At 34.9% G+C, this 72,089-nt stretch overlaps 1 protein-coding gene across 1 annotated transcript; it reads left to right on the top strand.

Annotated features, from left to right (window-relative positions):
* The first annotated feature begins 34,948 nt into the window (after window positions 1-34,948).
* LOC125682774 (protein FAM133-like) lies at window positions 34,949-61,816 on the top strand. Its single transcript, XM_056147786.1, has 4 exons — window positions 34,949-35,044; window positions 36,953-37,084; window positions 37,191-37,400; window positions 61,652-61,816. The coding sequence occupies exons 1-4, from the start codon at window positions 34,949-34,951 to the stop codon at window positions 61,814-61,816; spliced, it is 603 nt and encodes a 200-aa protein (XP_056003761.1).
* Window positions 61,817-72,089: the final 10,273 nt, after the last annotated feature.

Genomic DNA, 72,089 nt, shown 5'->3' with positions numbered 1-72,089 from the left:
AATATTCACAATCCACAAAGGACAACACATCTCAATATTCACATAGTACAACATAACTCAATAATCACAATCCACAAATTACAGCACAACTCAATATTCACAATCCACAAAGGACAACACATCTCAATATTCACAATCCACAAAGGACAACACATCTCAATATTCACAATCCACAAAGGACAACACATCTCAATATTCACATAGTACAACACAACTCAATATTCACAATCCACAAATTACAGCACAACTCAATATTCACATAGTACAACACATTTCAATATTCACAATCCACAAAGGACAGCACATCTCAATATTCACATAGTACAACATAACTCAATAATCACAATCCACAAATTACAGCACAACTCAATATTCACAATCCACAAAGGACAACACATCTCAATATTCACAATCCACAAAGGACAACACATATCAATATTCACAATCCACAAAGGACAACACAACACAATATTCACATAGTACAACACAACTCAATATTCACAATCCACAAAAGACAACACATCTCAATATTCACAAACAGACGACAGTGCATCTCAATATTCACAATTCACAAAGGACAACACATCTCATTATTCAATTAGTACAACACAACTCAATAATCACAATACACAAATTACAGCACAACTAAATATTCACAATCAACAAAGGACAACACATATCAATATTCACAATCCAAAAAGGACAACCCATCTCAATATTCACAATCCACAAAGGACAACACATTTCAATATTCACAATCCACAAAGTACAACACATTTCAATATTCACAATCCACAAAGAACAACACATCTCAATATTCACAATCCAAAAAGGACAACACATCTCAATATTCACAAACAGAGGACATCACAACTCAATAATCACAACCAACAATTGCAACACATCCCAATATTCACAAAGTACAACACAACTCAATAATCACAATCCACAAATTACAGCACAACTCAATATTCACAATCCACAAAGTACAACACATCTCATTATTCACAATCCACAAAGGACAACACATCTCAATATTCACATAGTACAACATAACTCAATAATCACAATCCACAAGTTACAGCAAAACTCAATATTCACAATCCACAAAGGACAACACATATCAATATTCACAAACAGAGGACAGCACAACTCAATATTGAGAACCAACAATTCCAACACATCCCAATATTCACAAAGTACAACACAACTCAAAATTCACAATTCATTAAGGACAACACAACTCAATATTCACAATCCACAAAGGACAACACATCTCAATATTCACAATCCACAAAGGACAACACATCACACTATTCACAATTCAAAAAGGACAACACAACACAATATTCACATAGTACAACACAACTCAATAATCACAATCCACAAATTACAGCACAACTCAATATTCACAATCCACAATGGACAACACATCTCAATATTCACAATTCACAAAGGACAACACATTTCAATATTCACAATCCACAAAGGACAACACATCTCAATATTCACATAGTACAACATGACTCAATAATCACAATCCACAAATTACAGCACAACTCAATATTCACAATCCACAAAGGACAACACATCTCAATATTCACAATCCACAAAGGACAACACATCTCAATATTCACAATCCACAAAGGACAACACATCTCAATATTCACATAGTACAACACAACTCAATATTCACAATCCACAAATTACAGCACAACTCAATATTCACATAGTACAACACATTTCAATATTCACAATCCACAAAGGACAACACATCTCAATATTCACATAGTACAACATAACTCAATAATCACAATCCACAAATTACAGCACAACTCAATATTCACAATCCACAAAGGACAACACATCTCAATATTCACAATCCACAAAGGACAACACATATCAATATTCACAATCCACAAAGGACAACACAACACAATATTCACATAGTACAACACAACTCAATATTCACAATCCACAAAGGACAACACATCTCAATATTCACAAACAGACGACAGTGCATCTCAATATTCACAATTCACAAAGGACAACACATCTCATTATTCAATTAGTACAACACAACTCAATAATCACAATACACAAATTACAGCACAACTAAATATTCACAATCAACAAAGGAAAACACATATCAATATTCACAATCCAAAAAGGACAACCCATCTCAATATTCACAATCCACAAAGGACAACACATTTCAATATTCACAATCCACAAAGTACAACACATTTCAATATTCACAATCCACAAAGGACAACACATCTCAATATTCACATAGTACAACATAACTCAATAATCACAATCCACAAATTACAGCACAACTCAATATTCACAATCCACAAAGGACAACACATCTCAATATTCACAATCCACAAAGGACAACACATCTCAATATTCACAATCCACAAAGGACAACACATCTCAATATTCACATAGTACAACACAACTCAATATTCACAATCCACAAATTACAGCACAACTCAATATTCACATAGTACAACACATTTCAATATTCACAATCCACAAAGGACAACACATCTCAATATTCACATAGTACAACATAACTCAATAATCACAATCCACAAATTACAGCACAACTCAATATTCACAATCCACAAAGGACAACACATCTCAATATTCACAATCCACAAAGGACAACACATATCAATATTCACAATCCACAAAGGACAACACAACACAATATTCACATAGTACAACACAACTCAATATTCACAATCCACAAAGGACAACACATCTCAATATTCACAAACAGACGACAGTGCATCTCAATATTCACAATTCACAAAGGACAACACATCTCATTATTCAATTAGTACAACACAACTCAATAATCACAATACACAAATTACAGCACAACTAAATATTCACAATCAACAAAGGAAAACACATATCAATATTCACAATCCAAAAAGGACAACCCATCTCAATATTCACAATCCACAAAGGACAACACATTTCAATATTCACAATCCACAAAGTACAACACATTTCAATATTCACAATCCACAAAGGACAACACATCTCAATATTCACATAGTACAACATAACTCAATAATCACAATCCACAAATTACAGCACAACTCAATATTCACAATCCACAAAGGACAACACATCTCAATATTCACAATCCACAAAGGACAACACATCTCAATATTCACAATCCACAAAGGACAACCCATCTCAATATTCACAATCCACAAAGGACAACACATTTCAATATTCACAATCCACAAAGTACAACACATTTCAATATTCACAATCCACAAAGGACAACACATCTCAATATTCACATAGTACAACATAACTCAATAATCACAATCCACAAATTACAGCACAACTCAATATTCACAATCCACAAAGGACAACACATCTCAATATTCACAATCCACAAAGGACAACACATATCAATATTCACAATCCACAAAGGACAACACAACACAATATTCACATAGTACAACACAACTCAATATTCACAATCCACAAAGGACAACACATCTCAATATTCACAAACAGACGACAGTGCATCTCAATATTCACAATTCACAAAGGACAACACATCTCATTATTCAATTAGTACAACACAACTCAATAATCACAATACACAAATTACAGCACAACTAAATATTCACAATCAACAAAGGACAACACATATCAATATTCACAATCCAAAAAGGACAACCCATCTCAATATTCACAATCCACAAAGGACAACACATTTCAATATTCACAATCCACAAAGTACAACACATTTCAATATTCACAATCGACAAAGGACAACACATCTCAATATTCACATAGTACAACATAACTCAATAATCACAATCCACAAATTACAGCACAACTCAATATTCACAATCCACAAAGGACAACACATATCAATATTCACAAACAGAGGACAGCACAACTCAATATTCAGAACCAACAATTCCAACACATCCCAATATTCACAAAGTACAACACAACTCAAAATTCACAATTCATTAAGGACAACACATCTTAATATCCGCAATCCACAAGGACAACATATCTCAATATTCACAATAAGTACAGGACAACACTTCTCGATATTCACAACCAACAAAGGAAAACACATCACAATATTCACAATTCACAAAGGACAACACATCTCAATATTCACAAACAGAGGACAGCACAACTCAATATTCACAATCCACAAAGGACAACACAACACACTATTCACATAGTACAGCACAACTCAATATTTACAATCCACAAAGGACAATATATCTCAATATTCACAAACAGAGGACAGCACAACTCAATATTCACAGCCAACAATTGCAAGACATCTCAATATTCACAAAGTCCAACACAACTCAATATTCATAAAGGACAACACAACACAATATTCACAATCCACAAAGAACATCACATCTCAATATTCACAATCCACAAAGGACAACACATCACAATATTCACAATCCACAAAGGACAACACATTACACTATACACAATTCACAAAGGACAACACATCACAATATTCACAATCCACAAAGGACAACACATCACAATATTCACAATCCACAAAGGACAACACATCACAATATTCACAATCCACAAAGGACAACACATCACAATATTCACAATTCACAAAGGAAAACACATCTCAATATTCACAAACAGACGACAGTACATCTCAATATTCACAATTCACAAAGGACAACACATCTCATTATTCAATTAGTACAACACAACTCATTAATCACAATCCACAAATTACAGCACAACTAAATATTCACAATCCACAAATGACAACACATATCAATATTCACAAACAAAGAACAACACATTTCAATATTCACAATTCACAAAGGACAACACAACACAATATTCACAATTCACAAAGGACAACACATCTCAATATTCACAAACAGAGGACAGCACATCTCAATATTCACAAACAGAGGACAACACATCTCAATATTCACAAACAGAGGACAGCACATTTCAATATTCACAATCCACAAAGGACAACACATCTCAATATTCACAATCCACAAAGGACAACACATCTCAATATTCACAATCCACAAAGGACAACACATCTCAATATTTACAATCCACAAAGGACAACACATCTCAATATCCGCAATCCACAAGGACAACACATCTCAATATTCACAATCCATAAGGGACAACACATCTCAATATTCACAAACAAAGGAAAACACATCTCAATATTCACAATCCACAAAGGACAATACATCTTAATATTCACAATCCACAAAGTACAACACAACTCAATATTCTTCAACAGAGGACAAAACATCCCAATATGCACAATATATTTGAATGTATATGTTTGCATTTATAGATATATGTGTATGTTGGTGACAGGTGAGATGCAGGTTATGTTTATATATAGATATGAATATATATTTGTATTTATAGATATATATGTATCTTGCTGACAGGTGATATCCAGGTTATGCTGGACAGGACGCTGAATCATGACGACATGAGAGTTCTAGGTCAGGGTGTCCGAGACAACACGCTGACCCCAAACATATTCAAGCTTATGTTTGAGTCCCGAAGTGCTCCCCCCGTAAGTGATCAAATTTTGACAAAGCATTTTTTCGTTCTATTACAAAACAACTTTTACCAATCACTATTTCTGTGTATTATGTGTGAAGCTAATGTGAAGTTTATACAGGCAGACTGTAAAGTTAGAATGTAGTTAATGCATAGTTAGTGTATAGTTAGTGTAAAGTTAGTATATATTAAGTACATAGTTAGTGTAAAATTAGTGTATAATTAGTGTTAAGTTAGTATATATTGAATGCATGGTTAGTGTAAATTAGTATATTATATTAAATGCATAGTTAATGTAAAGTTATTGTACTGCTAGTATAAAGCTAATATATAGTTAGTATAAATTTAATGTATGATTAATGCAAAGTTAGTTAGAAGTCAGTGCAAAGTTAATGCATAGTTGTTGTAGACTTGAGTATAGTTAGTTTGAAGTTAATTCATATTCAGAATATAGCTAATGACAAGTTTTTGTATCCTTTGTGTAAAGTCAATGAGTGATGCACATACGAATTAGAATGTTCCCTTAGCATCATAAGGCACGTAAACGGTGTGACCCATCTGCTAATTTTCTTTTATAGATCAAGGACAAAACAAGTGGTTTTCTTTCACTCCAAGCTCACTGCACCTAGTCGATAACATTGAGATTCTACCCTAGAAAAGCTCAGTCAGTGTGCCGCCATTGATTTCCCAGCATTCCTTCCTGTCGGGATCTTTACCGTGTGATGTGCACTTACTCAATCTTCGGTCCTTACAGCAGAGTTATGATGGACCAATCACACAGAGCGATGACTCAGCACTTCTATTACACATACTAGGACTGGATTGTGGGATTTCAAGACATGGATTACCTTGTACTGAGACACAGGGGAAGGTAAGTGATTGTGGGATATGTAGTAGACAACAGACAGGCGGAATACCGAAACTAGGGTTAGATATAGGGGATTGTGGGATATCTAACTTAGGGAGGAACACCAATGATTGTGGGATATCTAACTTAGGGATGGCTACCAAGGATTGTGGGATATCTAACTTAGGGAGGGACACCAAGGATTGTGGGATATCTAACTTAGGGATGGACACCAAGGATTGTGGGATATCTAACTTAGGGAGGGACACCAAGGATTGTGGGATATCTAACTTAGGGAGGGACACCAAGGATTGTGGGATATCTAACTTAGGGAGGGACACCAAGGATTGTGGGATATCTAACTTAGGGAGGGACACCAAGGATTGTGGGGGATGTAGCACTGAGTTCTAGGTTAGGTATGTAAAATTGCGGAATGCGTAGCTTTGAGTTATATACAAGGGGATTGTGGGATATCTAACTAGTGACTGAACATCAAGAATTGTGGGATATTTAGCAATGGGCTCTAGGTTAGATAAAGGGTTGTATCGGATGCTTAGTTTTGAGTTAGATATAGGGTATTATGGGGTACTTAGTTTTGAGTTAGATAAAGGGTATTATGGGATGCTTAGTTTTGAGTTAGATATAGGGTATTATGGGATGCTTAGTTTTGAGTTAGATATAGGGTGTCATGGGATGCTTAGTTTTGAGTTAGATATAGGGTATTATGGGATGCTTAGTTTTGAGTTAGATATAGGGTATTATGGGATGCTTAGTTTTGAGTTAGATATAGAGTATTATGGGATGCTTAGTTTTGAGTTAGATATAGGGTATTATGGGATGCTTAGTTTTGATTTAGATATAGAGTATTATGGGATGCTTATTTTTGAGTTAGATATATTGGGTATTATGGGATGCTTAGTTTTGGGCTATACTTACAATGTAGGATATTGTTGGACACATATTGTTGTTTACTGGATCAGGATTCAAAAATTTAGGTTGAGCATCACTGAAGAGGCATTCATCGAAATGCCCATCTGGTGCATCTAAATTGGTACCGTATAAGTTTTACATATAGGGCTCACGGCGGGTGTGACGGGTCGACAGGGAATGCTTACTCCTCCCAAGCACCGGATCCCACCTCTGGTGTGTCCAGGGGTCCGTTTTTGCCCAACCATCTATTTTGCATTGCTTATAGGAGTTATGAGATAGTACAATGTTCATTATCTTCACCTTTAGATACAGAGAATTATGGGATACCTAGTTTAGGGCTGGGGCAATCTCTACCCAAAGTTGTCGTTCTTTGCTCTCGCATACACCTCTGTCAACGTATCAAAGGTTTTACATTATTCCCGTAAAATGGCATATATGCTCAAATAAAGTATGGTTTCGCTTCAGTTACAAAAATATACGTAAATAGATGAATACTGAGCAGATGTCAAGTCTTTTTGTGACACAAGAAACATTGATTTGGGTCGAAACGCGGATATGGGGTTGTTCTATTCCACCAAGGCTATACATAGGTACATGGAGAATGCATAGTAATGGGGAAAAACTACAAATAATTGCTTGTCCTACATTTTCCTGATATTTTATAAAGTAGTTCTTAGTTTTATTAGCCGTAAAAAGGTGTATTTACATGTGGAATAACATTGCTTATTTTGAGACGTTGACAGTGGTATATATGAGTATAACGATACAGAATTATGGGATACCTAGTTTAGGACAGGAGAGGATTGTGGGATAGCAGGCTCTAAACCTGTGATATACATTTGTTCACTGGTCCTCTATTAAACGTTTTCTATTAGTTTACATTCATAGAACAGTAAGAGAGAGTTGCGTCATTAGTGTGGTTCCTGTGATGTAAACATTCCAGTACATGCAATAGGAGTTATCTACCATACCTTACACTACTGCCCAGGTACATGCTCTCTCAAACACTTTATCTAGGTCAGATTACGGGATCTGTTCAGTGACACGCTAGGGGTGAAGGAGATGCGGCGGACGTCCTTGACATTACTACACGACAAAGGCCCCACATCGCTAGATAGTGACCTTACCTTGAATCCCATGGAAATATACAGTGTCAAGGTCAAATGGTGAATGTTTATAATGGGAGTGATTTTGTAATTGTTTTATGTGATAAACGGCCATGTAAACTGAATATACTGTGAAACTGGGTGTGATAAAAGGCTGTATAGACATAATATCCTGTGAAATGCATTGTGTTAAGACTGTAGAGATTTCAAATGCTGTGAAATTGAGTATGCTAGTGAGATTTATAGACTTGAGATCATTTGATATTTAGTGTGACAAAAGCTGTACAACCATGATATCCCGTGAAATTGAGTGTGATAAAAATTGTATAGACTTGTGATCCTGTGAAATTGAGTGTGATAAGAGTTGTGCAAATTTGTTTTCCAGTGAAATTGAGTGTGAAGTAAACTGTACACATGTACATACTTTTTATGCTGTGAAATTGAGTATGATAAAAGATGTATATTCTTGGGATCTTGTGAAAGTGAGTTTCAACTTTTTATTGGACAGAAAGCTGCGCTATCTGAGTAGGACTGTGTCAGAGAGTGTTTAGATGTGATCTTCATTATCCGACTATGTCATGTAAATGAGCTTACATCAGGCCAGGATTTCTCGAAAAGAACTGAAGTCGAAACTTGGACTAAAGTCTGAGAGTTTACTCAAATATTGACTGCTTAAATAAAAGAAAACTGAAACTTAAGTTTGAGATTTTTTTATGAAATCCAAGCCAGATTTTGGACTCAATTTAACGCGGGAAACAAATAGTGTAAGAATGAGAACGAGATAGAAAGTAGGCTCATTCAATATTTTATATTTGCTGAAACCAAGTCTTTAGGTATGTTTTCAACACCACATTTGGATATATGTAGTTTTCATATGTAAATATGGTGCACATGTATCTGTTTGATTTTTTTTTTAGGTTTTCGTGAGTTTTGTAGTACATTGCAAAATTCTAAGTTGAAGTTATTTCAGAGACAGTCTCAACAAATGACCAAAAAACTAAAGGAAATATTTACTCTTGAAAGGTTTTAATTTGTGAATGGGATTTCATGTGAAGTCTGTGTTGATGATTGAAATGGACTCTGGTGTGTCCAGGGGTCCGTGTTTGCCCAACTATCTATTTTGTATTGCTTGTAGGAGTTTTGAGATTGATCACTGTTCGTTATCTTCACCTTGCATTAAGATTCCTCGATGAAGGAGATATGTTTTAAATATTGTCAACCTTTCTATCCCCGGTGACAAGAGACGGAGTTTCAATGACAAGTGGTATTGAGATCCCGCTAACTAAAACACTATTTCATTTTTGTTCATCTCAAATTTAAGAAATAGTTGCTACTGACTTATTTCCTCGTAAAATAGGAAATGTGCTTAGATTTGGTGCCTAGAGGTTAAGGTTAAACATTGATGTTTATCATAATAACCCGTCTATTATGAGAAAGTAATCTGTGTAATAACTGGCTCCACACTTACTATCTTTAATCGCAAGTTAATGAAATTACTGCATTTGACCTGCCTCCGTGTGGAGTAGAAAGAGTGTTTAGATGATGTTGCCTCAAGTTTTAGTACAAGAGTTTACAGAGAAACAGATTGTTTTACTGATGTTTTATTGATAATTCGCTTACTATAATATACTACATACTGCAATTTAACAATTAACACAATACAATGATATAATTCTACTACACTGGAGGTTGATGAGAAACACGTTGTTTTTTGTGCAACACAAATATATATATTATGATTGCCAACTTATCAAGAGAATGATTTCAGAAACATTTTATAAATACTCTACATATCAGTAACTTGGTGTCTTATAAACCAGAATGGTGCAATCATCTAGTGGTCAGATAATGTTAGTTTTCTCTCAAACCTACCAAAGGCATCAGGGCAGTGTGACTGATATTGCCAGGTGATCTATATTTTATGATGATGTTTTGCTGACCCTAATGTTGTTTTTATGGAATTATATTAATTCAATTCAGGATTGGTATTTCAATTCTGTGATTTTTTTAAATAGACAGGTGCGTGTTTCATGGATTGTCTGTTTCCCTATTCACCCTTCAGTTTTTGAAACCCCGACCTCCTGCGCTGTTCCCTGCGAGAAGCGTGTCTATGCATACAAAATTGTAATAGTATCATTAGCGGATGTGGAAATATCTTGTATGTCACAAACATGTTACCACACCCATCAAGTATTTGTGTATTGTATGGATGCATGGATGTTGACTTATAAACAACTCAGGAATTATATTCAAATCCCTGCAGAATATCGGATGTGAAAGAATACTGTCGTTGTGTATGTGTTGTTTTTTGTATTTAAATGACATGTATTATTTTATTTTATTGGTGATATGAATGTGGATCAGTGATGTATAATGCTATATATATTGTGATACACGTAAAAGAATGGCCCATTATGTCTGAAGTATGAAAATTGATTCATTACATATCATGTATGGATGGCCATAATGCGTGAAACATGTATGTGTATAGCTTTTATTGGATACATGTACGAATGTATGATAATTTATGACTGTCCGATTATCTTGGATACTTAACTTCATTAGTATATGACGTTTAGATGTTATCTTGATGTCATGTTCATATGACCTTTCGTGGTTATTGTGACGACATACGTGATGCTTAGAGGTTATTATAAAGACGTCCATGTGATGTTTAACGGTTATTGTGACGTCGTATTCACGTGATAAACGTTGTGTAGGATCGTCCTATTTAACATCTGCTGATAACAGTCGTCCTTGTTTTATGTCGGGTGTAACCAGTGATAACATAACAAATACATTCCATACTCTCATCGCTGTTTGCTAATAAATCTTCTATCATGTTACTGTGTATTGTGTATTGATTTCCTGATGAAAACCGTGATACTTATTCCGTTTGGAGAAAGTGGAATTTCGGGTCAAGATCCAGTAATAGACGATGTTGCTTTCCGGAGATTTCATCTACGCCACCGAAAATTTGGACCAACTGTTTCAATCGTTAGAATTGATATACACCGTAGTTAAGAATCAGGTGACATAGGATCGAGATAGCTAGATCGAAACTTTGATTATGATAGAGCTGATCCAGAGGTTCGATGAAGGATAACCATAGACAAAGACGTTGCTTTGACATATCTGGTAACAAGTGAACTTACACTGACTTATTCTTGTGTTATTTCTGTATTTTATTTACTACATCAGATATAAATTATGGTAACATCTGTATATCCACTCCCTTATGTATCGTTGATACCCCCTACGTCTGTTTCAGCAGTGTTTATCTTGCAAAAAAATGTCTGCAGTTGTACAAACTTCATTGCTGTCACTGATGAAATGGAATGAACGTTACATTTTACTGTAACATTTCCTTTAGTGAATCAAGCCGATTAATGAGGACGTCTGTAAACTAGTAGTGTGGTCAATTGTAGATAGTGTAAAGTTCACATGTTTATAAGCAACGCTTTATAACACACATCACGCATATCAAGTACTGTATGCAAGGGAAAGTAACATTGCAATTTTCCAACCCTCACAAAAAGTCATTGCCACCATGACTTCCCCCAAGTCAGATATGATTTTCGCGGGTTTACAAATGAGAATCATCTCGCGTTTGCACTTTGTCCAAAACATCAGGTTGTTTTTTCGTGTACCCTTCATAATCAACTTCCTTTAGAATGCCAATTTCTCATCATGATCAATGTTTAGCTAACGAATTCAATTCCTAGCTGAGAGATAATTACAACTGATCTTTGACATTAACAAACCAATTAAGACCCAGGTTTTGACATTTTCAGGGAGTAACCAGGTGGTGGGAATCGTGTTTTCTTTCTTTGAAAATGTGGCTTTAAAATAATACAATGATTCAGTCGTTGACAAGCCTTTATTAAATATACCATGCTAAATATTTGACATTTTTTTGAATTAGATTTTGATTGAATATAATGAGTATAAAAACAAAATGATATTAAATACAATAAAAATAAGTAAACATGAGCTAATTATAAAACCAATACTATAATATAAAAATCAATAAGGATAGTGATTATAACTACAATAGGAAATATTAAAACATGCAACAATCATAATAGAAACAATATAATAGTAAAAATCAATAATAATCATAATAATACGAATACTAAATGGAAAATAAAAATGCAACAATATTAATAATAGCGGATATATTAATAGCAATAATAATAATAATAAATGCAATAAAAATACTCAAACATGCAATAATCTTAATAGAAACAACATAGTATAACAATCAATGATAATAATGATTATAATAAAAATAACAGCAATGGGAAAAAACAACATGCAATGATGATAATAATAACCTTGGTAATAAGGGTAGTGATAATATTAGTAATGATAAAGATAGCAGTGATAATACTACATCCATATAACAACAATGATAATAGAAGTACAATGTAGTAGAAGTAGTTGTAAAAGTAGTAATAATAATAAAACTAGTAGTAGTAGTAGAAGTAGTTGTAATAGTAGTAATACTAATAGTAGTAGTAGTAATATTGATAGTAGTAGTAGTTGTAACTGTAGTAGTAGTAGTAGTAGTAGTAATAATAATAATAGTAGTCGTACTTGCAGTAGTAGTAGTAGTAATCATGATACTTTCAAGAAGAAAAGTGAAATATCATCTGTGATCCATATTGCTCAACTGAACTATTTTTATGTGAAACATTAATTCTCGATATTGATCTAAGTCATGTAACCCCCACTATAATCCCAGTTGAAATGATTAGGGTGCTATTGAATTTGCCGTGCAATAGGATGTTTGCATATTTATTTATTTATTTTGGAAAAGTAGCCTTCTGGTTATTAAAAATACATGTTTTAGCGAACTTTCCTATAAACTTACATTTAAAACTTCAAACCATTCTTTTGAATACAGAAACCTGGGGATAAAAAACTTTGAATCTACATACTACATGGTTATATATCTAATCAGAAACTTGTGTATTAAATATCATTTCTTTAACGAGGAGTAATACATCTTCACACTGGCTGACATCCTTTTTAAACATGAATATGAAACTATATATATCCGAAGCACATACATAAATGTACATACAGCAGAAAAAACACAAAGTTGCATAGATTATTACATGTAAATAATAAAAACAAGGGAGGACAACAAACAGTGAGTATACAGACAGGTCTTTTTTAAACAAACTACATGTAAAATGTATTGTTAGATCAATGGGAGATATTTGCTTAGGTTGTCATCTTAAGAATTCCAACACAAAAACCCAAAGCCAAACGTTCACAAAAGCAATAGCTTTGTTAGTATATTGAGCATATTTCTTTTACAGAATGATAGTATAATAACAAAGTCATCTCCCATCTTCAATGAATGTGTCCTTTCTTCTTTTTTTTTTTTTTTTGTTTTTTGCTAGTTATGGAGACAATACGATGTTCATCCATACCAACGACAGAAGTCTGCATAAATACATATAGCTCAACACAAATACGCATAAAATGAAATCAATATACCCAGTGAAAAATATGTGCAAATTGTATAACAGCATAAACATATGTCGACAGATTGTACAATCATGTCTTAATACAAGTATTTACAGTAAACAAATCAAACGTTTATATCGTGTCAGAAAAGGTACATCAATGAATTGTAAAAATCAAATGCATTTTTTTTTTCAACGAAAACTTCTGGTTTTCAATAAATTTCCAAAACAAAACCCTACATTCGGTGTGTGAATAAGTACGTTTTTCTAATTAGAAAAATACCCACACATAAAAGTGTGCTGTTGACTACCCAAGACACAAGAAGTACAAAATAAAACAAACATGTGATAATGATATAGAATTTCCATAAAGCATACTGAATTGTTCAATATATGTCTGTCATTTATGTAGCCTTTACAAAACACTGATTTTCATTTTTGTATACCAAGACTTAGCTGGTTCTTTCTACACTACGTCTTGGCTGGTTCTCTGTATACAAAGTCTAAGCTGGTTCTCTGCATACCATGTCTTTTGATGGATATCTTCATAAAATTCGCTAGATGGTTCTCTTTATACCCGGCCATTAGGATGTCATCTCTAAAATGAATCATTAGTAGATATCTAAGTTTCAAGTTTTGTGTGGTTTTCTATATGCCGAATAACTCGGTAAATAGTCAAGAAATCATATTTTAAATCTTACACATAGAACTCAATGCAGAGAGGAAGAATAAACTCTTTATCACAAGTCAAAAGCGAATGGCATTTACCTGTGATCACTCAGAAATGGTGTCAGAATCATCGCTATGGTTGACGTCGACGTCGATCTTAATTGTGTCATAATGACTTTCATGTGATTTGTCCGATGCTGTCTCTTCCACTGTCTCAGATTCTAAGAGCAGTTGTTCAAAATTTTGCAGTTCTGCAAAACAAACATTGAGTCCTGTATCAGCAGAGATGACTGTTGTTTCTTCCCTGTGCTTTTCCTCCGGTGCATTCATGACGATCTCTGTAGACGTCCTCAATCGTTCGTATTCTTTGCTTGAGGAATACCCGATGTCTAATATAGATTCTTCCATATATTCAACTTCTGACAAAATATCTTGGAAGTTGTTCAGATCTGCCAAACAAATATTGAAACCAGCATCTTCACCTTGAATGGAATATTCATTGGCGGTCTCAATGTTGGGAATGTTAACCATGGTGTCGGTGACATTTTGCAATGTTTCGTATGTTTCAATGTCGGTTTTCTCGTCTTGCAGTGTGTGTGTTCCAGAATCTAATTCAATTGGCTCTAGGTAGTCTGATGAATCAGATACCTTTTCTGTGTTTTCAATGTCAAAATTTATCTCTGCAATGCATAGTCCGGTAGAGAACGCGATTGACATGTTATCTTCCTTGTTGTCTCTGTCCGCCATTGGCTGTGTATTGTTTGGTGATACATTGAGTGCTTCGATGTTTTGAACATCAAAGTTCACCTCAGCAATACAAAATCCAGCGATGTCAATGATTTGTTTTTCGTTTGAACCGTTTTCTTTGCCATATTGCTCTGATTCTGAGTCTCCCTCGTTATCTTCAACATCAAAATTTACTTCTGCAAGGCAAAACTCAGTTGTTAAACTGGTTTGCTTTTCGCTTGAATTATCTCCCATGTTTTTGTGTGGCATTGGTTTTAAGTAGTCTGATGAATTCGACTCGCCGCCGCTGTTTCCTACATCAAAATTCACCTCTGCAATGCAAACTCCTTTTGTAGGTGCCACATTGTTTTCTTCTGCTTTGCTTTTTATATTCGAACTAGAAAACAACTCGTTAGGTACATCGTTGGTGGTTTTAGTTGTTCCGGCATCCGATAATGTTTCATTCTTGAAACTGGGTTTCTCTTTCTCAGTATAGTTGGCATTGATGGCATCATCTACTTCTTGTATTTCTAATTCTAAAAAGCTAAATTCCGAAAGGGCGATGGATTCTTTTGCCTCTTCTCGTTTATAATTTGGCAATGTTTTTGGTATTTTGAATGGGCTGATACCGGGTAAAACATCAGTGATAGGTTCTCTCTTCACATCGGATAGCAATTGCGATATGAACTCCGCATCTTCGGCTTCTTCTTGTCTTTGCTTAATCCGCTCCAGTTCTATCCAATTACCATTAATGCCGTCATCATCATAATCGTTAAGTCCGGATTTTCTTCCACGGCGCATTCTTCTTCGGGATAGACGCCGTTCTGTGGATTGGGAGTGATCATTATGGATCAGTGCTCTTGTTTTGCCGCTTAGCGAGTAAACATCAGGCGGGTTATTGAGAAGAGAATACTGCGAATGTTTCTCTGAAGTAGTTCTGTCAAGGAAGGGTTTCTCTGCGAAAATTCCTTGCAGACTGTCATATGCTCTTGCTGTACCATGCGCTCCATCTACTTCTGGTAAGCTGTTTGGGGGATGATTGGCAGCTTGGTCCAAGCAATATCTACAAAAACAGCCTTCTTTGGGAGTTTCGTATGGAGCAACATATTGGTATTCTGTTTCTGCTAATGTTGCATATCTTCGAAGAGGAGGTTCATATGGATCGTTCACAATCGGGGTCAATTCATAGTGATCCTCTGCAATAGATTGGTATCTGGTTGACCTTTGTCGAAGCCTTCGTCGAACCATACGCTGTAACTCTCGATGCAACAACATGCAAGTTATATTTAACAGTTCACGCTGGATCCGTGCTTCTATCTGTTTGATCTCGACATCTAGCCTTTTCGTCATCCTGCGTTAAACAATGCTGTCATTCATTCATTACTATTTTGTATTTACTATTTTATTAAATACAATATTCATTTAATCATCAGATGAAATAATCTTACCGGTTTATTCTGACGGCGATAGCGATGACAATTACCAACATAAGATATATTCCAACCACAACTGAAAAATAGATATACCGTTACATGTGCATCCTTATCTGACTAATGAAAAGGTGAAGATAATAAACAGTGATGAATCCCGTAACTCTCAAAAGGAATACAAAGTTGTGTAAACACGAATCCCTGAACACAAAAGCGGTGAATGCATGTGGCTGGGAGGAACATGCATCCCCTGTTGACCACCTAAACGCGTCATGAGCCATATATGCAAGGTGAAGATAATGAACAGTGATCAATCTCATAACTCCTATAAGCCTTAATTTTGAAATTAATTTCTAAATCTTATCCTAGGAATTAAATATACATCCGTATTTTCAAGTTATTAACTAAGTATTTAGCTGCAGGGCTGTAGATACCCTTTAGGACCAACAGTTCACAATTTTTATTAAATATAATATCCATTTAATCATCAGATGAAATAAACCCTTGGGGATCAACAGTCCACCAGCAGAGGCCTCGACCTAGGGGTCGTAATGTAAAACATACAATATTTGGAATAGAGGTATGGATGTAAATGGACATATCAATAGCTAAAACTTCGCCCCTATATCTATTTTGAGATTTTGATCAAGGGGTCATAATGTAAAACATACGGTACCGATGTTGATTCACCAGATGTGCATTTCGACAAATGATGTTTCTTCAGTGATGCTCAAGCCAACCTTTTTGGAAATTCGAAGTAACAAGCTAAAAGGAAAACTAGAGTGCCGAAACCTGGAGCCAAACTCGTCCAAAGATAAAGCTATGTATAAGCGAGATAATCCTTAAATTAGAAATTAATTTTTAATTTTTAACCCAGTAATTAAATATGCATCCGTATTTCCAAGCTAGTAGCGAAGTACTTAGCTACTGCGCTGTAGAGACCCTTGGGGATCAACAGTCCACCAGCAGAGGCCTCGACCCAGGGGTCGTAATGTAAAACATACAATACTTCGAATAGAGGTATGGATGGAAATTGACATATTGATAGCTAAAACTTCGCCCCTATATCTAACTTTTAAATTGAAGGCCACAAGAATAGCCTTATCCTGCTCTTAGAGAAACTGTTGAATAATTTCTTTCTTGTGATAATTCGAAGATATTTCAGGTAACAAAGAGCCCTCATTAAATAACCAAAGAGTATGTATACATTGTAATTGGGGAAACTTAAACATATGTTCAATATATGTGTTCAATATTGAATTCAATGTACCTCTGAGTAGAACGAAAGCTGGGTTTAGCAAAGCAATGTTGACAAGATCTACATATTTTTTGTTCTATTTTCATTGCAAATACAGCTGTTATTGATGTCAAAAATTTAACCTTATCGTGAACAGTGATAATGTGAAATATTGAATAGTCATACATTTTGTTACTGTGAACGATGAAGATAGCCAACAGTGATCAATCACATGACTTATATAAGCAATGCAAAGAGTAGTTGGATAAAGACGGACCATTAGGTATACCAGTGGTGGGATCAGGTTCCCAAGAGGAGTCAGCATCCCCTGTCTCCCGACCACATCCGCCGTGAGTCTTATGTCTTGATCAGGTAAACGGAGTTATCCATAGTAAAAATCAGTGTGCCATAAACGGCCTAACAATCGGCATTAAAGACGTGATGCAGCATTTCACCCAATGATGGGTTGTATTAGCAATAGTTGGGAACAGTTGTATGATTCAAAATTCAAAGTTCGGTGAATGTTACCCTGAAATTTGATTTATACTCTTTCCGCAGATGTTGAGACGGTACATTTCAAGTTATCCCTACATAGCAGTGAATATATCCATGAGGCGGGGAAAAAACCCATCGAAAATTGGCGGCAGTCTTGCTAGATCTAACAACCGGTTTCTAAAATATTTTTTTCGTAAAGTCTAGGAATCCAGCATAAGTACGATAACTCATATTTATTTATTTTTTTCAATTTTCTGGGATATTCAATGTATTTGAATATGGAATATGTCTGTGTAAAATCCTATCTTGGATTTCAAGTAGCATTACTAATGTGGAATTTGATTGATTCATTGATTGAATAATGTTAAATGTCCCTCTCGACAATATCTCACTCATATTGTACTGTATTAGTTTTACATTACTACAGTTGTGTTTTCACCATCCACGTCTCATAGCTGTGTATCAATATCCCGTATCACCTGCATATGGTGTGCATGTCCTTTAATTGATCCGAAAATGAGAGCATGTTGTGCGTATGATCAGTTTCTAAATTGAGGTAAGCTACTAACAATGAAGTTAACTTGTTACTTGATGTTTCAATAGTTTTGTTTAAATTCAGCGTTTTCATAGTCGCACTATGGTTTAATTAGTAAACACAAGTACACACTGAAGGTTGTCAAATTATATTTGTTATATGTGAATTGTTCGGTAATCTCTGTATACTGAATTCATTTCTACACATTCTGCCTTTAACCTGAACAAGATGTATAGTTTAAGGCGGGTTCAACCTGTGACAGGGTAATTCATCTCTCATTTAGACACCAGGCTTTATCTCCGGCGTGTACGTGTCTACCCTTCATTTATTTTCTTAAGTTGACCACTGTTCGTTATATTCATTTTTTCGTATTCAAACTGATTGTAAATATTGTAAGGTGAGCTCAGAGTCCCTGTAACAAAGTATCTATACAACTTTTAAAGATGTATTAAAATTGAAGATTGATTAGATTTAGTGATTTACTGAGTATTTTCTTGTTCCATTGAACGCCCGGTTCTTGATGTTCTGGGGTAATGCAATCTGGAATGTCAAGACAAAATCAACTGTGAGCAGTAAGCGCCTGTCTCTATGCTAACTCAAGTTTCATGAAATTACATTCAACTGTGTCAACTGAAATTGTTCTTTTTTAAAAAGTTTACACCATATGACATTGATCTATATATAAAAGAAAAGCATGTATTTGTGACAGAATAACACATCAAGTAAAATATTGAAAGACGCATGTTTTACATTTACTGCAAAATGGTGTCATCAATGGGAACATTAGTGCACTACAACATATGAATTGTTTTAACTGAAAAAATAAATTCGGGCTTTGAAATGTTTTAAAGAACATGATTATTTGGTAAAACCTACCATCTTTATTGCCGTCAAATATTGAGATGGAGCCTGCAAATAATTCAATAAAGTATACACAATATAACCCAATCGACCTTCCTTTTTATGCTATATTATGTCAGGTATAATAATGACAGTTACAAAATAATAATGGTAGCGATTTCAAGCGGAAGTGCATTCAATTTATGTGAGAATTCACCCCCGCGAGCAAAAAAGAAAAAATGGTTTGTTGACAATCAAGGTCTAATAATACGGATCAGGGGAGTCAAGAACCGAATCTTAAATGTACTTTCTACTGTCAATACATAGTGAAATACTTACGTGAAAGAAACCAACACATGTAAAAATCAACCTGATATAAATACTGATGTCATAGTGGGAAGCTCCTGTACACATGGAAAGGGATACATTGACTACAGGAATACATTTATATTGGAAACATACAAGCTAAGGTACCTTACAATCATGCATGTCTTCATATTAATCTACATTATTACACAAACGTAAATTTACATACACATCCATGGTGTATAGGTGCCCCTTTGAAGAAGCTGCTCGTGTTTACGAACTATTTTCTTCTTGTCCCGAATTCCACATGTACGTCCATTTTGCAGATTTCTTTTTGTTATTGCGTCATTTATAGTTGTTCTAATCCAGCTGAAATCGTAAAGGTTTTAATACAGAAAATTTGATGCCAACGGTAAAAGTTGTTTGTGAAAGATACAGAGATGCAAAGTGAAGATAACGAACAGTGATCAATCTCATAACTCCTACAAGCAATACAAAATAGATAGTTGGGCAAACACGGACCCCTGGACACACCAGAGGTGGGATCAGGTGCCTAGGAGGAGTAAGCATCCCCTGTTGACCGGTCACACCCGCCGTGAGACCCATATCCTGTTCAGGTAAACGGAGTTATCCGCAGTCAAATCAGTGTGCCAAGAACGGCTTAACAATCGGTATGAAACACGTCAGACAGCATTTGACCCAAATGCGAGGTTGTATTGACGAACTAGATCGTTATAACGACCATAGAATTTGCGAAATGCTGACTTCAATCGAGACTGTTGAAATCCCTGTACCATCAACTTCTTTGTCAGTAGCTTACCTCGATTTAAAAACTGACTATACCCAGAACAAGCTCTTGCATATCGAATCAGTTGAGATATATAAACACCATATGCAGGTGATAATGGAATATTGCTACATAAATGTGGGAAGTTGACGATGGAGAAGCTGAAATCATCTCGTTTGTCATACAGTTGAGTTGTCAGTTTGCCGTTAATGTCTACTTTCAATAAAATATCTAAGTATGAAGCAGAAGTGGACGACTCTGTGGTGTCCTTTATTTCGAGCTCATAGGGATATATCAAATATCAGAAATGAATTCCCAATTGATAATGAGTCCCCATAATAAGATGTGTTTTTCACGAATCACATTGTTTCTGTATCTACTTCTGTTTCCTATGAATTTCTTTTCGATGCTCATGTTAATTAAGTTTATAAATATTAATAGCCTACTTCAAATAGTTTCCGTAATATAGTTAACCACATCATGCGTCTATCCTCATAACGTTTGTCTTACTTGCAGTAGGATCCACAACTTCTTTCGTTCTTCAGTTCAGATATATCCAATTCATCGATAGACGCACATGAGGAAGAATTCGCTGCAAACAAAACAAAATCAGTGTATCTTATGCGTTTTCATCTGATGCAAATTTAATGCTCAGAATTTTCAAAAAAAAAAATATTTTCATTTGAAAATTGATTGAAAGCAGTGTCTGTGCATTGTTAATGTCTTAAAGTATGTATTTCTGGTTCGTATTTACGTTTCCCTCTAAATGTATTTTGTTTAATGTCCTAATTGAGAGTTTTTGCACTATATTGAATCATCAACACATCCAAGTTGCTGTAAAATGCTGTAAAATTTGACTGCACGTCGTAACAGTGATTTTATTTCCATTGAACCTGTTTAAGGTCATATCTAAAAGAACAGAGATAGTCAGTATTAGTGTAACATGTTTATCAAAGAGCAACCATCACCTACATCAGATTGTTAGGTTTAGATCGACTCGACAACTTAACCTTGATTTCCTAATTGAAATTCAAAAGCCCTCATCACAAGGCTAGTGTGAATTGTTTCATTGTTAATAACAATACAAGTATTGATTGTACGATTAGTTAATTGTAAGAACTGGTAGGATTTGAACAATCTAAGGACGATTGTTAATACTACCGACGTTATGGTGTAGAAGCAAAATGACACCCTGATTACAATTTATCATATTTCTGAATGATACTACATAACATACCTGTCACATTTACCCCACACGAAGGCACTATGCACCGATCCCAGACCACTTTTCTGTTCGTTGTCAAGCACCACGGTTCGTCAGAATCAAAATCTCTGCAATAATTCTCACGAGCCCCGGGGTAGGATCCGTAGCTGTGTCTGTGTGGATACTGTTTGTCCCACGCCTGGCACTCAAACCCTCGCTCTGTCACGTTTTGTGTTCCAAGATAACTAACTTCAGGGATTTTACAATCTGAAATTTACAGCAAAACCGATTCTTAGGATTCTTTACAACATCCAAGAATATGGTTATATGAATATTTTCTAAGATATTGGTGTTTCTCTCTTCCTCCATACCACATATTTACCTGCTGTTTAATATCAATGTGCGATGTCAATGTGAACATACACATATTTATCTGCTGTTTAATATCAATGTGAACATACACATATTTACCTGCTGTTTAATATCAATGTGCGATGTCAATGTGAACATACACATATTTACCTGCTGTTTAATACCAATGTGCGATGTCAATGTGAACATATAATTGGTATCTGTGTGGTGCCTGTCTGATTTTATCGTTACTAATTGTTTATCAGTATGTAAACATTTACATATATAAGTATCGTAGCATATTAATATTATAAATATAAACTTTGCGTTTTTATCGTTTTAGTTTATATAAACATGTATGTTAAAGTATAGATGCAGCTATACATCAAATCCATGTATATTTTAAGTATATGTATATGCAAATATACATAAAAATCCATGTATGTTATTATGCGTATGTATTTTGTAAACTTCTCTTTTTATGAGAAACATTTAGATGCAATGTCGCAGTTTGTATGCATGCAGGCCTGCTACATACTATTATATTTGATATATGTAAGCTTGTTGGATGTATGCGATTTGTGATTTTGCATCTATTCTGTATTTTCATTAATTAATTAAATATATATGTTTTGTAATTAAGTATACCACTTCTTATGGTTAATATTTTATCTGTCATACAATTTTAACACAAGTACTAACTCACCACTTATTACATTATGCATCTTCAGTTTTATACACATAATACATACTATCGAATAAGAATTATGGAGCCATGTCGTGCTATAAGCTGGATCTAGCTACAGAAACATGGTACAGGGTATGAGGTGTAGCACCTGATGACGACCTCAAAATTCTTGCCTAATGACGATCTCAAAATTGTTGTATGGCAAAATCTATAATTAATAACTAATAACTAGTAACACTCTATTATCAAAATTTTCTTTGGCGACCCTACCCTAATTCTTTTCTGTATATATTTTAGTTATTTCACATGTATATACATACCCACATTCCTATTACTATTACCTCTTACTAATATTACTAATTATGTAATAATTATGGTATATTGATTTCGGTGTATCTTGATTTATTTGGACGAAGGACGGAGACTCGTGCGATTACTAATTATTACATTCTGTAATTTATTATAAATAAAAAATATTTTAATTATTTAATTTTAATTTACTTATCATATTTTTTTTAATTCTAATTTATTGAATAAATTAAATAAAAATTAGTATAAATTTATTATATAAATAAAAACTATGATTAATTTTTTGCTTTTTATTTAGTTTTGTAAAATATAAGTTACTTCTTTATTTCATTATGATTTATGACATACGACCACATGTATGTGTCCGGCCATCAAAAGACAGTACCGCAATCATCAGACGTGTTGGTACACGATGGTCCTTATTTATTTATATTTATTTATTTTTAAAACCATGGGACAGCCCATACGTCCCATACGGAGCATATGTATGTTACTACAATACACTTCAACTTCACTATGTTGGTGCATTTGGGAGGTGTTTGAGGGTGAGGCTGGATCGCAATGAGATGGATAGTATTATGGCAGATAATACAGTCACCAATCGGTTAACGATAGATAGTTAACCAATCCTATGAATATCAAATAAACAAAGCATTACTTCCAAGGTGGTCCATCGAATAGCGACAGTTTCTCTACACTCTTGACAGTACTTTTAAACGAGTTGAGTTACTGTAATTTATACATATAATTTACATCTTAAAATTATTATTAAATTAAATAATAAAATTTGTTTTCCAATCTAAATATCATTATGTTAAATTACTTTACTATTAAATTTTAGTTATTCACATGTCCTTATAATTCCATTGATAATTTATGCTTATTCAGTATTCAATGCATTCATTAACTTAACCTTCTGTTTTGCTTCTTATTGATTATATCGTAGTTAACCAATCCTACGAATATCAAACAAACAATGTGAACATACACATATTTACCTGCTGTTTAATATCAATGTGCGATGTCAATGTGAACATATAATTGATATCTGTGTGGTGACTGTCTGATTTTATTGTTACTAATTGTGTGATGTCATTGCACATACACCATTAATACATATACGTTATTCGTTTGGTTTAATTGTTATTCACTGTGTGAGGTCCTCGTTCTTTTACAATAATTTACATTGTGCCGTCACAGTGCCCGTAAATACACTTACTAGTCTGTGTCATTTTAAGTCTAACGTTATTTATTATGTAGATTAAGTGTGAATTTATAGCCATTTCTTTGGAAATTCAGGGACATTCATTTCTTTTCTGTTCGTTTGCGTACCTGCCTGTCTGTCTGTTTGTTTGTGTGCTTGTATGCACACGTTTTAAACTTGATCGAATCATTACTTTTTGTACTCAGAATTTATTCATGATTTATTCAATTGAATTTGATATGCCTTTTGATATCACTACACCACAAGTCGGTCATTGCATAAAACAGATACATAATCATGTCAGCTAACAAAATATATTTAAAAACGTTTAATGCGAGTAACGAAAATAAATAATGACCTTTACTCACTTGATATGCGACAACATTTCATGAAATCAAATTTGAGAGTTTAAAAGGACGTGTTAGAAATGATGCCTGTTCCTAAAAATTCCAAAAAAATTCCAAGGTCATGTCTTAGCATTTAAAATAGAACTAAAATAAGTTGAAATTTAGGATCAACTTTTTAAATCATTGACCAAAATACTTAGTACCAAGTAAATTAATTAACCTTTTTTTTCTTAATCACGGTTCTGTTTTGAAAAAAAAAATATCAATCAAATTAAAAAAAAAAGTATTTAAAATGCTATTTCAATTATTTCCAAATCTCAACTATTTGCATCATCAATTATAAATTGAAATACACGCATCTGGGCATATAAATAGAAATTACTTCGTATGAAACAAGAACTGTAGTATGATGCAGATTTAGAACGTTTTGATTAATCAATCCTTCTGCCAAAAATATAGTTCCTTTCCTACAATTTCAAAATTTAAATGAAGACAAAATGCTTTGACTTGATGAGGTACAGCTATAGATGCGTGTGTATGTTTGCACCAGTGAGGCTTAGTTGTAGCATTATGTGCAGTTGTGCTCGGAGGTTCTGGAGTTAATATCCTTAAGTAGGGGATTTTAACATTATGAGTTTGACCTTGGAAAGTGATATACTTTAAAAAAAAAGAAGACTTTGGTCGCATGGGTGGGGTATGCCTTTTCCCATATGCATATTTCCCGTGACAATGCCTTTCATAACATATCTTTTTTTACCGTACGTCCTTATATTTTGACATGATGATGAAATATATTTACCAAAGCCATCACGTTGGGTTGCATAAGTGCTATGCATTTTATATATCATATGTACAATCATTATAACAGGACCCATCATTTAGTATATAAATTGTTTTAGAGCCATTTTGGACATCTTTGTTTCACAAATACATATTTTACTCGCATGCAACGCTTGTCAATGGTGTGGTTTAATAGGTACTTAATGCGTAATGCAGGCGTGAGTATACCGTTACTTAATTATTGGCTTTTATGATGTATTATTGATGTGTGTTATCAACATGGTTTTATCTTTATTTAATCCGTGGTGTGATATCTCATTACTCTGTGGTATCTCCTTACTCTATGATATATCATTACTCTGTGATATCTCATTACTCTGTGATATCTCATTACTCTGTGATATTAGTGTGGAATCCATGTTGTGCTGTTACTTTCAAGTATCAGTTTAGTTTTATCGTTACTGACTTTTTGGTGTTCGATTTATTTTTATTAATGCGTGATATCAGTGTGGTTTTATTGTTACTTAATTTGTGATGTCCGTGATGTTTCAACACCGTGTTATATCAGTACGCTATTGTTCCTGTCTTTGTAATGCAAGTTTGGGTCTATTGCTATTGTTTGTGAAATTCATCAAATGTACGCCTTTAATATAAGGTGAAGATAACGAACAGTGATATGATTATACGTCAGTTACCTTAACTTTAGTGTCCGTGTGCTTCACATATTGACTGATTCAATGTAACCTTAACTTTAGTGTCGGTGTGCTTCACATATTGACTGATTCAATGTAACCTTAACTTTAGTGTCCGTGTGCTTCACATATTGACTGATTCAATGTAATCTTAACTTTAGTGTCCGTGTGCTTCACATATTGACTGATTCAATGTAACCTTAACTTTAGTGCCCGTGTGCTTCACATATTGACTGATTCAATGTAACCTTAACTTTAGTGTCCGTGTGCTTCACATATTGACTGATTCAATGTAACCTTAACTTTAGTGTCCATGTGCTTCACATATTGACTGATGTCAGGTAACCTTAACTTTAGTGTCCGTGTGCTTCACATATTGACTGATTCAATGTAACCTTAACTTTAGTGTGTGTGCTTCACATTTTAACTAGACGGATAGCCTTGTCTTTACTGTTTGTATTTCATATAGAGACTTCAAGTGATGCCGGGTAACCTTGGCTTTACTGTCGTGTTTCACACTGTTTGCCTGCTGGTGATGACGTATCACATTGACTGCACTGTTTTTTTCCTCACATCGAATTTGTATTATAACGTGTTAACTTAACATTTTTGTAGGGCGTTTCTGGTATGTACAAGGGTCCGTGTTTACCATATATTTATATTTGTATTTTGTTTTAGAGTTATGATACCCATCACAGTTCGTTATCTTCGCCTGTTCATGCTGTCAGTAGCTGATATTGCGGTGTTGACGGGAAACCTTACTTATGCTGTGGTATAACATGTTGAAGTACTTACCGACAAGATAAGTAACTGGGAGACTTTTATTGTCGTCCAAATACGGGGAAGCGTTCCTTGGTGCATTTTCTGAATAAAGAAAGTAGAAAACAAATTAAGAAAAGATTATAATCGTGTTCTGTGTTTGATTGATTAAGATTCATTTAACAAACGAGTAAACCTTTCAAAGTCATGACATTTTGTATAAATTACATTATATAGTGAATCGAATGATGTACTAACCGCTCTGTCTTGTATGTGATGTGTTGCTGCCTATTTGGCATGTCGAAACAAAGTAAAAAGCATCATTGATGAAAACAAGTATATTTTATATTGATTAAAACATTGTGAAGAGAAATTAAGGTTGTGGAATAAAATGTTAGATTAAAAAAAACTGATAACTATGTCTCACAGTTGTACTGTTCAATTCCGATATGCTGGAGCTCTCTCTGTAGTCGTCTGACAACAAAACTCTTGTCATATTCTGTGATTGTTTCATCAGTGACCTCCATCAATTTTGACAACTTGCAGTTTGCAAACACGGACATTGACCTAGGTTTCAAAACATTTTCAAATAACATGAATATGTCGTAGCTTTTTTCATATTTCCAGAAATATATGGCATTACATTCAACACTTATAGTTACTATATAAGTACAATATTCTCGAGAGGTATTTTAAGCAATATGTCTGTTAGTCCACGGGGGTCCCTACAGTCCAATACCTAAGTCTCCGTTAATAGCTTGAAAATACGGATGCATATTTAATTGCTGGGATAAAATTTAGAAATTAATTCCAAAATTAAAGATTATCTCCCTCATCCATAGCTCTGATCCTAGAATGAATCTGGCACCAGTCTTTGGTACTCTGAAGAGACATTATTTGTCGAAATGCCCATCTGGTGAATTAAAATAGGTACCGTATCAGTTTTACATATACAATATTTTCATGTGGTCAATCCATATTTCAAACTCAGTAATGTACATCTACGGACAACGGTGTGGAACGTCCATGTGTTACTTTCTTTTAAAAATATATGTGTGGATTGTAACGAATAAGATAAGCTACATTTCGTTGATATCATTCAACGAAGCACATATTACTTCATGTGTGTTGTTTTAAATGCTGCCCCCTGTTGTTTACGTCCTATGTATTCATGTCTCACCTATATAAAGATACGTCACTCGGCGTAGTTTAAGTGTCATCAATTTATAAACAACAGAACATTCACACTTAGAATAGTAGCATTGGAAGTTTACCGATCTTGATCAGTGAAAGTTTACCGATGTTGATACAGTGGAAGTTTACCGATGTTGATACAGTGAAAGTTTACCGATGTTGATATAGTGAAAGTTTACCGATGTTGCTACAGTGAAAGTTTACTAATGTTGATACAGTGGAAGTTTACCGATGTTGATACAGTGAAAGTTTACCGATGTTGATACAGTGAAAGTTTACCGATGTTGATACAGTGAAAGTTTACCGATGTTGATACAGTGAAAGTTTACCGATGTTGCTACAGTGAAAGTTTACCGATGTTGATACAGTGAAAGTTTACCGATGTTGATACAGTGAAAGTTTACCGATGTTGATACAATGAAAGTTTACCGATGTTGCTACAGTGAAAGTTTACCGATGTTGCTTCAGTGAAAGTTTACCGATGTTGATACAGTGAAAGTTTACCGATGTTGATACAGTGAAAGTTTACCGATGTTGATACAGTGAAAGTTTACCGATGTTGATACAGTATGAGTTGTTAGAAGTCACATCATGTCCAATACTCTCAATTCTAATTCTCAGTGCATGCAAACAATTTTCGTAAAAATATCGCGAAAGTCAATATTTAAATGTTAGCCACTAAAACAATGTGTGTTTTAGTAATTTAACACAGTAAACGCATATGTTGGACCGTATGCTATGTCTGTCTAAAGAAAAATACTTGTTGAATTATATATGTTTCATCAGAAATGTTATACCTGCAGAACTGTTCCTTTGTTTCAGACAAGAATATGTTTTTCAGATATTTCAGACAATATTGTCCCTTTTGTATTCTTCTCGTCAATAATTCACGCTGATTGTTCTCAAGAAGGTAGCCTAAAATAAATAAAACATTTAATGAGCTGCAAGGTAAATCACTTTCAACCATTAAATAGGAAAATAAAAACTCACATTTCTCAAACATTTCTTTGGAGTCGTCTGTGTGCAATGCCAGAGCTCTGGTCATGGTTCTGTAGTCTGGGCATTGTATGTTCTTGAGCTGTATTGTCTTCACAAGGCTTTGTGCTAGTCTGTTAGGAAGTAGTATATGTTTCACTTTGATTCACGTATTACAGTGACATTATCAGACCAAAATACTTAGAATATATAATTCTATATACACGTAAGCAACTATCCACGGCACCCCTACCATGATATCGAAGACATATCATGATTTACGTCATCGATATTACATCCATGCTAATGTATTACCATACATGACGTAAGGGTCACAGTATATACGGCAAATTAAAAGGTATATTATGGATGTCTACTACTGCTAGTCACGAGACCAAACCACCTGTGTGTCCCTAATTCCCTGTGCGTATTTTTGTTGATTTTATATTCTTTATGAGATTGATGATATTGATCGTTATTCGTTTTATTTACCCTTTAATCCAACAATTCGTTATATTTTATTTTTCACTGATCACTGCTCGGTATCATACATTTTCCATACATAACTTTCTTACCCACAGTGAAGCAGCGATGATGGCAACAATGAGCTTAAATCTCTGTACATACACTGTAGCCTTTTGTGCAAGGGCAAGAATTGGTACCTCTTTTGTAGGAACTCATCATTTACACAGAGATTGTCACCTACAAGGATATATGGTATTTTCATGTTAGATAATTGTATTACAAGTGTGCTGTCACTGCTCTGTGTATTTACTGTCATAACGATGGTGATACTATTGGACACGTTCGACGCATCATTGCTGTGACAATATGTATTGTAATGAAATAATGGTTGATTGATTGCTTTTCACATCCCGTTTAGACGTGTTCACTGATTTGGAGACCCTGACCATCTGTAGATGAAGCACCACAAATCAAGACCTGTGATTAGCACTCGCAGTAATAACTCGGATATTTATATAATGTGCCAAAACCTACCACGACACCGGACACCGTATGCGAAAGAACCGTGACTCCCATATCTAATTATTGATAAATTGTCGAAGGAGGAAACACTCTATATGTCATCGTCTTAGGTTTGACCACGAATGGTTATGGGCAGTGCTCGAAGGCACGACCTGTTTGTTACGAAACGAATTATCTACAACTGAACTATCGAGACCGATCTGAAATAATAGCAATGCTGATGATGATAATACTAATTGTAATACAAATTATAATATAGGATACATTATTTAAAGAGCAACGGCTATTTTGAACGTCAATTACTTCCATTCTAACTGACGTTTAAAAACGAATTCATTGTCGTTACATTCCTACGTTTCCATCTTTAATCCAATTGACATGTTGTAATTGATTTAATGAAACTTACTGCAAATAGGAACACCACACGAGGTCCAATCCGACTGCTTCCTGGGAACACATACAGGCTCGTCTGTGTAAAGGTTTATGCAATAGTTTTTCTCTGTTTTTACCATTTCACCATACTCTGCCTCATCTGATGTTTCCCTTTCCCATTCCTTGCACACATTTCCGTCGTTTGTCTCGTTCCGGTTTCCTTTGTAAATCTTCCCAGGAATTCGACAATCTGTACATCGCATACGATAGTACTTCATTTCACACTTCTATTATCAGTTATTCATAATTAAATTCAACATTAGTGATCAATTTCAACATATCTTGCAAAAGAAGATACATTTTTTATCCGATTACAAAATTGCAATTTCTTCTTTTTTTAATTGAAAGAATCTCAGAACTCCTACACAAAATACAAAATTTAGTGATAGGCAAAGACGAACCTCTGTGCATATCGGAATTGGGATCCCATGTCTATAAGGAGTAAGTAATTACTGTAGATAATTTATTCATTTCACGATGAGGAATTAATATATAACTTTTATTAGATTGTTTGTGTTGTTTTTGCAGAGTGGTGTTAGTTCTGAGGAGAAACCGAGGAAATTCGGATAGGATACCACCAATACAGTCATTGTCGATCACGAGGATCGAACCCACAGGGGGGGGGGGGGGGGGGGGGGGGGGGCTAGTGTTTACAACTATGTAATTGTTTTAGAATCCATAATTGAAGTTCCCATTATATATATATAATACAAAAGTGGATATGGTCGTTCTGCTTCTCATTAGACGTATCAAACAAATTCATAACAATGTATTGTAACGATACAGGTATAGTCAATTTTGATACTAGTAGATTGGGGAAAAACCTTTTTGTGTACTTGATATTCTGAATGACCATGATATTTAATCAGATAGTTCAAAGCAGCATATTAGGAAGACTGTGAGTTTCTTTACTTGCGCATTAACTGTGGGGTCTTAAACATTAAAATGAAAATTTAAAAAATGTAGGGTTATTATATCGTTTTTGAAATTATTTATATTTCATAACGAGTTCTGATTAAATCAATGTAAACTTTTGTTTCAAAGAAATGTGCTTTGCTTGGAAAACTGTAACAACCAAATTAAAGAAACATGTTTTCCCTAAAATGGTTCTAACAAGAACATGTATGTTGTTATTTCAGATTTCAAAAAATTCGATTGAACATCACTGAAGAGACATTATTTGTCGAAATGCGCATCTGGTGAATCAGATTTGGTACCATATAAGTGTTACATTTGACTTTGTTCCTAGTATCTATTTTTATTAGTCAGTAATATACATTCCTTTGCTTCCGAGATATTCTGAGAGAAAAAAATGGCTGTCATCACTTTCACAGCTAATATGCCCCTTTAAATGTGTATGGTAGTAACACCATACTTTATATATCGACATGAATAGCTCATTGGTTAGATCATTTCACTAGAATTAACAAAGTCCCAGGTTCAATACTCAATTGTGCTAAAGAGTTTTCTCATCTTTGCTACATTAAAATATCATTTATAAAACTTACTGCAGTACATAGCAGCTGACTTTATATTTTTACTCGCCTGAACCAGCAACTATCAAAATATGTTAAATTTAGACTAAAACCTGGGAATTGTGTAGAAACAAAATATAACGAAGTGAATTGTACCTGATATGTCAAGAAACATTAATTGATTTAGAAATGGGTATGCCTTTAATTGAAACTTACCATTCTTGGTTAAAAAGTATTTATTTATGTTTTGGAAAGAAGCCAAGTTCATTGCCAGAGGAGTGGGTAAAGAATATATACTGAAGTTGACATTGGGGCCATTTGAAATAATGTTCTTAACATAGGCTCTTTGGTTATCAATTATTAAAATTATAATTTATAGGTAATACTTGCTTAGATTTTTCCACATATGGTGTGGATAAATGTACCATAATATCAGTATTATCACAATTTTACAGTTTATTCCTCTAACAATTATTTTGCATTTAATTTGCAAGCCCTATGCAATCTGGTTGCAGTCTAATGACAGTTGTTTGAATCAAGGTAATACTATTATTTTTCTATGGGTGTAATTCTGCGAAATAGCGTGTTCCCTGCTCTTTGTTTTGTAATATCTATGTTTTGTGAGAGTAGCCAATATTTGGTGTATTTACCTTTTCAGCAAATGCGATATTTATTTAGATCTGAAATATTGTTTGAAATTTGGTTATCTTCTTTCTTACCACACTGTATATCTGACATCTGAAGTCTGTCGAGCCGTTTTCCCTTCATGTTTTCAGGGTTACTGCATATTGGGACACCTGACCCATATTTCATATCCAAGTTCTGCATGCGACGGAAGTACAGCAACCATTTCATATTACAGTCACAGATCAACGGATTACCATGTATATACCTAGAGAAAAGTTCATATCAAAGGGTCAGTACAATTATTGTAGCATTCAAATGTTGGGCGAGGTTTATATGTTTATGTAGCTATGATAGGATGCATTTAATATGAGGCGTTTAATTTTCTTTCGATAAACTTTTTGAAAATACAAAAGAAAGAACACGAATAATCAAACTTATAAAGTATTCCATAGACGGATTCCAAATTCTAATGTTTATGATTCTTCTAATCACATCAGTGAAAGTAGATATATAGTAATAGTATGGCTTTTCTTCGGATGTTGAACATGTGATAATTAAGTTTAGATTGCATCTACCAAAACATGAAAGCACCCTTCATAAAAAAAAGGTGAAAGACATACACGGGGATACATCTAGGCATTTGCGAGTCAAGCAATTTTAATGTTCCATTGAAAACAACACAAGCAAGTGACGGCAACGTATGTAGCGGAATATGTATTTCCCGATATTAACAGATGGGTCAATGTATTGGGATTTTGAAAGGTATCTGCATCAACGGAAACGGTCTACATCAAGGTGAAATATGTTTAAATTCTATAACTCTGCAATTAAATAAACTCAGACCTTTCAGCAAGATGTTTGCTGACTAAGTGATATAGTTAAATGATGAGCTTTATTCAACAGTATGTTGTGTCAAGTCGACTGCAGGTTGGCGTTTGTAATTTCACCGGAAGCTCTGCATTTAGAAAACAATATTCCCGAGGTACCCTGGGTGTGCTTTTGCAAAAGGTAGGCAGTTGATCACGATGGAGCACATAGAATGGGCTTCAAATAAGAGCAAATGTAAAATTGCAGCTTGAAAGCAAGTATTAATGAACGTTTTGGCATGATATTTGTATATCTTGCATCATTTGACAACGTATTTGATGTGATACAAACAGTTAGATTCATTGTAAGGCAAATAGTGCTGATAAGAATTATCAGATTGATCAGTATTCGTTATGTTCACATCTCATGTACCCTTATAGTATGTATCTCTGCTGCCCGATAATACCTGTTCTTTCTTGAATATAAGCAATAATGCTGCAATATTGGCTAAAACGTTGTGCAATATAAAAAGGTTTCACAGTATGGAATATATAGGAGATACAAGCTCTGACAGGACGGTATAGAATGGAGAACTTCATTTTTGAATGGACACTTGGAATATGATTCGGATTAACAGATGTTGATTTTAGGGAAAATTATATAAAATACAACAGCAATGATGAATCTTACAACCAAAAAAAAAAACATCACATGTTGTGGGACCTGATTATAAATCGTAAAATCAATTTCTGACCAAAATCATTCAAGTGTGAACTAAATTATATAAAACCGGTATTTATGGACATTCACACTGCTAATGGATGAAGTACAGGTAAAATATGTCGTGAATTACCCTTAACATTGCAGAGAAATTCAACCATTTTTTTTCACGGACGGACAAACATCATCAAGCTTTAAACAGGATTCATTTGAAATCCGGCCACAACACACAGCTTCTTTATTAAATAATAATTGCCTTTCAATGTTACATGTATGTTTAAGTATCTCCGTGTCTTACTTCCTGTCTTACTTCCTGATATAACAACATTCTTACACCATTTTGAGATCTACCTGACTAGGTCTTTGTGTAAGAATAAACTCAGACCTTTCTTGCTGACTAAGTGATATAGTTAAACGATGAACTTTATTCAACAGTACGTTGTGTCAAGTCGACTGCAGGTTGGTGTTTGTAATTTCACTGGGAGTTCTGCATTAGAAATCAATAATCCTGAGGTATCCTTGGTCTGCTTTTGCAAAAGGTAGGCAGTTGATCACGATGGAGCACATACAATGGGCTTCAAATAAGACCAAATGTAAAATTGGAGCTTGAAAGCAAGTACAAATTAAGGTTTTGTCATGATATTTGTATATTTGTATTTATGTGCAACATAAAGTAATTTATACCTTCTCAATTAATTATTGTACAACTCTCCGGTATGCTATTGACAATTTTTCCGGAATTTGACATGTTGAGCTTTTGGGTTTTATGTGTAATTCAACCCCACTATCTTTGTTGACTTTCGCCATCTTATAGACCGAAACTTTTAAACAGTTTTCAAGTAGCTCACAAAGCACTTGCATGCACCAAGTACACTGTAAGTATTTTGTTTTGCGATCGTATATATTTGGATATACTTTTTCGGTCAACCGTAGAATCAGCTTACGGAATGCCTCACGATGTTTTGATTCTGGGACACTCGTTTGTGTGTCGGCTTCAACAGTTTATTGCACATAACAATGATATTCGTGTATCTATGGATTTTAATCTAAACGCTGAGGATGTAGCTGTTACGTATTTGGGGAAAAGAGGAGCGTGTCTTCATCAGATACGCGCAAGTGGTCTAGATTACGTCACTCAAATGCAACCCAGCGTGATTCTTATACAGGGTGTGTCAAAAGACCTATGCAATGTAAACAAAACAGTTGATGAGATTTTTAGCGAATTGGTTGATTTCGTAATTACATTACGTTATGGAAAGCGTGTGAAAAGAGTTGTGGTTTTACAAACACTGTATAGACTGCTCCTACTCGTTGTATACGTTTTCAAGTGGACACTGCATGGTTCAATGACAGAGCGGAGAAATTAAACCACCGAATGTCCAGCTACTTAGCAAATGTGGATGGTGTCATTTTTTTCCGTTTGACTGGATTTTGGTCTGCAGAAAGCCAGCAGCAGGTCTATTCTTCAGATGGAGTGCATTTGAATGACGAAGGAAACAAGAAATACTATAATAATTTACGAGCCAGTATTATGTCTTCCTTAAAATCCATAGATAATGGTGGGTAGAAAGTATAGGCAAGGCTGACACATCTGCATGATCATATTCTTCATAGTAGTCTGGTAGTGGCTTGCATTACTCATTCAGTAGAACCTGTTATGCTTGGAGAAGGTGATTAAGCCCTAATGAGTTTTATTTATAAGTTATAGGTTGATACAGATATATATATATATATATATATATATATATATATATATATATATATATATATGTGTGTGTGTGTAAATAGTCAGTCATGTTCATACAACCCTTAAATGTGTGGGGTATGTATGTAGGCTGTTTTTGAATCACAATCTGGGTTTCAATTTCGGTCATGTTGATACACCCTCTATGAATCGGTGTACCTAGGCTGCAAACCCTTTACTGGTTGTGAGTGGTTAAGCCCGTAAATGTTCGGGACACGTATGGTTGGGGTTTATGTTCGGTAATGTTTGTACAACTTATCATTGGTTGGGGTGTATGTAGACCGTAGCGAACCTATAAATTGTTGTCATTAATGTAATAAAGCCTCAAGTGTTTGGGGCATTACAAGTGGGGGTTCAGTTCAGTCAGGTTCATACACTCCCTATATGGTGGCTGTGTGTGTAAGGCTGTAGCGAACCCCTAATGGTTATAAAGTAATATATGCATAGTGGTCTATAATATTTGTAATTCATATATATTAAGTACTTAGAAGTTTACTCTTGATATATAGTACATATTTCATATCACAGTATCAAGTACAAGTGCAATAAGTGTCCAATTGGATAACAAACATTATGGCAAAGGAATTTTCAATTTGAATAATTTATGCTAATTATTAGAATATTATATATAACAATTAATATTGAATAATGATACATTATGTTGCAACAATATTTAGATGAGTGATACAGCTGGCTTAAAGCACCCAAGAGCCAGGAGACCCAAAATAATTGAGGCTGCAGCAGGATCCAGGGAACAACTGGACAATATGAGCAACTCCTCTCGTGAAGAGCAGCCAAAACGCAGGAGGGCATAAGGAGTGGGTGCTGCAGCATGGTCTGGGACTGAGGAACACCTTAGAGAAACGGGAACACAGATGGAAATCATAGACCACGATATGCAACCTGATTTTGTAGCAGCTGTTACCCAGCATGTCCTCGACACAATGCGTCACGAGAGGTGTGAATGAGTCGCCGAATGTTGACGACAGATGTCGAAGTCAGAAAAGGGACCGTAAGCGAAAGAAGAGGAGAACACGATCACTATCAACATCAGGTACCTCGTCCTCCTCAAGTGACAGTGAATCGGGACTGGAAAGCTCTGATTCTAGTGAGAGTGATTATGAGGTTGGTGACACCCAACTGTTATCAACCCCAATAACTGCACAAGTTGATGCAAAAATTAAAAACAAAATCTGGCAAAATATGTATATAGATTTTGAAAAACTTCTTCCTACAGAAGATTTGTGTGCAGAGGACACGTCAGTACACCTACGAAGTTCAGGAAAATCAGAGTTTAAGTTGATGAAATCCAAAAATAGAAAGAGCATCAAGTCTATTGATCAGTGGACCGCGGCCTTTTTGAAGTTTTTGGCTATTTACTCTGAACAATTTCCTAAACTTATTCCAAGCGTAATAAAACATGGGGAAATAGTCCGGGAGCTAGCAAGTTGGCGTACTGGCATGTCTAGGTTGTTGTATGATAAGCAGGTCAGAAAATATATTGAGGCAAGAGCAATACCATGGGGAAAGCTCCATTACGAGTATTGTGTGTTGGCCGCTACATCAAAACAATCAAGTAGTACACATAATTGTCGTGCCAACACACAATTTCAGAGCAAAGGGGGGGGGGGGGGTCTTACATGGAGAAAAGAATCCCCAAAGGATTCTGTTTTGCATTTAACAGGCTTGGAAAATGCAACACTCAAAAATGTCAATTTAAGTACAGTTGCTACCAGTGTGGAAAGCCACACTCAGTTTTCAAGTGTTGAAAAGGAGATCAGTCATTTAGCGATTCCGGAACTTCTCAGCAAGCAAAACACACAGGGCAGTTCAACACATCAAAATAAGTCAATAGTTACACCTCTTAAATCAAGCATCTTAAAGCATTTTCTGGAAGGTTATGATGACAATCTTAGGTTATTTTTGTGTGAAGGATTTGAACAAGGTTTTCACTTAGAGTTTAAAGGGCCTAGAGTTCCCAGGTTTTGTTCAAACTTGCAGTCTGTTAGGCAAAATTAATGGATTGCATTGCAAAAGTTAGAAAAAGAGATATTGTTGAATAGAATTGCAGGTCCTTTTAACGTCCCGCCTTTTCAAAACCTACAATGTTCACCTATTGGGTTAGTTCCCAAAAAGGAAGCTAATGAATTTCGTTTAATTTACCATTTGTCCCATCCTCAAGGTAGTTCTTTTAGTGATTTTATACGAGATGAGTTATGTTCAGTGTAATATACAACAGTGGATGATGCAATTAAGGTTATAAAGAAAACACGTCGGGGGTGCTTGCTGGCAAAAACGGATATAGCATCAGCGTTTCGCATATTACCATTTCACCCTGATGATCACGAATTGCTAGGAATACAATTTCAAGACCAGTTCTATTATGATAAGTGTCTTCCTATGGGTTGTTCCATGTTCTCTATTTTAGCACAGCTTTAGAATGGATTGTTTGTAAAAAAAAAAAAAAAAAATGGGATATCAAGTATGTTGCACATATTCGATGATTTCTTGTTCATAGGGCCACCAGATTCACTGATTTGCAGTTCATCTCTGAAACAGTTTATTTCAGTGTGTGATGTGGTAAGGGTTCCCATCAAGTCAGAAAAAAGCGGAAGGTCCTTCAACTTCTATAATATTTCTGGGCATATGATTGAATACTTGTTTAATGGAAGCTAGGTTACCTCATGCTAAGATAGAAAAGATCAAAGTCGCATTGGAGTGTGTTAAGAAGCGAAAGAAAATCAAATTACGTGACCTTCAATCATTGATTGGCCTTCTGAATTTTGCTTGCTATGTAGTTGTCCCAGGGCGAGCCTTTTTACGTCGTCTGATTAATTTGACAATAGGTGTACTTAAGCCACATTTCAAAATTAAGCTGAACAGACAAGCTAGGTTAGATCTAAGAGCATGGGCAAAATTCATAGATAAATTCAATGGAAAATGTTTTTTCCTGGATGAAGTGTGGCAAGATTCAGAAAAACTGTGTGTCAGTGTGTCAAGAACGGTCTAACAATCGTTAAGAAACACGTCATACAGCATTCGATACAATGCTTGGTTGTATAGGCAAACTAAATCATCATAACGACCATGGACTTTTTTGAAATAGTGACTTTAAAGTTTTCACAACCTGGCTCCAGGATATCTAACGGAACTCATTATTCCATACAACCCGACAAGAGCCCTGCGTTCAGAAACCGCAAATATATTAAATGTACCATCAGTCAGAACTAAGACCTACGGTGAATGCAGATTCGACAAGGCTGCATCCACACTCTGGAACAATCTGCCTAGCCAGCTCAGAAACGCCAAAAATCTTGAATGTCTTAAATGTCTGTTAAAAACTCATCTTTTCTGTCAATCCTATAACCTTTAAATAGATATGTACTGTTGAATTTAATGAACTTTGGGCACATTTGTGTTTTAGATTCCTTTGAGTGGTTTTACTTGTTTGTTTTTCATATTTAGGATGCTGTATGCTTGCATCATACTTTATACTTTAAATTGTCTTGATTTGTACTTTTTATCCATTATGACATAATGTTGCATTCATGTTTGTATGTGTAAGGATTATTCGTTGTGTATTCTATGTTGTTGTTTTTTTTATTATCAATTGTAAATTTTAGTATGTTGTACAGCGCTTTAGAGTATTTTTAGAAAATGCGATATATAAATGTACTTTTATTATTCTTATTATTATTATAATACTGTTGAAACCCCTGTATCATCAACTTGTTTGTCAGTAGCTCTCCTTTATTTATAAACTGAACAAGTGCAGAGCAAGCACTTGGATATCGAATTACTTGAGTGGTATTAACACCATATGCAGATGAGAATGGAATATTGCTACATAAATCTTGGAAGTTAACCATGAAGAAGATGCACTCATCCTGTTTTTCTAGGAGTTAAAAAACGGGGGTTCTCTGAATTTCGACCATTTTAAACAAAGTGACTACAGGTCCATCGAATGAAAAAAATTATATAGTGACTAATTTTTTTGGCGATACGAGAACATATGCATACTATGTTATTTCTACTAACTACCTTTTGTTTCGATAGCCACAAGTTGTTCAGAACATGACGTAGCAGTAGAGGAATAGGGTTTCACATTTAAAGTTCAAAATGAGTTCCCTTGATAAAAACAAAATCTGTATTCAGGTAGATGAGTAGTTTTATTCCAAACTTTTACCCCTACGTCTAAATCAGGTTTTGAATTTCTGACTAAGCGATATCGTATTTTAAATATTGGTATGCTTTGGTTAGTTTGGGTCTAGCATACACCCGTAACAGTGCATCACGTAGCTGACGATTCTCAACATTGTATGATATCGTGTTCGTCATATTGCTTCAGACGTATTCTACTTTCACACTTCTGAGGTAAGATTATCGACTTCATTACTGATATTAATTTCAATCTTTTTTCATAAAATCCCCAAACTTCTTCACTTGCAGTTTGTGTTCGCTTTGTTGAATGCACTGTGTATATATTTAAGTACAGACCATGTGTGAAACTCTAATGAGTATATAAATAAAACGACGAGTATTAGTAACAATATCAAAGGAAATCGTGTCAATTGTCATACATCAGCATGCGTGTTGTGTAGTAAGAAATATAGATGTACAAGTATATGTATACACTGAGTGTTCTGAGAATATGGACATATAAAGTAAGACGTACTTGTGAGAGGTGAAGATAATGACCAGTGAGTATGTATAGTGTATCATGTTTGTAATACACAAATGTACAGTGTAATGGTGGTACATTAATATTCGCACTAAGTTCAGGTACAATTCAAGTTAACAATATGCATATTTTAACTGGTACCACTTGATTTTGTAGTTCACAACATTCTTTATAAAGAAATCAAGGAGAAACATAATACTTGCCTGTGGAAACAAGAAGTACTATTCCAAATGGAGCTAAAGTACCCATGCAGTGATACATAAATGATGCTTGAATCAGTCGCGGTGTCATTAGTCAAAACGACCTAAGCATATGTAGGGAATAAGCCAGCCAGTATTTTGCCCTATGGTAGGTTGTGTTGGTAAACAAGATCGTTGTCACATTTAAAGCAAAAACTGTTCTCCGTTTATTCATAACCGAATATATTATTCCAAATGGAGCTAAAGTACCCATGTCGTGATACATAAATGATGCTTGAATCAGTCGCGGTGTCATTAGTCAAAACGACCTAAGAATATGTAGGGAATAAGCCAGCCAGTATTTTACCCTATGGTAGGTTGTATTGACAAACAAGATCGTTGTCACATTTAAAATTTAAATTCAAGACTGTTCTCCGTTCATTCATAACCAAATATATGTTCAGGTAAACAGATACATTTCATCCCAAAATTTCACCTATCGGATGCTTAAATCAGGTTTGAAATTACCGACTAAGCAAGGTCTATATTTAGATCCTAGCATTCGAAATGGTTTGCGGTGTTTGCTTTGGTCAGTTTGGGTGTAGCAAGCACGAGTAACGGACGTCAATTAACTCGAAGTTCTTAACATTGTTAGATATTCAATTTGTTATATTGCTCAGACAGGTTCCCTTTTAGCACTTTTGAGGTAAGCTTATCTACTTCGTTTTTTATATTGATTTCATTTTAGATTATTTATAAAACTTTCAAATTTCTTCACTTGCAGTTTATTGTTGACTCCGTTGTGTACAATTGGTTCAAGTTTGGATATTGTCAATTTTGTATTGTGTAAATATTTTAAGTATAGGGTATGAGTAGAACTCTCATCCGTATACAAGTGAAGAGTATTAGTTACAATGTAAACACATTGTCAATTATCATACACCAGTATCTGTATTGTGTAGTAAGTAAAGTACATGTACAGGTATATGTATGTACTGAGCATCGAGTACATGAAGTAATTAGTATAGTAAAAGTACATGTATGAGTATATACAGTGTACCGTGGTTGTAGTACAGAAATGTATAGTGTGGTAGTGATGCGTACATATGCGCACTAGGTTGAGGTACATGTACAATGTCAGATAACAATATGTATATTTGAAAATGTGCAGCTTGATTTTATAGATCCTTTAAATTAGTTGTAAAAGAAATCAAGGAGAAGAAGGAAGTAGAGTGGGAGCAACTGGGAACGGATTAGTATTCCAAACGGAGCCATCATTCCAACTGGAACCAGTGTGTACAGCTACCATCCACGTGATCCATAAGTGATTGAAACAACTGCAGTGTCATTAAAAGAATAATTATAAAACTGAGTTTTCATTATATTCCATTGCACTCTTGCAATGATTAGAAACAAAAGTATGTAAAAATAATAAATTTGTAAAGTATAACACCATATGTTATATTTCCTGACAACAAAACGTGACAATCGTTATAACCACCATATAATGCTGACGAGACTGTTGAAACCACTGCACCATCAACTTGTTTTTCAGTAAAAAAAACTTGTTTGTCAGTAGCTTGCGTCAATTTAAAAACTGCCCATATGGAGAACAAGCCATCACAAATCGAATCAGAGAGGTGCAAACAACATAGACAATTGATACTGGAACATTGCTACATAAATATTGGAAGTTGACTATGGAAAAGTTTTATAGAGCGCTTTCATCAACCCTTTTCTTAGAATTTTGCTTTCTGAAAGTCATCCCTGTTACAAACACTTCTCCTCCTTCTCCTACAGATAGGGCACCTCCGACAACTCTGTTTTTTTATCCTAACCATTCTATACCAGATCCACACATCACAACGCTAAGTGTACATACTTATATTAAGATGTATACAAAGACTATAGCCTACATGTAAATAAGGGAGGACATTTGAGCTACGAAAAAAATATCTGAGAAATATGATACTCCGTTTTACATTTGTTATTTTCCAGGAAGCTTAACAACAAGTGTTATTACTATAGAGTATTAATGCATATTCATGTTTTTAAAAAAATCTTGACAAGCACAGATAGCAAGAAAAGAACAAACAAATGAAAAAAAAAATATGTCGTAGGGGTGTCTTATAATGCCTCAAATAAAAAACAAAAATCCCCATTTTACTTACTCCGTGGGGATGGGGTTGGGTGTATGATTCTACTACTATTTGAGGACTCGAAAGCTTAATTAAATTCTCTTAATTCACTAATACTGTGAAAAATAAGGGAGGGGAGAACACACCAATATATATATATCTGATTGCATTGCAAACCTCAAATTACTGTCATTATGAAAGGGGAATGACTATCCCTGGTGATTGTACGTGCCCGGCTATTTGTGATGATTTCACCTAAACAATAATTCAGAGTAGTGGACGTATAAGTCTGGAATAAAACTAATCTAACCTAAAAACCTTACAATTGTATTTTGGGGGTGCATATCAATACATATTAAGATACCTGTATGTTTTTCTTCGGTACGACGAGATGAAAATTATGCTGAAGGTATGTTGACTTTCTTTATAATGTCTATTTTTTTTTCAATCAGCTTTCTATGTATTTTTTTTTTTGCAACCGGCATTATTGTATCATGAATTTGTAAATTCAGACAGAATTTTTTTCAATTTTTCAACACCGTAGAGTAATTATTCATATTCCTGCATCATCGGCACAGTACTCACTGTGCGATTGTCATCCTTTCTCAACCAAAACAATGGTGTTGTCGTTTAGTACAATGAAATCAGCATTTACTTTGTTCTGAAGAAAGTCCGTCATTGCACAAAATTACCCCTCCATTGTCAATGGACTATCTAATTCTTGCGGTTATGAATCCTTGAAGGACTTTGAAATAGCAATATTCTTATTTTTGTCCCAGCCAGCCTTCTATACATCTCGACTGACTATATTGCAGCTCGCGCCAGAGTTATTTAGCATTGGTTCTGTCGCTCCGCTTAGATTCACATGCATAATGTCATCGATATTCAGATTAGATTTAATTGACCAAAAAAATCAATTATCACATTAACGGCTTGCAATTAACATTGTATTAGGGTGTTTTGTGCCGTTTAACCCTTTAACGCCCAGTGAAGCCGTTTGATGTTAATAACTGGAATATAATGAAACAAATCATATTTTCTAAAAGTAGAGTAAAAACTAAATGTATTTACTCATTTTTTTTTTCTGTGCGATGTTGGGAATTAGTCGAAAACATGCATTTAAAATCGCACATCGTTTCCGGGAAGTAGGAAAATTAAGCTGAAATGACAAAAAATGTGTTATATTCTGTTAGTGTATTCTGTTATTAAAATCTTTTCTTAAAAACACAATATCTAAAAACGTATATCATATGCGGAAAGATTGAAACATTTGCTTCATTTTTTCTTAGGGTCATATTTAGGCACGGGCATGTGGCATATACCTATTTATTCATGAAAGTAATGTATTTTACAAGTTATACGCAATAAAAATGCACGTTGACGTCATTTGACATTAGCGTGCATGTGTATTGCGCAAATGTATTGTATAACGATACACAACTATATTTACATTGAAAAGGTAAATATATTTTTAACGCTAAATCTGTGATTGGATTTTTGTTTTGTTTTATGAATTAGAACTATTGTTTTACAACTTAAATACAATGTATATTTATTTCCCTATGTAAGAGTGTCCGCCTTCAGCCTAGGTATATATTTAAGGGTGTAATTGCTGTCAGTACAGAGGATTTGGACTACGCTTTTTTTTCAATTTCGAAGGGAGTTATGAGGGACAAGACGTGAATATTTTTTTCGGCACAACGACCTTGCCCTAAAAAACAGTATACTTCGTCCCTGTACTTTTTTAAACAAGCACTTGGACAAAGACGCAGATAAACTACGAGAGAATTGTTCTATCGAACCTACGCACTGTTACATATAGGGCTGCTGCACATGCTTTCCATTCTGCTCTCAAATTCAATACGCACTCACAGCAACTGACCTTCACCTTGTAACAACATATAGGTAGAACTTGTGATCGCAGTTTCTAGCAACTGGTAGTTTAAAAAAGAAATGTAAAGATAAAAGACAACTGAACTTTCAATTATAGATAATAGCATATGCCATTTTCTAACTTTGAATTGAATTATAATGCTTTCATTTTTTTAAGGAACGCGTACGTAACAACAACAGCACGCCGCGCTCCCACTTCTTAAGTAACAACGTGTAGATTTAAAAAAAAAATATTAATAAAATGGAATGATTTAAAGGTAAAGTGATTTTCATTATATATTTGATCATTCTTATTTATTTGTTTATTTTTTTTCCCGAAATCCACCTGTGACAATAGGCCTAACTATCAATGATGCGTAATCGTATCATAATTTAGGCCTATCTAACTTATCCAAAAATAAATCTAATAATAATTGCACTGTTTATTTCAGAAAAGCAACAACGCTATTTACAGTTGTTTAACGAAATGACATTGTCAAATAATGTTTAGACCGTGATCCCATGTAAACATTATTTACTCGCAAATGCAGAGTTCATACTCGCTTTCATCGCTACATCCGGATAGCTATTTGTATGCACTGGTGGCTAAATGATATAAGGCTCGGGAAATGTGTCAACATGGAAATAAATGTTATCCATAAATAAATTAGTCCCCTAAAACCCGAGTTTTTAAAAATATGTAACACTACTTTTACAAAAAGTTGATCGACGAAGGTTGCATATGATGTCATTGTACCACCTCACTACCTATCTAATTAAATAGGGTTTTTTTTAAATCGTGGCTTAAATTTCAGTTCGTATTGTGGATAAGTATAGCAATACTTCAGGGAACGAACTATTACAATTAATTTCTAGACACAATGCATACAATTCTGTATACTTTGAAAACACAAGATGTGTCCTTTAATGTGATAATGCTATAGATAATAACAACTTTTAAGATTGTCAAATGTCAATGTGGTGATTATCGTTACCAGAATAAAAAATACTGCATTCAATATAGAAATATATACATGCGCATATGTTATAAAATATAATTTCTGATGTTTTAGTAAATCAAAATACACATTGTTGCATTTCATACAGCGGCTATTTTTGTAAAGGGATATAATATTTTGATTTCCGTTTCTTTTCAAAATTGCAAATAAAGTATACTTACAGTCCCTGTAAGTTCAGGAGGTTGGAGAATGCTGTCTGTGGCATTTCTTTTATTTGATTGTTATATAGATACCTGAAAGAGAGACAAATGTACACAATTACTACCAGTACTGCTTCTGATGTAACTGAATTAATGCGTACAATACTTGTTAAAAATAGTTTCGAAATTGATTCATAAATTTTTGTTCTCCGTGAAATGAGATTAAAGCATGATTACATAGCTAGATACTTTAATGATAAACATCATAATGAAATTGAAATGAGCACCATCGCATGTGTTCATAAGAATTAGTGAGTATCTGTTTATGTATACGTAAGGTCTCACCATTTCAAACAACAACATACATTAGGCATACCTGTTTTACTTCATACTTGTTTTATTTAATTACATTTACATAAAAAAACACTAACACAATATCATATTTGGTCTAGACAAACGTAAAAACTGCGGTGTGATTAAACTTGGATATTTGGAGGTATTTCCTTGTCAGTCTTTACTGGCATGATATTTATACGTATTTGTGATTGTTTCATTGTGATTGCTAGCAAAGGCGATACACACATCCACCCTATGAAAAGCGAAAATAACGAACAGTGATCAATCTTGTAACTCATATAAGCAATTCAAAATAGAGAGTTAGGTAAAATGGATCCCTGGATATACCAGAGGTGAGATCCATCATATCTTCTATAAAGTAAGATCACTGTTTGAATTTGGAATTTTCTGGTACGTTCTTGTATGTCAAAGACATGTAGCCAGGCCGTATTTGCGGAGCAATTTTCATTTATTAAAAAGGTTATATGAATATATTGTCACATGTTGTTTGTAGTAAGCTAGCGCTTGATTATTGATTTGTCCCTTGCCTTTAAAGATATATTGTAATGAGAGTCACATCACCAGACTCAAACGTAAACGTATTACAGTAGCAGTGGCCCTTTTCTTGTTTTGAATGCAGCTTTGCAATTTCTTCACAAACTTTGAGAAAGCTACAGTATTGCAATTGATCTAGTGTTATTATTCTGTCAGTAATGCCGTTATCGAAATAGCATCTGAACAAGATTGGATATATGAGCATAGCTACTACTGATAGAGCTTACAAAATCAATTTTAAAAGAATATAGGTTTGTCTGTTTGAGCATGATATTGGAGACACTACCGTGTATACAACTGAACCATAGTTAGATTTATTCAATGGGAATTTGGACCCCCAATAATAAAAATACATTAGATTAGATACTTCTGACATGTTATCTTTATTTTTAACTTATTTCACTTTTGTTTTCAAAGGTGCACTCTCATATTGGAATACAATCTGTGTAATTTACCGTGATATTCGTGCATGCTGTGCAATCTTAAATCATAATATACTGAAGTGACACAAACTAACTACTAGCAGTTGCAAATGAATTATAACTTGTCACATTTACTTATGTACTTATTTAATTTTTTATGTATAGTTATCCTTTCCAGGGCCTCTTCTATCGGTTCATATATTTACCCCGTATGGTACCCCTTTACCTGTGTCTGATATAATTGAGTATTGGGTTTAGCCATATGGAGTTCTGTGAAAGGTGAAGCTAACGCATAGTGATCAATGGTATAAACCCTATAAGGAATACTAAATAGAGAATTTGGCAAACGCGGACCCCTGGACACACCAAACTTGGAGAAGGTGCTTAGGAGAAATTTGCATTTCATGTTGACCGGTCACACCCGCCATGAACCATCTATCTTCATCAGGTAATCGGAATTGCCCTTAGTCAAAATCAGTGTGTCAAGAACGGTCTAACAACCGTTATGAAACACGTCAGACAACATTCGATACATTGCTTGGTTGTATAGGCAAACTAAATCATCATAACTACCATATAGGTTTTGAAATGGTGACTTTAAAGGATACTCTTGAAACCCCTGTACCATCAACTTGTTTGCCAGTAGCTCCACTTCATTTATAAACGGAACAAGTGCAGAGCAAGCACTTGGGTATGGAATTGCTTGAGTGATATTAACCCCATATGCAGATGAGAATGGAATACTGCTACATAAATCTGGGAAGTTGACCATGGAGAAGCTGCTCTCATCCCGTTTTTCTACGAGTTAAAAAATGGGGGTTTCTCTGGATTTCGAACATTTTAAACAAAGTGACTACAGGTCCACTGAATGAAACTTTTTATATAGTGACTAAGCTTTTTTGGCGATACGAGTACATATGCATACTATATTATTTCTACTAACCCTCTGTTGATAGCCACATATTGCTCAGAATATGACGTAGTAGTAGATAAAGAGGGTGTCACATTTAAAGTCCAAAATGAGTTCCGTTGGTGAGAACAAAATCTGTATTCAAGTAGATGAGTAGTTTTATTCTAAACTTTTACCCCTACGTGTAAATCAGGTGTTTAATATCTGGCTGAGCGAGATCGTATTTTAAATAGTGGTATGCTTTGGTTAGTTTGGGCCTAGCAGACACACGTAACAGTGCGTTGCGTAGCTGACGATTCTCAACATTGTATGATATCGTGTTTGTCATATTGCTTCAGACGTATTCTACTTTCACAATTCTGAGGTAGGACTATCTACTTCATTACTGATATTTATTTCAATCTTTTATAATAAAATCCCCAAACCTCTTCACTTGCAGTTTATGTTTGCTTTGTTGAATACACTGTGTATATATTTAAGTGCAGGTCATGTGTGAAACTCTGAGTATAGAAATAAAACAAAGAGTATTAGTAACAATATTAAAGGAAACTGTGTCAATTGTCATACATCAGCATGCGTGTTGTGTAGTAAGAAATATAGATGTACAAGCATCTGTATACACTGAGTGTTCTGATAATATGGAAATATAAAGTAAGACGTACTTGTGAGAGGTGAAGATAATGACCAGTGAGTATGTGCAGTGTATCATGTTTGTAATACATAAATGTACAGGGTAGTGGTGGTACGTCGATACTCGCACTAAGCGCAGGTACAGTACAAGTTGACAATATGCATATTTTAACTGGTACCACTTGATTTTGCAGATCACAACATTTTTTATAAAATCATCAAGGACAAACAGAATGACTACCTGTGGAAGCAAGAAGTATTATTCTAAATGGAGCTAAAGTACCCATGTCGTGATACATAAATGATGCTTGAATCAGTCGCGGTGTCATTAGTCAAAACTATCTAAGAATCGGTAGGAAATAAGCTAGCCAGTATTTTACCCTATGGTAGGTTGTATTGGTAAACAAGATCGTTGTCACATTTAAAACAAAAACGTCTCCGTTTATTCATAACCGAATCTGTGTTCAGATAAACAAATACATTTTATCCCAAACTTTCACACATACGTTTAAATTAGGTTTGAAATTAGCGACTAAGCAAGGTTTATTTTTAGATCCTAGTATTCGAAATAGTTTGCGGTTTTTGCTTTGGTCAGTGTGGGTGTAGCAAGCACGAGTAGGGTTCTTTACATTGCTAGATATTCAGTTTGTTATTTTACTTCAGGCATATTCCACTTTAGCACTTCTGAGGCAAGCTTATCTACTTCATTTTTTTATATTAATTTCATATCAGATTATCTATAAAACTTTCATTTTTTTTTCACTTGCAGTTTATTGTTGACTTTGTTGTGTAAAGTTGGTTCAAGTTTGAATATTGTTAATTTTGCAAGTTCTGTGTATAGTTTTAAGTATAGAGTATGAGTAGAATTATCATCCTCATACAAGTGGCGGGTGTTAGTAACAATGAAAACACATTGTCAATTATCATACACCAGTATCTGTATTGTGTAGTAAGTAAAATACATGTACAGGTATATGTATGTACTGCACATTGAGTATATGAAGTAATGAGTACAGTAAAAGTACATATATGAGTATATACAGTGTACCGTGGTTGTAGTACAAACATGTATAGTGTGGTAGTGATGCGTATATATCCACACTTGGTTGAGGTACATGCACAATGTAAGATAACAATATGTATATTTGAAAATGTGCAACTTGATTTTATAGATCCTTTGAATTAGTAGCAAAAGAAATCAAAGAGAAGTAGGAAGTAGTGTGGAAGCCAATGGGAACGGACTAGTATTCCGAGCGGATCCACCATTCCAACTGGACCAAACATGTACAGCTACCATTCACGTGATATATAAGTGGTTGAAACAACCGCATTGCCATAAAGTAACAATTTTAAGACTGGGTTTTAATTATATCCCATCGTATTCTTGTCATAATTAGAAACAAAAAGATGTAAAAATGATAAAATTGTAAAGTATAACACCATCTGTTATATTCCCTGAGAACAAAAGGTGGCAATCGTTATAACCATCATGTAATGCTGAAGAGACATTTGAAACCACTGCACCATCAACTTGTTTGTTAGTAAAAAAAACAACTTGTTTCTCAGTAGCTTGCCTCAATTTAAAAACTGACCATATGGAGAACAAGCTATCACGAATCGAATCAGAGAGATGCAAATAACATAAACAGTTGACAATGGAACACTGCTACATAAATATGAAATTTACGATGTTGAAGTTTTATAGAGTACTTTCACCAACACATTTCTTAGAATTTTGCTTTCTCAAAGTCATGCCTTTTACAGACACTTCTCCTTCTTCTCCTACAGATAGGGCACCTCCTAAAACTACTTTTTATCCTAACCATTATATATCAGATTCACACATCACACTGCTAGGTGTACATACTTATATTAGGCAATATACAAACATTATAGCCTACATGTAAACAAGGGAGGGAATTTGAGCTACGAAAACATATTTATCTGAGATATATGGTGTTTCGTTTTACATTGGTTATTTTTCAGGAAGCTTAACCACATGTGTTATTACTACAGAGTATTAATGCATATTCACGTTTTCAAAAAAAATCTTGATAAGCACATACAATAAGAAAAAGAACAAACAAATGGAAAAAAAAGTTCGTAAGAGTGTTTTTTACAATGCCTCAAATAAAAAGAAATTCCCCTATTTTACTTAGAGACACATAGTTCAAATAAAAACGGCTACAGCCAACTTCTCTTAAACATTTTAATTTCCCTGACCACTCCATTTTTCCACGAGGGTTGATATTCTAGAAAACAAATACTGTCATACAAACAATACAACATTAAACAACCCTTTTCATAGAGAACAGGATCACTGGATCAGAAATTCAAACACTGTTATTCCTTACGTATGCAATGCAATGATGATAACGAAAATGTAGGGCATTCCACTAGTCCACAAAGAAATAACGCCCAGAGACATAAACGCAGTCTTTAGCTCCGTTCATATAAAAGAACAAGTATGTACGATGTCACAGTTGATTCATTTTTACTTTACGTGAACAGACACTTAGGTCCACATGGTCTTTGCACACAACGTTGCTCTTTTCAATGGGGAATTTTGAATATGGTGGTTAAAGAAGCAAAAGGTAGTCTATACTTGGATTTTTAACACCAGTATTTAAACTGAAACCTATGATTAGGGATGCTGTCCAGCATATACCTTAAAAACATATCCACATTCATTACGAATTGCCGGGATTATTCACATTCCTATAGACACAATACCTTTAACACACAAGACAGACGTTGTTTCCTGCACCTTTCAGACGCATACAGATATATTGAATATGTCTCAGAAAAAAATATGATATGGGTTATAGATATGCACCAAAACGTTGCCAATGTGTGTGCAAAAAGATATTATCTATGCACATAAGTGATTTTTTGAAAACCTTAGTCTTTAAAATTAGGGGCGGTTTCAACGTTACAGTATAATACGGAGATAAATGAAGAGTGGTCTTTTATCATAAAGGGATGAGATATAATTATTTGGCAAGCATTTGACAAAAACATGTTTCATGTGTCACTTGATAAAGATAGTAAATAACGACAACATATGTTGACACCTTCTCCGTGATGTAAGTTTGAGAACATGTAACGTAGTACGTTCTGAGGTACTTTTCCATTGTGACTTCAAATGGTGGAAAGTGCACAGAGTCACATTTATATCAGCGCTGCTCTTGTTTTCTCTCTCGTTTAACCTTAGTAAGTTGCATCAGGTTCTACCATACATGTATACAATGTAAATAAACACATGAAAATAAAAGAAAATATCATTCACACCGTGTCATCATAACAAAATGAAACATAATTAGCTAATACCATGTTACTGGTAGAAATCTGAATTGGTCTGATCCCTCCCCTTTCCCATCCCTCTTCCCAACTTTCTGATGCCCCCGAAATTCAATATGCATAAACTCAGATCATTGTCACACGTTTACATCCATGGATACTCAATGTACACTGAATTCATCATGGATATGTATAATACATCCGCAAACATCTCATTCTTTCTCCAACCGATTTCTTTCTAAAGTTTTAATCTCCTTACTCCATCCCCCTTTTTAACAAAATATATACTTTAATTTGACCTCAGGTAATAAGAACGGCTGTGGGGGATCGATGGCGGATTATCCTAGTGACATGTAAAAATCAAACAAAGGCCCCATTTTGGGAAAACGGAAACTGTGTTTACATCTGATTGTGACGTAGGTCTAGTATAGATCTACTTGAAGTCATCAAAACTTCAATGTTTTACTATTCAATATACCATGCCAATTCCTTTAAAAACCCGATTATAAGTTAACACCCACATTTTTCGTGTATCGTGACCAATGATAACCCGCCTTTAAACATTTAACAATATATGTAATGTGGAGTGACCTCTGCAGTGACAGTGTTCTGATACTACCCAATAAAAGGTGTTTTGATAATAATCACAGCCAATGGTTACCAGTATTTATTATATCTTGAGGAAGCCCAGTATGACAGAGTTTTGAAAGCATTGACCTGCACACAACTGCTAATTTCTCGTAAATCATATTTAAAGAAAATCCAATGAACCATGCAATTTTGATATAATGGCATTTTTCTCTCTTTTTCTCTCATTTTCTCTCCTTTGTATACATGTATTAAGATGTACTCATTCAGAAATCACGCAACATTTTCCACATCAGTTTCTAAAATGTATAACATATTGAAAGAAGTGTAACATTAATTGGTGATAGTTCTATATTCATAAAAGATATGATTCATTGAGCCTATGACTGATCATAACAGACATAAAGAAAGTGGGCTGGATGTAGACGTTGTTAGCTACAATCTTAAATCATATACTGAAGTGACACCAAATAACTACTAGCAGTTGCAATTGAATTATAACTTGTCACATTTACTTGTGTACTTGTTTAAATTTGTATGTATAGTTATCCTTTTCAGGACCTCTTCTATCAGTTCATATCTTTGCCCCGTATGATATTCCGTTTACCTGTGTTTGATATAACTGAGTTCTGGGTTTAGCCATTCATTTTACACTCATGCTACACGGAATTCGTGTTTGATTGGTGTTCAGGTATTTGGGGTTATAGTTTTTTGTAAAACTTCATTAATAATACAGACACTTGACTGTCTGAGGTCACCTTTCTATAAATATTAATGTGGTGTTATGTTTTATATTTCTTACGTTTTGTTAATTTTATGTCCTGGAATAATTTTGCTCAAATTTGTGCTTTCTATTCTGTTAAAAAACTAAAGTTAATAAATTGTTTTATGTGCTACTTTGTGTATTTTTTTCATCGATGTGTGTTTTCGTAATGTGTAACCATGAGTCCGTATTCACTTTTGTATATATCATATGTTCCGTATTTGTAAAGCATGAAGTAATGTATTATCAAGTGTGTTTCATTTAGTTAAATAGCATTAAGTTCAAGTGCAAACGTAGCGCTACAAGTGGAAATATGTTATCGTTGCCTTGCTAACTTAATATGTGTATTTCTGATTTCCGTCCAAGTCCCAAAATATTCCTTTGAAAATGTGTCCCGGACCTGTGCGTGTGCCTGAACTCTGTGTATCCCGGAAATGTCTATCGCAGAACAGTATGCGTGTCCAGGAACTGTGTTTACCCTGGAACTGTGTGTCCAAGAACTGTATGCCTGTATCAAGACCAGGCATTACAGAAATAGTGTATACCTTTCCTGTAACTAATACATAAAACCAATTCTGCCTTTTATTTTGTATATGGCCTCGGACCGTCTTGTTACATGGCCACCGGTTTTAAGTTTCCAATAAATGCATGGTATGATGCAAGTTGTGACTTGTATTCAATTATTTTTATTAATTTTGAGAATTTATCAATCTGTGACAGATATTTATTTCAATATCTAGAGGCCAAGACCACAACAGAAATGATTACAAAGCGTATTAAAACTGGACACAGCATTAGACTACCGGGTTAATGTAATATCCAGAAAACAAGGACATGTAACATCGTTTTAGAAAGGGGGATCCTATCTCGGAACGGGGAAAAACAAATAACACGGAAAGACAAAAAAAAAACAAAAAAACAATGGTGAAATAAAAATACATGAATGCAGGGGAATATTTAATAGATAAGAGAAATGGTGTACATTAACATATTTGAGGACACTTCACATATCTTCATATGGTTACTGATACTCTCTCTCTCTCTCTCTCTCTCTCTCTCTCTCTCTCTCTCTCTCTCTCTCTCTCTCTCTGTTTCTCTCCTTTTCTCTAACTCACTCATCCTATCTCTTTCTCACTCTCTGACAGTGTTTTACAAGGTACATACAGGTATTTAATTGCTTCATCATATCACGATTTAAGAAAATGAAGTCGTGAGGGAAGTCGAGACAATTTGAGTGGATCAAGACCCCCCCCCCCCCCTACCCACACACTCATGTACGAAATTTAAGGTTTTTGAAGATCTGATAATTTAAGTATCATTTCTTGTTATTGTTTTATTTTCTGCTTGTCAAGAACATGTTAATTTTCAACATGCCTGATTATTTTTTTTTTGGATACATTGTAAACATAAGTAATGATAGCACGTGGCTGCCAATCATCTGTTGTAATTCCAATTTATTAATCATCGACATTGCTTTAATTTATGCATTGAATCAAGTTAATTCGTTTAGATCGATATTGAAATATCTTTTTTGAAATTCCACTTTACCATCACTATTTAGTCGGTGCTATATTTCACACATCCTGCAAAGTGGCGATACCCGCGACGAAGCCCACGGAAGGTTTGTGTATTGGCAAAGAACAATACAAAGATTTGTGTAACGTGTAGTCTGTAACGTTACCGAAAACACTCAATCGATTGGTCCTGTATGTTTGAATGGTTGTTTCATGATTAACTAAAAGCAGAAAAATAATCAGCCACAATTTGAGATTTAATCCGTGTCTGTTTTAAAAAAAATAGATATTCATTGTCTTGTTAACTCCACTAACAGAACTGGTTGTCCCACTCTCGTTGAATTTGTTAAAAGGCACTACAACAAGTGACTTCCTTTTCATTTGTTAGATACATCATTATCGATATCAAAATATCGTTTAGGCGAATGATAAAAACATAAGATCTAAGATGAATATCAAGATTCTATAAAATACATCAAAACCAAATAACACACCATACTTTCTCCTGTATTTAAGAATCCATGCTTAATAAGCGAATTAGATAAGTTGGAACAAAAGATAAATATAACGAGCAGTGATCAATTTCACAACTCCTATAACCAATACAAAATAGAGAGTTGAACAAACACAGAACATTGAATATACCAGAGGTAAGTCCAGGTACCCGAAATGAGTAAGCACCCACTGTTGACCAGTCATACCCACCGTGATCCTTATATATTGTATCTATATGATTTGATACATTTGCCAAAGTTGGATGCAATAGTCTTTTCTATCAAAAATTACTCTGTTGTAATTGTAATTGTTGTTTGAATAATTACAACAGGGTAATCCTTGATTAGAAAACAAGTCTGCCTTCACCTTTTACTGGATATTTAGATATATCAACGACGATTTATATATGAATCTTTCTTATTTTCATCCGTATGTGTATCATATATATCATAGTCAACACCATATAATCCTCCTTACCTCCTTACTCTTTTGGGACTTTTATTGGATAAAGATACTATCGGCAAAATGACATCTCAATTTTTTAAGAGGTTAATGACGAACCGATTCAATTTAATGAGTTCATGATACAGATTTTCAGCAATCTCAGTTTAATTCAATGTATTGCAAATTCCATAACGATCATTGTTATATTATAAGCGGATATAATTTGTCATTTGAATAACTGTTTCCGTTTCTTCAAAACGTGAAGATAATGAAGACTTACTATGAAGACTGAGGGTACTTATACCTTCGTGATACCTGACACTCTGTTCAATTATCTCAACAAGTCCCACTACAAACGTGATAAAACAAAGTATGATGCACGAATGTTTCCCATAAATATTGCAAATTTATGAACACCTTCGAGAGAAATAGATTATGAGGGTGCATATATGATACTTTCGCATTGATCACTACAACAACGCGTATTTATACCCCAATATATATTTTAAAATTATATTTATTGCTTTACCAATTTGATCAATAACAAATGCTGGGATGTGTTAACAACACATTTACATACATTTCATATTGTTGACGCAGAGACAGCTTCGTTCAAAATAACGAAAAAAAAAACAAAACAAAGTTCTATCATATGAAGAACTGTTTTAATTATTAAGACGCTGGAAATGAGCAAATATGATATTCCGGAAATTTATTCATCGGCCTTCAAGTTTCGACATTGTAGTTTGCAATGTAAACATCCGTATTTTAGTCGCATGACCTATCGCTATAAACACAGCATCAAGCAGTTGTCGTTTGTCGATTATTGCGGAAGCCCGGAGTGATAAGACGTGGTGGATAAAATTAACAGTAAGTCGCAAACAATAAAGTGAGTTATTGAGAAAGCCAGTGTTTGGTTCCATTAGTTGTAACGGTGTTAGAATGGAGGCATTGCGTGGTTCCTTAGTAGTAAAAGGCCTAACACTGTCGAGGTCGACCTAATAAAAGTTAGCCACACAACTCGTCTTTTCTATATACTGGAATTGACTCACGACCGGGTTGTTGCTCACAGCGTTTGTCTGAATAAGGCTCTACAGTGTGTGCAACGGTTGAAGGGATGCCACCTGTACCTTGTGTCCTGAATAAGGCTGCAGTACAAGCGTTAGTCCGAGGTCAGCCAGTCGTTGACTGGGGATGACCATACCCATTGTTAAATTATTTTGATATTACAAATCATTTGGTTAACCCTGATCTGTGTATGTTGATTTCATTTCCTTGATTACATAGTAATTCTTAACCTGGGTAGGGTTACGCCATATTTGTATATATCTGCATGTCCAGTTCCCAAAAATATTCCCAATTTTATTTTAACAATGAAAGTTCTTATTCTAATTACACCTCGTACGCTCGGATTGATAAGGCACGGACTTTGATAGCCTTCTAGTGTTTCAGGAAATACGTTACAACAAAATGGTGGCAGCGGCGGGGTGCGAGGGCAGTTAAGTTATAATTATATTGTTTTATAAAATATGATAAAGGGCTATTGTAGAGAATTTAGATTCTGATCTAACTAAAGTAGAGAGGGAATGAAGTAAGCTACAGGCTAGTGTCGATCAGAGCATAAGGAACACCACAGATTCGGGTCTTCCTGAAATTAGGCGAATACCTTAAATGAAGAAGGGGATGCGACACCTCAAATAGTTAGGATACCCCAAACATATTACATGTTTGTGTTAGGTAGCTTAGGTCATGATGCGAGAGATTCAACTAGGTTCTCTTCAACAAGTACGCCGGTAAGACAATATTTTCCTTTGTATTTAGAGGAAAACATAACAAGACGCCGTCCAAATGATAGGGCACGTTTTGACTAGAAAAGGGGTCGTAATGCAAACCAGACGAGTTTGAGGGTAGTACGTCGTGGTTAGACTTCAAGTACGATTTTGATATAAGTGCGGAATTAAATGGTTTGACAACCTCTGATAAAGGCATACATTTAGCAGCAGCACTGAGACATCGAGTACAAGGTGTCTTGGGAAGTCTACCAGAGGGAGAGAAATACAATTATCGATTCCTGTTCAGGGCGTTAGAAGACATATTTTTACATTATTCCAACCAAACAGAGCTGTTCAGAGCACCACAGCGAGAGAGAAGACAACGAACTTGAGAGACGTTACCAGAACTTGGACAAGATGCACGCAGGTTGACCAATCAGGCCTACCCAGCAGCTCCAACAGAGGTCAGAGAAATTCTTGCAAAGGAACAATGTATTAACTCTCTTAAAATAGTGATATGAGATTACGAATAATACAAGCAAGGCCGACATACCTTAATTATGTGATTTGTCATGCAGTAGAGCTTGATGTATTTAATTGTTGTGAAAGACGTCAATCTGAAGACCAAGGACATTTGAGGGAAGCGATTTTTAAAGATGATGACATTGCTAAACCATTGAAGGTAGTTCATGACTTGCACAATGACACAAAGTCATTAAAGCGAGAAACAGAAAAATCAAAGAGTTCAAAACAAGATTCTACTGAGAGCAATTATTGCAAGAAGAAGGGTCATGTGTAGAGGAACTGCCCTGCATGTAAAATTAAATCAGAAACAAAGACGATCAGGACAGACTCTTCTCTAAACGAAAACAGGAATGGGAATGACACAAGCCGAACTGGGGTTAGTAGGATAACTGGTGAATTAGGTATATTTGTTGGTGAGGCGTTCAACGGCAACATATCAAAATTTGTCATAGTTACAGGAGCCACAGTCAGCATCACCTCACCTGACATATTATATTCTGTGATGAATGACTCAAAGTCAATCCTTAGTAAGGTTAACCAGGAAGTGATTACAACTAATGCCATGAAGGTTGGGTCTTCCATCTCAATTTCTTTCTCACTATCGAACTTGGATTTCAGTCAGTTATCTACAGTGATTGACGTTGGTATTGATATTTTAGGGCTTGATATTTTGGCTTTAAACAAGTGTTTGCTTGTTTTGCTCAACCCTGCTATTGTCATACAAGGGAAGCAGATACAAATGACCTTTAAAGGAAAAACAGGGTGTTGCAGATTGACTATTGCTGACAATGCCCCCATATCTCCTTGTAGTGAAGTTATTACCATGTGCATTGTTATAGCTCCTGATTACGAGAAAATACAAAAGTCAGGTGTCATTGAATACTCAAATCGTTTCATGGAGTCAGCTCGTGGTTCAGTCGCTAAAGCTCTGGCCTGAGGGCCACCAACATATAAATATCTCAAACTCAAATTCAGACTCAAATTCATGTCTTTCACCTCAGCAGAGATTTTGCTAAAATGCCGTGCCACCAAACTTTCTCAAAGTCGTTTCACGTGAGTTAATAATTTCTCTGACATGTGTGAATTCCCTTTCTATTTCATCCCAATTTTGATTTACGCAATCGATTCACGCCTTTTGTAAGCTTTAGAGATTGGCCTTTTACCGGTATAATAAAACACCGCATTGACACTAGTTTAGTCTCGGGATTTTCGCAAGCCAATCACCCGATGCGTAACGTCACATACTCGGTGGCCTCTTTTTTGGCTGCAAGTGGAAGAGAAGAAGCCCTGTCCGATCCGTGTGTGCAAGATTGTAACAAAACAGATGAGATGGCTTTTAAGTTGAAGAGACGTGCAGTGTACTATATCCCTGACCTGTCGCTTCTCAACATTCCTTAGGAATTTGCAATTATTTGGAAAATATGGCCTGAAGCCGGAACCGTCCGTTTTGTTTACAGGGTTTTGTTTTCTTACCTAGGGTTGTGTACAATCTAATTAAAATAAGATCCTAAGATGCGCTCACTTACGAAGACTATACGGCGCGGATCAAACGAGTCTGATTAATATTAAATTGACCTTGGGTGTTCAAAGTACCGGTAGAAGGCCAATATGTGCATGAGGCTTTAAAAAAAGTGAAACAATTATATAAATCGAAAGACGGAAGAAATAGGGAATACACACAGAGACCTGAGGTGTGGATAACTTGTTCAACCAAATTAGTTTGATCAACAGTCAATAATTATCCAAAATATGTGATTTCCCAACGGTGCACCGATCATCCTCATCAGTTATTCTGAATAGTCAGTTTCTAATTTCTGTAAGCTTTTGAGATGACCAATTGAGAAGTACTAATATTTGTAAATATGTTGGAATCCACACGATTCGGAGAAATCATCGCAACGAAAATCAAAATCAGAAGAGGAGGGAGTATTAGTGTCCACACTTCAAGTTTCTCAGGGTGACACAGCTCTCATTTATCATGTACAGTTATTTGTTTTCTGATTTTTTATATACGATATCTTTTAGTAACCTTTTTCATCAATTTATACAGAAGTGAAAGGTAATGGGATTGTAATTGACACAATATGGCTATAGCCTAACATATACATCTACAGTAGGGTGTTACTGACCTCAGGCTCAAGATATGCATTGATGTAAGGGTCATGGCCACTACATACAAGTAGACTGTTGCAGGCAACATTTATGTTTGGAGTGCAATTTCCTATCTGGCTACCCTGCGATATGTTGTCTTGTTTCGGTCAAATGAAACAAAAAGTCCGTGACCACATTTATTACTATGTATGCTGCACTTTTAGAAACATCGCAGCGCAACCATGACTTAATGGAGGGAAAGATGGGAGGGAGTAAAGGATCATTATTGACACGATTGTTATACAGCTGATTTTCTTTAAGTAAATCTTCTATGAAGAAAATCTTGACGGAAAAAACGATATCTGTAAAAAATAACACCCTTGCTCAACATTTCAAAAGGATTGGACCTGTCAAGAATTCTCCTTGTACTCACCATCATTGTATTCCTCGATGTCTGTGTTGACGAAGTCGTCTGACAGCCACTTTGTTGTCAGTAAATACACTAGATATTTTATTTGAGGTTGCTATTTACCAATATCAGGATATTAGGAGAAATCTCAAATATTTTTTGTAAGCTGAGTTCAAAAATAGCTTGATGGCACGCACATTTGAGAAAATTCTCAAATGTGAGAAAAAAAACCTCAAAAACATATCTGAATTTGAGAAAAGATTCATTTGGTGGCACAGTTGGGTGAAAAAATAGCAGGGTAAACTTAAATGGTAATGGGGTCACTCAGGCCTTGGATAGTTTACAGCGACCAGGGACAGAAGAAAAATACAAGGAACACCTCCTGGAATGTGTTCTGCGAACATTTCAGTGCCTTACACTGTGACTTTGATATCAGTAGAGAGATAAACGTAAGAAGACAGTAGAAGGTGCCGCCCTTATCTAAAGCCCAAACGAGAACCCCGTGAGCCTAGGCACAAGATAAAAAAAGTAAGGGGAAGGCAGTAGGCTCACTGAAAGATGAGGAAAGCAGAAATGAAGATTGGATGAATTAGGACCATGGTGAAGTTGTAGGCGAGTTGCCCTCAACAGCCTCTTTAAGTAGTAGTTCAAGTGATGAGAACGAGGACGCTGATATTGATGAGCAAAAGGAGAAACATAATTCAGAGAAGGATGATAACCTGTTAGAAAGAAGACTCTTCCGGAAGAAGACCAAGTAGTTTTTACCTTTTGCAATAAAACGATCAAGTGTGGAGATCCCTGTTCCAGAGGAGATTGCTCTAATCAAAAGATCCGTCCTGTTTAATATGGCGCCAACAATTCCCTCAGTAGAACGATGTAGAGTAAATGATTGGCACAACAACGGTCAGAAAGTGTAGATGAGGTGATGCTGATGTAAAGGTCACCAGGAAGGATACTATTATTTTTCAATGACTTGTTGATATTTTTATTTCTATTATCGATTGCATTGTAACAAACACTGGTAGTGTACAATACATATTTGTTGACAGTTGTAAACATTTTCAGGATTTGATCACTGTTGTGGATTTTAAGCATACATCACGTACTATATCGTTGAGCACTTATCATTGGTTGATTTCTTTGTTTTCATGTGGGACGCATGACATCGGAGGTATGCGTAATGAAATATCCCGGACATTTATTTATCAACCACCCAGGTTCTACATTGTAGTTTTCCATGTAAACATCCGGATTTTAGTCAAACAACCTATCATATAGATTAAGCGCGAAACACTTGTCAACTGTTACTTATGATCGTGACAATTTAATTTTATCAATAAAAGTTTTTATTCTAATTACACCTCGAATCCTTGAGTTGATAAGGCGCGAGATTTGATAGCCTTCTTGCGTATAAGGAAATACGTTACACAGTGTTAATTACATATGATACACATGGATATTATCTAAACAAAAGAGGAGTTTAAATTTACAAACACATTATAGTATGACCATATATCACCGGTGCTTGTGTCCTTGTACTGGCTTCCGGTTGATTCCCATGTTCAATACAATATTTTACTACACACATACAAGGAACTAAACGGATTGACACCGATCTATATCAGCGACCTCATCACTGTGTACGAACCAAAAAGGTCCTTGCGTTCGTGCAATTCACGATTGCTAGAAAAACCCTGCTTTCGTACAAAGACCTATGGAGATCGAAGGTTTGATGTAACAGCTGTCACACTATGGAACAGTTTGCCGATAGACATCCGTTCGTGTGGCACTGTCAAAAGTTTTAAAACAAACCTCAAAACATATCTTTTTATGAAATATTATAACCATGTTTTGTAATATATTATTTTTCAAAGTATAGGCTGGTTTGTCGCATGAACTCGTAGTGTTTAAATTGTTTTATTTTATTGGATGTTATATTTTATGCTCTGGTTAATTTTATCATGTTTTACATTTTACATTATTAAAGCGCTTAGAGTAATTACAAATTATGCAATGCGCTATATAAATGCCACACATTATCATTATTATAGCTATTGATAAATGCTGCATTGCTGAATCCTTGAATGGACAAGGCACATATTTTGATAGCTTTCTAGTGTTTAAGACGTTAGACAAAGACGTATACATTAACTCAGGAGTATATAATCAAAAACTTTTCCGCATGTCTAAATTGCTAATGTCAGACAAAACTTAGAAAACGTACAGGGAAAGGGGGTTTGTAATGTTACAGTTTTTATGTACCTTTGAAAGTTAAAGACGAAGTTTTTGAAGATCGACTTTGAAAGATATTCTGTGGATATTACTGAGTTAACAGAAGATTCTGGTGGAGGGAAATGAAGTCCAGACTGATGGTCGACAAGTTTAGGCAAATCAGCTATACACAGGGCAGAGGGCGCAGATGGATCTCCTGAAAGAACTAACATAGCAGAAGATGTGGAAGTGCATAAAGGGAAGCGACGGTTCTGCTTTCGCTTTGTAATATTGGCAAATATGAGCTCACTGAACGCTTCTATTGACTCGATATTTTTTGTCAAATGATTTTAGCGACGCCTCATTTTGACACCCCAATATAAACTTGATTTGGTGTGCTTCGAAAAGGGTACCATGCACTCATGGCTGCTGTGACATGTAGGTAGTGCAGTGTGTAGATCTCAATTCACAATTACGACTTATAAATATCGGCCAAAAATCCTGTGAATGACGTTTTTGCTAAAGCGTCATGTAATAGGTACAATTCCGCACCACCAGTAACCAGCGTGTAGGAGACGGAATTTCAGACACACATTAGTAAGACAGTGTTCTACAGAAATGCTTTTATTATTGATGAAGATTCACTGCTTGAAATACAAATATAATCATAAATGCTTCTTGTGATGTTGATTTCATCTATTGATATACTTTTGTAGTTAGGAAAATATTAAATAGATGTATATTGCATTAGTAAAAGTAACACTTGTAACCCCCTTTTAACAAATGTTCATACACGTGACCTATGTTTTCCCCATATGGATATATATACAGTGCTTGTAACAGTGTTACACAAGATAAAACAGTTGAAAATGTAATTATTTGGGAATACAAAAAAATCAGGATTCCAACCTCCAATTGACATCCAACATGTATGTAAATCGACTTCGAAGGTAATACGCGTTTAAATAAAGACAATATTCACCTCTAAGTTCTGTACTTTTTTAATAAGCGGTGTTGTTCTTAAACATCATTAACTCTTTGCTCTGTCAATATCGAAGCGTTTTAATTTAATATAACCTTCAAGATTGATATCGTTAACAACATACTATAATTAATTCTGTTTACTTTAGACCAGTGTCTATATGTACTATACATTAGTGTTGATTTTGTTTACTATACACTAGAATTAATTCTTTTTGCTACACTCTAGGATTAATTTTCTTTACTATGTACTATGATTGGTTTTGGGATTGATTTCGTTTACTTTACACTAGGACAAAAATTGCTTCATATACACTAGGCACGATTTTATCTACTGTATACTAGGATTGATTTTGTATTTTACACTAGAATTAATGCTATAGACTAAGGCTGATTTGTTTTGTTATACATTAAGACTGATTTTGCTTAATATACGCTAAGATTGACTTAATGTACAATATACTATGTTTCATTTTGTGTACTGTACACTAGGTTTGATTTTGTGTACTGTTCACTAGGTTTGATTTTGTGTACTGTACACTAGGTTTGATTTTGTGTACTGTACACTAGGTTTGATTTCATTTACTGTATATTTAGATTTAATTTGTTTCCCATAGGGATAAAGTTTTCTGTATGTGACATATTTATAAGGAATAAGGATCGTTTTTGTTTACATCGTACTACATATACTATATTCTGATTCCTAGAGACTAATATTGATTCTGTATATTTCAAACACTGTTTGTTTCTGAAAAATTGGTATGACTATGATTTTCTCGGTGTATGTTAACTTTGAATTATTTCGTTCAGTAATGATTATGATTTATTTTGATTTCCCAAGAATTGAAACAAATGTTGATCTTTACTATACAATATACACCCAATTTGCAGACATTTATTCGTATACAATACAATGACAGAGATGGAGAAGTTCACACCGACAGAGAACAATCGAATTCACTCATTCAAAACTCAAGTCACACTAACTGATTCATTTGTATATGCCTTAGCATCAGCACTGTAAGGGTAGCCAGTAAGGCTGTCTTGGAACATACAGAAATCCTTGTATGATATATCTATATCACATATCTTCATTTAAAACACGTTCGAAACAAATTACTGGAAATATGCGATAGGCGGCATTATGTTAAATATTGGTCGATGTCAATATGGTGGATTTTGCTGCTAGAATTCACTGACTAGAAATGAAAATTGAACGTGTTGTTGATATTTGCGTGTATGTGATAGGGAACCAGATGTTTTATTTTACAAATGTCAATGTGTATTATTGTATTTCATTAATCGTGCATGTTTATCAGAGGGAAATCTTATTCTTTATTTTCACTTGCAAGATTAGAAGTAAAATACACTTACAGCTTTTGCAAATTAACCAGACTGGAGAATGCAGTTTCTGGTATCTCTGTTATTTGATTGTCTGTTAGCCACCTGTAAGAGAAAGAAATACACGCAGTTAACACATATGCTCTCTCTGATATAATTAAATTAATGTAATCAATATATTCTAAATTGTTTTAACAACGATTACCCCGATTTATAACAACTTCTCCACCTAAAAAAATATAGCATTATTTATCAGGCACTTTCAAGAGAGCTACATGGATATAATTCAGAAAGATATATGTATTACTACATGCTTTAATAAAAATGTGTGTTTGTCTATAAATAATTGATGTGTTAAATGGTAACACAGTTTTCATCGGCATTCTTTTTTACCACGTCGGTACATTAAAAAAAACCTAGCAGTGTGATTGGGTTTTGTCAAAACATCAACACTGCAGTTTAAAGAACCTGATTTCCGAAACTATTTCCTCGTTTTCCTTCACTGTCGTTCTACGTAAACGGAGTTATGGTTGTCGGAGTGTGATTCTAAGTCGGTGAGGCGAATACACCAGCCTTATATTTTGTTTCAGGTAACAATGGAGTTTGAAATTAAGTATACATCATGATATATTACATGTAAATAAACTGTTTTTCTCCAGGGTTGGTTCAGTGTTAGCTCACCATGCAGCCCTTAGTAATCGCAGAAAACATTTCACTACAGGTGTCATGAAAAAGTGAAAATAATATTGATTAATATCATAACCCATACACCGCCATATGATTGTCTAGGTTTTTTTTTTTTTTTACAATTTAACCACCATTACTGAATTTAACTGAATGACATGGCTCATTTTGCATTGCCTATATTTCAGAACCAGGCTATTAATTTGCCATATATTTATGTTAAATTTAGCGCTGATAACCTTCTCGATGGCTATTATTTAGCGTGTCAGAACCCACCGCAACATCGAATATCTGTTTCAGTGTCATTTACTAAAGTGCATGAATCTCACTTGTTAATGGCGGGTTATTGACAGGTTCTGATTATTATTAGAGTGAAAACATAAGACAATGAATGGTTTGCAAGAGTTTCATTCTACAGAGAAGAAACACTATGTCTTGTTTAAGAAGTTTGTGATCCAAATAAGTCTCTACCAAACTGTATTCAATAAACAGCGTACGTTTAGAAAGAAAGGAAAACTAACGCACCCATGAAAAGTGAAAATAACGAACAGTGATTAATCTCATAACTCCCATCAGCCAAAAAATAATAGAGTTCGGCAAACACGGACCTCTTGGGTTGATTCTGTTTATGTCAACTTGGAATTATTTCATTCACTAGTGATCAGGATGATTTTTGATTACCAAAGGAAAGAAGCAAACTTGGACCAAATTTCGACCAGTGTTGTACGATATGGATCTAATTTGGAGATATTTAATCATAATGATAGAAGTCCACAATTTCATACTGATACATATCAATTGGACGCATTCATTCAAAACTCAAGTCACACTGATAGACTCGATGGTATCCTCTGTACTATAAGCATGGGCGGTAATACTGACCTAGATGAAATTTGTTGAATGTTAGTGCATTTCGCAATGTTTCCGGTCACAACAAAATACAAATCACCATGTAAAGGTTTATATTGATTTTGTAAGGACAATGTTTGCTTTCAAATGCGCGTGGAGGGATTGCTTATTATTTTTCCTTGGTAACATACAAAAGTGATGTTGGTTTTATGTTAGGACAATGACATGTTCATTAATGTATAAAGACATTTAGAAAAAGAAAACGAAGCAGGTGTAATCAAGAACTTTGCGGAGTGGAAGACAGCTTTCTGAGATTAGTGTAAACTTCTATCTATGTGAATCTTTCTGAAAACTTTGAATCATCGTAGTTCTTTTAACATCAAGAGTTGTTTGTGAGAAATCTCGCATTGGGTCAAATGCTGTCTGACGTGTTTCATACCGATTGTTAAGCCGTTCTTGGAACACTGATTTTGACTGCGGATAACTCCGTTTACCTGATAAGGATATGGGGCTCACGACGGGTGTGACCGGTCAACAGGGGATGCTTACTCCTCCTAGGCACCTGATCCCACCTCTGGTGTGTCCTGGGGTCCGTGTTTGCCCAAATATCTATTTTGTATTGCTTGTAGGAGTTATGAGATTGATCACTGTTAGTTATCTTCACCTTGCATTTTATAACGTTAGACGTCTCTGCTCAAATACCAATCATGCTAGCTTAAACGATACGATAACAGAATTATAAATTATAAATGTACTGCGTTTACTAAGTTTGGAAAGTTATAACGTAGTTTCACATTTGACGGAATGGTAGATTAAAATATCACATTCAACATAGCATAGCTTATCCAGAGTCCAAATGGAGTGTCACCGTGTCGGGAAGAAAGCATTATCTAACACAGGCAAGAGGTGTTTGACCAGTATTGTTCAGAATTATTCTTGGTTAAACTGTCTCTTTCAAAAAACCTTTCATAGAACATTTACTCCATATATTACTCAAATCAAAATCATCCTGCACAGATTCACGCATTGTACAACTAGTTGTAGATCCCTACTGTAAGCAATATTTACACGACGTGGTAGGGTTATTTAGGCAAATATTCAATAGACACGTGATATTGATAAGCAGACAGCTACATACCGGTACACAAGTATTTCTTATATTGAAAGATGAATATAACGTGGAGTGATCAATCTGATAACTCCTAAAAGCAATATAAAATATAGAGTTGGGTAAACACGGATCGTTGGATACACCAGAAATATGATCTTCATCATGACGTTTTTTTTTTTCATAGTGACGTCAAATAATGTGCCAATGCGGTAAAGTACATTTAGGTACATTACTGGTATTTGTTGGGAAGCCTTAACTCAGCTGCGTAAATTTGATAGTGCAATTTTTGAATGGGCATCTTTTTGGTGTGTAATGCCGATGTTTGATTAAGATACAACACGGTTAGCCTTTAAGTGTGAATTTGATCGTTAATTTACATTTTCCCTGCTATTTCTGTAATAAATCATTAAATTGAATATCTAGTTTTACCGCATTTGTCAGCATAACGTTTGTAGTTTTATTCCTTCTCGTCGTTGTGTTTTCTATCGTCTTCTATACATTTTCTACTAGGAAACTCCGGTAGTTTTGTACATATCTTTCCGCTGAAGAGTAGTTCTGTTAATCCTTTCTCCTGTCATTGCATGCAGCGTTTAACGGTACATGATTAACACATTGAGTAATTCCTTTTTCCAATCCTTTCATTAGGTGTTTCCCGCGTTACTTGTTTTCAACTGTACAGAGTTGTCTTTCGATGTATCCAACCCCTTTAGGTTATTTAAGGTCAATGCAGACTTGTTCTAATGTTTTTAACTCCGCTATTTCGGAGATATTACTTCGGATCAAAAGAGTCGTACGAGGTATGCCATGCTTGTCAAACATTGTTTCCAATTTTTGATGTGTTTTCTTTTACTTTTGGTCATCTTCACAATATCTACTTGTTGGTGTATTGAGTAGTTATCAACCACTACAAGTAGATTCTCTCCCAAGGGAGAATGTTCCATTAAGTCAATGACTGGATCCTGACACGCTGGGTCAGGTATACGTTTTTTTACCGGTTCCGGCTTACATGTGTTAGTCAGCAATTAACACTGGTTATTTGCTTTGAAGTTGTTTTTTTTTTTCAACTCCTGTGTCGATCCCTGACCTTTATACATGTTTTGCATTATAATTCTTTATGCAAACTATCCCTTAACAGTGCATTTAGGTATATCAACGACGTCTTCTCAATTACCAATGATGACTTTCATTCATATGTCGATTCGATATATCTCTGTGAGCTCGAAATAAAAAAAACCCCACATATTCGTTCATTTCTGCTTCATACTTAGATATGTTATTGAAAGTAGACATTAACAGCAAACTGACAACTCAACTATATGACAAACGGGATGATTTCAGCTTCTCCATCATCAACTTCCCACATTTATGTAGCAACATCCCATTATCACCTGTATATGGTCATCCTCATAATACATACTAGTTCGTATCTTCAATATTAATCAACCATTGCAATTAGACTATCTATCGGGGAAGACTGATCCATCAAGTCAATGACTGGATCCTTACACGTTGGGTCATGTATAGTTGTTTGTTTCACCGGTTCCGGCTTACATGTGTTAGTCAACAATTGGCATTGGTTATTTGTTTTAATTTTTTTTCAAATTCCGTGTGGATGTCTGACCACTATACTTTTTTCGCACTCTCGTCGTTTTCTGTGAAATATCCCTTAATGTCACTCATGCACAAGATTAATCGAACTATTCACCATGTATCTTGTCATTAATAATCAGATTTAGCACAATAATCAGTGTGACTATTACTTTTTCTCTGTATAATGTGCCTTATGTCACGATCCTCTTAGACTTTTCGCCGAGCCTTCTTGATAGTAGGAGCTTTTGGAACAGCATTCATTGCAATACTGCGAGTAATAATAATAGTAATATATAGCGCCTTATATGACAATGAATAGCCATGCTAAAGCGCTGTACACAATAAAAATGATACAGCGTGTTATAAGAGCAGTGGAAAGAAATTATAATAGCTTTAAAACTGATAATATTAAATATATGCTAGCAAAATATCAATAATGTGACGTTAATTGACTAAATTTAAATTATGCTGTACATTAAGGATGTTCCACGACTTACAATCAAATGATATGAATTGAAAGAATAGTTGAAGTAAATATATAGATATACACATGAAAAATTGCAATGAAAGGGGTATATTAATCTCCAATATTTTCCGCTTTCTCCATCATCTGCATTTTAAGATCCTAGTGGATATGCTAGCTTCAAGGTGTATGGCTGTATTCGAGGTGTAAAGCGTTCCATTATCACCAATGACTTTCATTTCGGCAAGACAATACTGGTCAGCGATGTGTGATATGTTCATGTTTCGACTGTAAGCCCCACACTTATTTAGGAGAATATCACCGCCAAATAATGCTCGTAATTCCTCCCACTCAGTCTGCCGATAACGTTTTTTGACGTATGTTAGAAATCTGCTCGCGTAAGCAATGGCTTTAAATCAACCGTTCGCCTGTTATTGCAACATAACTGTTCTCAGTCCTACGGGAATCGCATCAACTATTACTCTTGTTTCGGACTATGTGCTGCAGTATGACAGTGTTTCAGCGCTAACGAGTGCGCATTTAAATGAGCCATCTTTGTGTCATTTGGTCCACGTTCAGACTGCTATTTCTTGTCAATGCACACAACGACGCAGAACTCGTTAAGAAACTCTGTATGAATAGGTCACAGTGATTCCCCAGTTCCAGGAAGCTTTGTGCGTCAGAACTATTCGTTGATTCGTTGGTTTGCGGTTTTCTTAGATTGCTTTAATTTACTCATCACCCGGTCGAATTATCACTGACAATGTCACGGTTCCGGGAAACACGATTTTCAATCAGCCAATGTTTCATTTCGCACGATTTTAAGTAATATCGTTCTCTACTAGTCTATCAAATAACTTTGCCAATCTCTTATCAAAATCTGCTTAGTCTGCTCCATAATCAACATAGTCGGCAGGGAGTTTCCGTAATACCTCAATATCTTGCTTCACTTGACCAATCAGTTGCTGGTAAATCTTGGAAGCAGACGAGATTCAAAACATCAGACGCTGGTAATTGTAGAGATCTCTGAATGTTGTGAACGTAATGATTTTCCATGACACTTCCTCAAGTTCAATCTAATGATATCCGCAGCGCAGATCTGATTTTCAAAACACGTTGTCTCTCATCCTATCTGTCATACAATCAACTGTCGGTATCGGATGATACGCGCGCCTTGTAGTTGTATTTACGGGACGCATATGAACACTTATTCGTATATTGCTGGGTGTTTTTGTGTGACGAGAATAGTTGAAATTCATGCTAAAGGTGTGTAGAATTTCTTTATAATACAATTTTCTTTTATTTCAATCACCTTCTTTTGGATATTGTTGCTAACGTTGAATGATAGTTATGTCAGAGGTTGCGGAAGCAGTACTGTATCGTTGGTTTGTAAATTCAGAGAGAAATCTTTGAATTGTCCTACACCGTCAAAACCCATTTTCTGGCGATAAGACGTTTTCGATTTCACTTACTCGTATATTAAAAAAAAGCACTCAGTTCCTTGTACTCTAAGCACAATACTCATAATGCGATCACTGTTTTGTTTTTTTTGTCAAGCAAAGTTATTTTGTTGCTGTTTACAATAAAGTAATTGGCATTTACTCTATTCTTATTCTTTAAAATATAAATTTTCTTGTTTTGTCCCGGTCGGCCTACTATGCATTTCGGCTAACTCGCGCCGGTGTTATTCAGCATCTATAATATCGCTCCGCCTACATTCACATATACCATAACAAGGACATTTATTCCGATTTACAGAAAATACACAATCATAATATGGTGGACAACTGTCATGTTTCAA

This window comes from Ostrea edulis, chromosome 8 (assembly GCF_947568905.1).
Source record: "Ostrea edulis chromosome 8, xbOstEdul1.1, whole genome shotgun sequence".
In the NCBI taxonomy this organism is placed as follows: Eukaryota; Metazoa; Mollusca; class Bivalvia; order Ostreida; family Ostreidae; genus Ostrea; species Ostrea edulis.
This window is presented reverse-complemented; position numbering and strand designations above follow the sequence as displayed.

What these genes read in the sequence shown, in the direction of transcription:
- LOC125682774 (XM_056147786.1), top strand. Translation starts at nt 34,949, where the DNA reads ATGAACTTTATTCAACAGTACGTTGTGTCAAGTCGACTGCAGGTTGGT. An exon ending in TAGAAATCAATAATCCTGAG is followed by an intron (nt 35,045 to 36,952) that starts GTATCCTTGGTC and finishes AACAATATTTAG; the next exon opens with ATGAGTGATACAGCTGGCTT. An exon ending in AGCAGCCAAAACGCAGGAGG is followed by an intron (nt 37,085 to 37,190) that starts GCATAAGGAGTG and finishes CTGATTTTGTAG; the next exon opens with CAGCTGTTACCCAGCATGTC.